The following is a 52,902-nucleotide window of genomic DNA, read 5'->3' as shown; positions in this document are numbered from 1 at the left end:
GGGTTATCTGGCTACCTAATCGCTGTCACATTATATATATTTTGGCAAAACACTGCTGCATCATGTGTATTTTGTAGGGAAACACTGCGTATTGTGGCTATATGGCTATACTACACTACCTATACTGGGGGCAACAATTCCAGGCGACCTATACTGAGTGCTACAATTCCAGGCATTACCAACCGTGGTGCGCTTAATATGCCACACTCCTTTCCTTTTTTTGGGGGGGGGGTGTCGTTTAATACCCAGCACCGGGTGTCAAATGCCCTAGGTACGCCACTGACAGGGACTTAGGTTAATGAGTGGGAACTTCGTTCCCTTCATTCATCTCCCCTCTAACGGGTGGTGGTGAGTACGGCGGCGGAAGCTAGCGTCTGCCATCTGCAGCGATTGACGATTATCTATCAGGAACTGAAGTCCTGTCCGACATAGATATTCTGTAGTGAACCAAGAAAGTGTTTAAAATATGTCCCCAGTACAATATATGGCGACAATATTTTATTTGGAAACAAAGGTGTATTTTTTTCAGTTTTGTGTCCGTCACTAATTACAAGCCCTTATTTGTGAAAACAACTATAATATACCCTCATGACATACATATTAAAAAAATGTTGAATACCTATAGGGATGCTTAAATCAATTAAAAAAACCATTTTAACTTGCCTGGGGCTTCTTCCAGCCCCCTGGACTCGTACTGTGCCTACAAAGTCTTCATGATCCCCTCCAGTCAGCAGCACCAACCCCCGCAAAGCTAGCCGGTCAGCACTACTTGCACATGCGGGGCCCCGAGCCGTGCACACCCCGGTCGCACTCCTGCCCCAAGAGCATTCTGGGCATGCACAGTACTGATTTCCGGTACTGACAGTCTGCCTGGACAAACTGATGTTCCTGAAAGCAAAACTCCACTATTTCTGAGGAAAAGGCAATCATTTTAACACAGCTCTATTCACATTGTAGGGATTAACAGCAGATCTCATTTTAGCTTGCTTACTTGTACCCATGTAAAATGCACACGTAAAACAGAATTGTTCCACATGGTTCGGAGATTGCAATATGGGAGCGTTCAAGTAGGCTGCCTGACAGTGGATTAGTCCAGCTGTGAAAAAAGTAACAGTCTCCTGCTTTGTGCAGCTTACAACTTATTTAGCAAGATCTGAAAGAAAGATTTCACTTGTTTGTTCTTCACCTCTGAAATACTGATCACCACCTTTACCATGCCACAGTTACAAAGCTTGGACTAAAGAGGATCTGTAATTCAGAAAACCTCACCTGGGGGATACTTACGTTAGGAGCGGGAATCCTCTGGATCCTAATGAGGTTTCCCTGTACTCTTCACCCGCCGGGATCTAGCGCTGACAGCCCTGGAACAGCAGTTATGTAAATATTTACCTTCCCGCTGTAGCGGCTTCCCGATAGGCCCTGGGTTGGTGGGGTCCGTTCTCCTGCGCAGGCTAGAGTCGCCTGCACCTGGGCAGTAGAGTGGACCCGATCGGGCTCAGCTATTTTTGCCAGAACCCATCAGAAAGCCGCTTCTGAGCCTGCGTTGGAGCCAGGAAGGCATACCGTATATTGCAGGCGCTCCTGTGCCTGTGCCAATACCAACAGGCTTGTCAGCTGATTTTTCAGAAGGCTGCCCGCGCTGGATCCTAATTAGGCTTAGGAGGATGGGGGAAGTCTCATTAGGATCCAGAGGCTTCCCTCTCCAGAGGTAAGTATCCCCCGGGGCTGTTTATTTGTTACAGTTCCTGTTTAATAGTGATCATCCTTTCAGAAGTAGAGAAGTGCAGTACCCATACGTCACCTGTTGTAGTGATCAGAAGCCCTATTCACCTGCATTGGACAGTGGCAAAACATTAGTTCTCCATCTGTGATTAATATTTTAATCTTTGGTATAGTGCCAATAATAGCAAGAGTGATGAAAATAGTTTTTAAAAGAAACATCCCTGATTTCCATGATTTCCTATAGGGTTCATTGAAGGTCACGGAATTAAAATAGTGATCTCCATGAACCCCTTTAATGTGGAGATCAGGTCTTTTCAGCATTTCATAGATTTGGTGATCAGCAAAAAACTACTAATAAATGATTGTAAACTGCTCGTTCACCCCTTTATGAATTGATTTAGTACTGGTTTTGGGCTTCTAAAGGAGCCCAATTTCGGAACGTTATAACCAGCTGCAGATTGAAATGGAATGATATTTCTTTCTTTTAACTGAGTTTATTGAGGTATATCTCAAGATAAAGAAAAAAAACAGCAAAAGCGCTATTACAATAGTTCAAAAACTGTTAAAAAAAAGTCCAGCAAACAACATGACTTATTATTATAAGGAGAGATATTCCTGCTGTATGTATATAATAAGTTTTAACATCAACACTTAAACCTGCAACAAAGTCAATAAAAAAAACATACGAATATCTCAAGCGATCTCCTTTGGGTTAACTGTAAATGCCAAAACAAACAGATCTAGTGAGTCATGGTGCAGTGGTTGGGCTTGACTTTGACCATGCATCTCAGTTCGCCTGGTATTTGGGAATTGAATGAGTCATGATATGATGTATGAGGTCTATTAACCTAACCTCCTATATTCTTCATAATACTTGATGAAACAGGAGATTAGGTGTCTTCCAGTGGGTAGCTAGTACCCAGAGGCTACGAGGAATGTAGGACCTAGAAGTGTATAGCGGCATCGGCAGGTGGATGCAGTGATTGGCAGCTGGAGATGGAGGAGAAGAGGATCATGTTTACAGCGGCTGGAGTGACGGGGAGAGGAGCACAGTGGCAGGACTCTGCGTAGTATTGAAGTGTTTGTGTAGTGCAGTGTAGTGTTAGTGCATTGATTTTTTTTATTTATTTTTTTAAGTATAGTGTTAGTGTGGTACAGTCTAGTGTTAGTGCGGTGCATTGCTGTGTAGCTTAAGTGGTAGAGCAGCAGGAATTAGTGTAGTGTAGCGTGTAGTATAACTGGTGGGGGAAGCAGGGATTAGTGTAGTATAACTAGTGGGGGAAGTAGGGATTAGTGTAGTGTATTGTGTAGTGCAACTGGTGGGGGGGAGCAGGGATAAGTGTAGTGTAGCTGGTCAGTGTATTGTAGATAGAGTAGCTTAGAGAAAGTTTGGGGGAGGAAGAAAGGTCCATAAGATGCCCCCGCAATATAGATGCACTAGGTGTAGAAGTTTTTCTTTTCCCAGATCTTTTCCCCTCTAAACCTAGATGTGTCTTATAGTCCAAAAATGCATTACCCTTCTCCATTTCTTTGGGACTGTTAAATTCAGAGAGAATGACTGAATCAAGTAAGTTTTCATCAGCGCCCGTTTTTTTAAAGAGAGACTGAAGCCTTCTAAAATTATTCTTTTTATTTACCGTAACATTTATTTTCAGCAATATCAGCATAGCTAAAACGTCGCATCTCCACGGCAGAACAATGTCATTAAACCCCCCCAATCCCCGGGGCAAAATGCGAGGATCACTTCCTGGTAGAGGCAGAGCTTTGTGCAGTGGCTCTGCCTCTACTCGCGTCAATCCCCGCTGATCGCCGCCTCTCCCCGCCCCTCTCAGTCTTCTTTCACTGAGAGGGGCGGGAAGAGGCAGAGATCCACATGGAGATTGACGCAAATGGAGGCAGAGCTACAGCGCTAAGTTCTGCCTCCCCGGGCAGCAAAATCTGCGACCTGAAAAGGGTGAGGTTTAAATACAGCGTTCTGCCGCTGGGATGCGGCATTTTAGCTAGGCTGATATTGCTGAAGATAAATGTTAAATAAAAGAGGGATTTTAGAAGGCTTCAGACTCTCTTTAAGCTTGTGCAATCCCAAAACTATGTGGACTAGAAACACATTTCTGTTGTCAGCTCCTAAAACAGAGAGGTGATACTGCAGGGAATATTCTATGCAATACCATCATGTTGCAATTTTTAAAGCAGTATCCCTAATCATAGGAATTTTTGTAACTTGGACCATATTCCGCCCTATTTTGTCCCATTCTGCACTATCCAAGGAAAATTGAAGCTCTGCTTCCCAGTTCTGCATGATCTTAGTTTTTTCCTCATTTATGGACTCTGCCATGTGATAGTAAAGTGGCAAAATGCTACCCCTAATAGGAGAAGCTCGAAAGTACAAATTTTCATAGAAGGTACAATTAAGCAAGACATCATGACTAGAGTGTTTCATAAAAAAAAAAAATCTTGAGTTGATAATGAATGCTGCCTATTAAATTGAAGGAGTGGGAGAGGCATAAATATATCCGCTATCCAGAAGGGATTAGAAGTAGTAAGGCCATTGGCTATCCAGTATTAAAAATTGCCCGCTGTCCAAGAAGGCCGGAGGAAACCCAGGAGGACTTATAAAGGAAAATTTAGAATTGGTAGAGCTAAGATGAAAAGTTTCCCTGTATCTATACCATAGGCAGACATTATTAGCTACAATTAGACATTTTCTGAGGGGCCGCAAGTATACTTGTTTAACAGGTACAGCACTCCTGTAATGCGTATCTACAGTGCGTTGCAAAAATATTCAGGCCCCTTGAAATTTTCCACATTTTGTCACATTACTGCCACAAACAGGCATCAATTTTCTTGGAATTCCATGTCAAAGACCAATACAAAGTGGTGTGCATGTTAGAAGTGGATCGAAAATCATACATCATTCCAAACATTTTTTACAAATAAATAACTGCAAAGTGGGGTGTGCATAATTATTCGGCCCCCTGAGTCGATACTTTGTAGAACCACCTTTTGCTGCAATTACAGCTGCCAGTCTTTTAGGGTATCTCTCTACCAGCTTTGCACATCTAGAGACTGAAATCCTTGCCCATTCTTCTTTGCAAAACAGCTCCAGCTCAGTCAGATTAGATGGACAGCGTTTGTGAACAGCAGTTTTCCGATCTTGCCACAGATTCTCGATTGGATTTAGATCTGGACTTTGACTGGACCATTCTATTACATAGATATGTTTTGTTTAAAACCATTCCATTGCTGCCCTGGCTTTATGTTTAGGGTCATTGTCCTGCTGGAAGGTGAACCTCCGCCCCAGTCTCAAGTCTTTTGCAGTCTCCAAGAGGTTTACTTCCAAGTTTGCCCTGTATTTGGCTCCATCCATCTTCCCATCAACTCTGAACAGCTTCCCTACCCCGGCTGAAAAGATGCACCCCCGAGCATGATGCTGCCACCACCATATTTCACAGTGGGGATGGTGTGTTCAGAGTGATGTGCAGTGTTAGTTTTCCGCCACACATAGCGTTTTGCATTTTGGCCAAAAAGTTCCATTTTGGTCTCATCAGACCAGAGCACCTTCTTCCACATGGTTGCTGTGTCCCCCACATGGCTTGTGGCAAACTACAAACGGGACTTCTTATGCTCTCTGTTAACAATGCCTTTCTTCTTGCCACTCTTCCATAAAGGCCAACTTTGTACAGTGCATGACTAATAGTTGTCCTATGGACAGAGTCTCCCACCTGAGCTGTAGATCTCTGCAGATCGTCTAGAGTCACCATGGGCCTCTTGACTGCATTTCTGATTAGCGCTCTCCTTGTTCGGCCTGTGAGTTTAGGTGGATGGCCTTGTCTTGGTAGGTTTACAGTTGTGCCATACTCCTTCCATTTCTGAATAATCGCTTGAACAGTGCTCCATGGGATGTTCAAGGCTTTGAAAATCTTTTTGAAGCCTAAGCCTGCTTTAAATTTCTCAATAACTCGATCCCTGACCTGTCTGGTGTATTCTTTGGACTTCACGGTGTTGCTGCTCCAAATATTCTCTTAGACAACCTCTGAGGCCCTCACAGAGCAGCTGTATTTGTACTGACATTAGATTACACACAGATGCACTCTATTTAGTCATTAGCACTCATCAGGCAATGTCTATAGGCAACTGACTGCACTCAGATCAAAGGGGGCCAAATAATTATGCACACACCACTTTGCAGTTATTTATTTGTAAAAAAATGTTTGGAATCATGTATGATTTTCGTTCCACTTCTCATGTGTACATCACTTTGTGTTGGTCTTTCATGTGGAATTCCAATAAAATTGATTCATGTTTGTGGCAGTAATATGACAAAATGTGGAAAACTTCAAGGGGGCCGAATACTTTTGCAACCCACTGTATGCTCCAGTAGACTTCACTACAGCACCAGGTGCGAAGATACATTTATCGGGCTGTTTTCAGAGGCGTAGTCATGAGTCCACGTGCAAGCACACACCCACGACCACCCCCCACAGCAGGGTTCTGTTTGGTGAATGGGAACCAATGTTTCCAAAGCCGATCAAAGTGCCTGTAGTAAATGAGCACCGGCATCAATGAGGTGCCTGTGGTCATTTAGAAAGTTAAGGTAAAACCGCAGTTTTACACTCCTTCCTGTGTACTGAACTCCTTCCTGTGTACTATTCAGTACACAGGATAGTGTGGGGCCATCTAGCGACCAAAAAGTAAAAATACACCTACAAATATTAAAATAAAATAAAAATTCCCCCAATAATTTTAACAACATATTTCCCCTTCCCTATAATTACCAAAATAAAACACTTGTTAAAAAAAAAAAAAGTGACAGAATTAAAAAAAAAAAATCATAAATAGTTACTTTAATTCTGTGTATGGCATGCACCAATGGGGAAAAAAAAACATAAATATGATGGACGTGCTCGACTCAAATCACCTGTGCACTCTCAGGTGATAAATAAAGTCCAATTCCAAAGGAGTCAGCACCGTCTTTGTATTAATAGCTCTTTATTCCATATCAAAAATTAAAAAGGAGCAGCATGGTGTATAGCAAGACAGCTGTCTTGCTATACACCATGCTGCTCCTTTTTAATTTATGATATGGAATAAAGAGCTATTAATACAAAGACGGTGCTGACTCCTTTGGAATTAAATAGTTACTTTAGCTTTTTTTTTTTATATATGTATGTTATTAGGGTATATCACCACTATTTTTGCAAACTAGGGCTTGTAATTATTGATATAGTATAGATAAACATGAAATGAAAAAAATACACCTTTATTTACAAATAAAATAATGTTGCCATACATTGTACCAGGAACATAATTCAAATAACCAGGAACATCAAATAACCAGGACATATGGCGAAATAAAACATGTGGGTTTTATCTATCCTAGCACATTTTATTTTAGAACTATAATTGCTGAAAACTGAGAAATAATGATTGTTTCCATTCTATTTTTTTTTCCATTTAAAATGCATATACATTTTTTTTGCAAAAAGTTCTGACCAAAGAAAGCCTAATTTGTAGCAAAAAAAAGGATCATTTTGGTGTGATAAAAAGCAATAAAGTTATTGGCAAATGAATAGGAGGTGTGTGATGTCTGAAAATTGCTCTGGTTTTTAAGGGGAAATAACCTCTTGTGGGTAACTGGCTAAGACTAGAGATGGCCCGAACCTCCGATTTTCGGTTTGCGAACTTCCGCGAAAGCTTCAGTTTGTGCGAACTTTCGCGAACCACAATAGACTTCAATGGGGCGGCGAACTTTGAAAACTAGAAAAAATTATGCTGGCCACAAAAGTGATGGAAAAGATGTTTCAAGGGGTCTAACATCTGGAGAGGGGCATGGCGGAATGGGATACATGCCAAAAGTCCCGGGTAAAAATTTGGATTTGACGCAAAGCAGCGTTTTAAGGGCAGAAATCACATTGAATGCTAAATTGCAGGCCTAAAGTGCTTTAAAACATCTTGCATGTGTATACATCAATCAGAGAGTGTAATTAGAGTACTGCTTCACACTGACACACCAAACTCACTGTGTAACTCACCGCAAACAGCTGTTTGCATAGTGACGGCCGTGCTGGACTGGTGCGCACCATGGCGAGAGTGCAGCCGTGGCGGTTTTCAAGCCCATATGGGTGCACTCAACACAACAGGTAGGTATATGCAGTGATGAGGTGGGTGCACTCAACACAACAGGTAGGTATATGTAGTGATGAGGTGGGTTCATTGAACACAACTGGTAGATATATGCAGTGATGAGGTGGGTGCACTTAACACAACAGGTAGGTATATGCAGTACTGGGTATTACAATGTGCACCTGTCACGCACACAGGTAGTCACTGAATGTGCTGGGCCTGGCTGGCAGTGGCACACACACAGTATGAATTAGCAAGACTGTCTATGCAACACAAGTGTCAGTGGGACACGCAGAAAAAAAAATAGATCACAAGAACAAGGTTAGCTCTCAAAAGAGCTGTTGTGGGGTGCTATTTTAGCAATAAGAATCAGCCACAAGCAAGCTAAGAGTCTGCCAGCAGCTGTCCCTTCTCTAATTAATGCAGGCACACGAGTGAGTGTAATGGCCAGCGGGGCCTGCCTTTTATAAGGGGGGAGTGGCTCCAGGAGAGAGTGTAGCCTGATTGGCTACAATGTGCCTGCTGACTGTGATGTAGAGGGTCAAAGTTGACCCTAATGGTGCACTATGGGGGAGAACCGAACTTCCGGAAAAGTTTGCCTTACATGGGGAACGCGAAGCACCGGAAGTTCGCCAGGGAACCGTTCGGGCCATCTCTAGCTAAGACCCAGAACTATGGTAAAATTATATGGTGGGATAGAAGTGGACTGAAATTGTACCCAAGGCACGGACATATTGGGCTTAAACCAATGTAAAATTTGTGAGAATCTCGATCTATATAATATATAGTTTGATGAAAAATGGGAAACTCGCATTCGGAATTTGCATGGATAAATGTGAACGCTGCCTAATTTATGAACTTTTCCCCAACTTCTCTATGTTCTGATATGACACAGATTTGAAAAAAAAAATCCATTCTAGGTTTGCTGGATTACTTCTGTTCTTTACTGCTCTGTCTTTCTGGTGAAGTGGGTATTTCCAAGCAGAGGTATAAGAAGAATCCATACCATAGAAGGGAAGCAGGAAGTGTAACTCGCAGCGATGCAGGATCAATAGAACAACGCAACACTAAGGGCACTGATTGTGTTTACAGAAGCTTTTATTGGCACCACATTGCTGTTGCCATAGAGATCAATAAATCTGAATGGTTCCTGCAGTCACTTACCTCACAGTGCGCACACATGCCACTGTGTACATACTTTTATACTAGCATGGTTGGGTGCGCTGCTCCCTGAAAGGCCTTATTAATATAGGATATTAATAACAAGTTAATGACATATCTATTTAGCAGATGAAACCTACTATTTGTTGAACAGGCAGAGCAGAGGTGAACGCACTCCAGGGCAGTACAGCAAACAAAGCACATTGCCAAGGCATAGTTTAGCAAGGATTATCTTAGAAAAAGGGAACAAAAGATCTCATTTATAACAAGCGGGGGACCAGTCATGCCCCAGCTGTGACTTGCTATAATACGAGTACATATTGTCTGAGCGCCACTCAGTTCGGCACAGGGAGAGCCAAAGACAGCTCTCCCTGCTGCTGCTAAACTCCGAGGCGGCGTTAAATAATATCCCCCCTCCGAGTTGTTGCAACTAAGAGGGAGATGTAATTCAGGGTTTGGCAGCCGCGGGAGCCCCGAATTAACGCTAATCGGGGTGCGCATCATAGCATTGCCGCTATGATGGTGCCCAGCTTCAGCGCCGCAAAAACCTGCTTTACTATAATACAGGTAAGGAAACTGGCATCTAGTTGGTTGCCATGTGTCACGCCTCGACTCTTACTTATGGTTTCCTATATGCAGTATGAAGCAGTCTTTTTCTGCAGCTACAATCCAACTACGCTCAGAACTTTGCAATGACAGGCTAATACATAGACAGAAATTTTTGGCTCAGCCCTCTGTTTATGTGTATAACTACTACGAAAGTATAGTTCACCAAAAGAGACCAAAAAGCCCTCATACTTAAAGGCAATGCTCAGTGTAGTTTGCCTTCTTAATACAGAAGGTATTTGCGATAATTCAACTTTAAAGGAGTCAAGCAACTCCTGCTACCCATAGTACTACTTACCCGGGGCTTCCTCTAGCCCATGGCAGATGCTATGTCCCTCGCTGGAGCTCCACTGGCCCCCATTCCCCGACGGTGTGCAGGACGACCTCCAGGTCATCCTCTACCGCACCTGCACAAGCGCCGCTGTCAATCACCTCCCCGTGGTCCAGAACATCGTCCTGCGCACCGTCGGGGAACGGAGGTGTAACGATCGGTGAAGCACAGAGAGGATCTGATTACCGGTGATCTGCAGTATCACTGGGAATACAGATATATACCAGATTATAAGTGGTCTGCTGTCTCACCGATAATCCGATATACTAGCTAACCTCTGTTCACCTGAGTAGAGTGTAGTGTTTGGTGTAACAGTAACACTTTGAGGACTAGGCCTCAGTGCAGCAAGGAGTACTGCACAGATTCCTTCTGCAGACCTGAGCTCTCCAAGACGGGAGGAGTCAGACTGACAGTAGGAAGGATGTCTGGAAGTGACCCTCAGGAGGAAAGGTCGCTAACAGAGTGAGGAACCGCCTCTAACGGTAAGGTCGGTTCTCGAGGTCGGACAAGCCAGGTCGTACACACACGGACAGATAAAGTACAAGAACAGGAGGCAAAGGCGGAGTCTAAGTACAGGCAGGGTTCAGTAACGGGGTATCAGAAATATCGAGGTACAGAATCAGGAGGCTGAGGCGGAATCTAGAAACGAGCCGGGGTTCGGCAACAGGGTATCAGAAATATCAAGGTACAAGATCAGAGTTCAGAAGGGTAGTCAAGGCAGGCAAAAGTCATAACAAATAATCACAATCAAACTAGTACTTTAAGCTATCAACAAAATCTAGCTAAGTGTAGGATTACAGCTCCAGCTGGTCCCGGCACACTTGCGGATCTGACTACGGATCTGGGTGCTTCCACATATGTGATCGCACGCCAGACAAAGAGCAAGTGAACAACCAGCAGTATATATACTCTAGGACCTTTCCAGGACCTCCCTAATTGCTGGTCCAATGAGAGCAGTGGAATTTGTCAGCTGACCCAGCTGGTCAGCAGACACCCTTCTAACTGCTATTTAAACTCTGCCTCTGTGCTCGCGCGCGTGTAAGTCTGAATCTTGGTGGACTATCAGTCCCAGCCACACCAGTACTGTCTTGCAATGTATCCAGTGAACTGAGTGCGGGAGCCGCCTCCGATGCGGATTCCGCCGCTCTGCCTAAGCGGCATGCGGCGTTTTTTCCGCGTTGTGACGCCATGCTGGACGCGGAAACAGCCGCCTCGCCTTGAGAGACAGCGGCTTTTCCGCGTTTCATCACAGTACCCCCCCCTCGAGGAGTGGACTCTGGACAACTCCTACCAGGCTTCTCGGGGTGTAAGGCATGAAACTCTTTCCTCAACTCATCCGCATGCATGCGAGTCCCCGGTACCCACTGTCTCTCCTCAATGCCATATCCCTTCCAGTGTACCAGATACTGTACCGAGTTCTGGACAATGCGAGAGTCCAAAATTTTCTCTATTTCGAACTCAGGATGACTATCCACCAGGACAGGAGGAGGAGGAGTAGGGCCCACATGGACTGCAGGTTTGAGCAGGGATACGTGAAATGATCTCACCCCACGCATGCTGGTGGGGAGATCAACGGTATAAGTGACGTTGTTGATCTTTTTGGTCACAGAAAACGGACCCACAAACCTGGGGCCCAGTTTGGCAGAAGGCTGCTTCAGGGTCAAGTGACGTGTGGACACCCAGACTAAATACCCTGGCTGAAACTTCCATTCCATGGAACGTCTCTTGTCCGCTTGACCCTTTTGACTTTGGAACGCTTTCTGCAAATTATCTCTAACAATTCCCCAATTGTCCCTGAGTGACCTCTGCCAATCCTCCAGTGCTGGGAACGGAGAAGAGGCAACTGGCAAAGGGGAGAACTTGGGCGACCTCCCTGTCACAATCTGGAACAGGGAAAAACCAGAAGAAGAACTCTTTAAATTATTCTGCGCAAATTCTGCAAAAGCCAGAAACTTCACCCAGTCATTCTGTGCCTCCGCAACGTAACATCTTAAAAACTGTTCTAAAGACTGATTAATTCGTTCAGTCTGCCCATTCGTCTGTGGGTGGTAGCCTGACGAGAAAGACAGCTTCATGCCCATTTGGTGGCAAAATGCCCTCCAGAATTTAGAGATAAATTGGACTCCCCGATCGGACACAATGTTCTCCGGAATGCCGTGCAGCCGGAAAATGTGGACGATGAATAGGTCAGCCAATTCTTGGGCCGAGGGGAGTCCTTTCAAAGGCACGAAATGGGCCATTTTGCTGAAGCGGTCGACTACCACCCAAATGACCGACATGCCTTCAGACCTGGGGAGCTCACCCACAAAATCCATGGACAAGTGGGTCCATGGTTCACTCGGGGCGGGTAAAGGCTGTAAGGTACCGACAGGTGCCTGCCGGGAGGGTTTACTTTTGGCACATACCGCACATTCCCTGACATATTCCTTGCAGTCTGATGCCATAGAAGGCCACCAAGCACACCTGGCAATCAGATCCTGCGTTCTGGCAGCACCAGGGTGACCAGCACTCTTATGGGCGTGAAACATTTGTAAGACCTGTAGACGAAAAAACAGTGGGATAAACAAGACCCCCTCCGGTTTTCCCTCAGGGACATCCTGCTGAAAGGGACCCAAAACCTTTGTCCAATCCTCCCAGGTCTCTGTGGCTGCTAACACCAGCCTCTGCGGGATGATGGACTCAGGAGCGGGGGGCTGTGCTGTCTCTAATTCGAAACATCTGGACAGGGCATCTGCCTTGATGTTTTTGCTGCCTGGAGTGTATGTGATAATAAATCTGAACCTCGTAAAAAATAACGAACAACGGGCCTGTCGGGGACTTAGTCTCTTAGCCCCCTCGATGTATTCCAGATTCATGTGATCAGTATACACCGTGATCGTGTGTTCTGCCCCTTCTAACCAGTGGCGCCATTCTTCAAATGCCAATTTAATGGCCAGAAGTTCCCGGTTGCCTATGTCGTAGTTTTTCTCTGCCGGTGAAAACCTCCGAGAGAAATAGGCACACGGGTGCAACCTTCCCTGCAGCCCAGAGCGTTGAGACAGCACAGCCCCTACTCCAACTTCTGAGGCATCAACCTCCACAATGAATGGGTAAGAGGTGTCTACGTGTCTCAATATGGGTGCAGAGCAAAACAATTTTTTCAAGTGAGAAAAAGCTGCCACAGCCTCAGGAGACCAGTGGTTGGTATCTGCCCCCTTTTTTGTGAGACTGGTAAGAGGGGCAATCATCGTGGAGTATCCCTTTATGAACCTCCTATAGTAATTCGCAAAACCTAAAAATCTTTGCAGGGGCTTCAACCCCACTGGCTGTGGCCATTCCAGGACAGCTGTGACCTTGGCAGGATCCATTGACAGGCCTGAGGTGGAGATCACATACCCTAAAAATGTGACAGTGGTCACCTCGAAAATACATTTCTCCACCTTGGCATACAGCATATTTTGCCTCAATTTGTCCAACACGAATTTAACGTGGACCCTGTGCTCGGGGAGGTTATTGGAATAGATTAGTATATCGTCAAGGTATACTAGTACAAACCTACCCAACACCTCCCTGAATACCTCGTTGATTAATTCTTGAAAGACGGCTGGCGCATTGCACAACCCGAAGGGCATCACTAAGTACTCGTAATGCCCGTCGGGAGTGTTGAAGGCCGTTTTCCATTCATCACCCTTTCTAATGCGGACCAGGTTGTATGCACCCCTCAGATCTAATTTTGAAAAGATCTTAGCGTTGGTGACTTGCGTAAATAAATCGTCTATCAATGGTAACGGATAACGATTCTTCACCGTGATTTTATTCAGGCCACGGTAGTCGATGCATGGTCGCAGCCCTCCGTCTTTTTTCTTAACAAAAAAGAATCCGGCCCCTGCAGGCGACCGGGAGGGGCAAATGAACCCTTTGGCTAAATTGTCACGAATGTACTCCTGCATCGCTATTTTCTCTGGTCCAGACAAATTATACAGGTGACCCCTAGGGGGCATACAACCGGCACGGAGATCGATGGGGCAATCGAAAGGGCGATGAGGAGGTAACTTGTCAGCAGCCTTGGGACAGAATACATCCGAGAACTCGGAGTATTGCTCGGGAACCCCCTCCACATGCAACTTGGTCTGACCTAACGTCACCTTCCCTAGACACTGTTGGGAACAGAAGTCTGACCAACTAGTTAATTGTCCTGTAGCCCAATTAATCTGTGGCGAATGGAGCTGCAGCCAGGGCATTCCTAAAACAATTGTGGAGGTGGTCATGTGTAATACAAAGAAACTTAGACTTTCGTTATGCAGAACCCCAATAGTGACTTCCACCTCTGGTGTCTGAGACAGCGGACGGTCCCTTTGCAGCGGGGAGTCGTCCACAGCAGTAACCTGGATAGGTGGTTTTACTGGGGTGAGCGGAATGCCCAACTTTTCTGCGAACTCTGAACTCATAAAGTTAGCTGCGGAGCCAGAATCAACAAAGGCTTCTGTGGCTTCAGATTTGTCCCCCCATGTAATCATACATGGAAGGAGCAAACGTTTTTCGTTTAAGGGTATGAGCCGGGCACCTAGGGTGCTACCCCCTACCACTCCTAAACGGTAGCATCTTCCCGGCTTGTTAGGGCAGTTCTGTACTATATGCCCCCCTTCAGCACAGTACAGACACAGCTGTTCGGTCATTCTCCGTCTTCGCTCTACCTGGGTCAATTTTGACCGAGCAATCTGTATCGGCTCGGATGGAGGCAAGACGGGAGAAGGTGAAATAGTAGGAGGTGGAGTCACTGGGACCGTAGTGTAAGATACCCCTCTGACACGGGAACTACCCCTGGTCTGTTTTTGGTAGCGCAGCCTGCGGTCGATTCGGATGGCCGCTGAGATGGCCTCATCGACTGTTCTGGGCTCGGGCTGGCTTAACATCAAATCAGAGACCTCATCGGACAGCCCTGACAAGAAACGATCTAATAGGGCATAAGTGTCCCACCTGGCCGTAACTGACCACCTCCTAAACTCGGCCGCGTAATCTTCGACCGGACCTTCGCCTTGACACAAAAGCTTGAGCTTCCGCTCAGAAGTCGAAGCAAGGTCCGAATCGTCGTAAATTACTGCCATAGCTTTAAAGAATTCCTCTACAGAGGTAAGAGCTTTGTCTCCGGCGGGCAGGCTATATGCCCAAGACTGGGAGTCGCCAGACAACAAAGTCTTTATAAACGTGACCCTCTGGGTCTCAGTACCCGAAGATTGGGGTCTCAACTCAAAATAGGACAATACTCTACTCCTAAAATTCCGGAAGTCAGATCTGTGGCCGGAAAAGCTTTCAGGTACAGGCATACGTATGTCAGAGCTAGGAGAGGATCGCACATGATCCACTGATGTCTGGAGGGTTTGTACAGACCCTGATAGGGCATCAATAAGAGTTATGTGGGCGCCCAGTACTTGATTGATGTTGTCCACCGAAGTGGCAAGTACACCCAGACAATCAGTGTTTGCGTCCATTTTGTATTTGGTCTGGCGTTCTGTATCGATCGGTGAAGCACAGAGAGGATCTGATTACCGGTGATCTGCAGTATCACTGGGAATACAGATATATACCAGATTATAAGTGATCTGCAGTCTCACCGATAATCCGATATACTAGCTAACCTCTGTTCACCTGAGTAGAGTGTAGTGTTTGGTGTAACAGTAACACTTTGAGGACTAGGCCTCAGTGCAGCAAGGAGTACTGCACAGATTCCTTCTGCAGACCTGAGCTCTCCAAGACGGGAGGAGTCAGACTGACAGTAGGAAGGATGTCTGGAAGTGACCCTCAGGAGGAAAGGTCGTTAACAGAGCGAGGAACCGCCTCTAACGGTAAGGTCGGTTCTCGAGGTCGGACAAGCCAGGTCATACACACACGGACAGATAAAGTACAAGAACAGGAGGCAAAGGCGGAGTCTAAGTACAGGCAGGGTTCAGTAACGGGGTATCAGAAATATCGAGGTACAGAATCAGGAGGCTGAGGCGGAATCTAGAAACGAGCCGGGGTTCGGCAACAGGGTATCAGAAATATCAAGGTACAAGATCAGAGTTCAGAAGGGTAGTCAAGGCAGGCAAAAGTCATAACAAATAATCACAATCAAACTAGTACTTTAAGCTATCAACAAAATCTAGCTAAGTGTAGGATTACAGCTCCAGCTGGTCCCGGCACACTTGCGGATCTGACTACGGATCTGGGTGCTTCCACATATGTGATCGCACGCCAGACAAAGAGCAAGTGAACAACCAGCAGTATATATACTCTAGGACCTTTCCAGGACCTCCCTAATTGCTGGTCCAATGAGAGCAGTGGAATTTGTCAGCTGACCCAGCTGGTCAGCAGACACCCTTCTAACTGCTATTTAAACTCTGCCTCTGTGCTCGCGCGCGTGTAAGTCTGAATCTTGGTGGACTATCAGTCCCAGCTGTTATAATTTAAGTAGGCCTCAGTTACTTGGCCTGAGTTTTATGTAAAAGGCTTGTCCGCAGTGTATGCCTTTAAAATAGATAGAGGTTTGGTGATGCAGGCAGAGGCATCTCAGGGTCTGCGTGTAGCAGAAGATACACGCAGATACTGAGAACATGTTCCTAAGAGAAGGCCATCGGTTTACTCTGACCTCCACTTACAGGACAGGAACAGTAAACATTGGCCATATTTACTAAACATCCACATGCCTGCATCTGGGTCAAGTGCCTCATCGATTATTAATCGAGTAGGCGGGTATGATGACACCACGAGTGGGTCCACCAATAGACTGATATAGGGGGTGGCGAAGATGATGTCATATTTAACTCTTTCCTAGTCGGTATTAAACCTGGAGCGAGCGATGGGGAACTCACTTCTGCTTCTTCCTTCCGCACTAGCTCGCAATACTGACTGGAACCCAATTATTTCTCTAAGCATGTTCTTCCTTTATGTAATCTGATATAATGTATGCTATGTACATAGGTAGTTTAGTGTAACGTAGGTAGGAAGAAGGTACCTGAGTGACTTCAGTAGGGAGTCTAATCATGAGCTTGTAACGCAACATGAAGATTGGCATGGCTAGGATATGATGACTGTATCTATCTGTCTTTCTGTGATTTGAATAAATAACGGAAACATTGGAGAAGCCTGAGAAAGTCTATTTCCTGTTTGCTGTGTGGAGAGTCAAGTGATCTCACAGTCTGTGAGACGATGGTGTCGAAGCAAGGTGATAAGAACAGTTTATAACAGTGGTGCCGAAACCCGGGAGGAGGGGCTGGGGGATCCACGTCACGTCAGGCTGTGCTCGCGGCTCCGGGCAGAGCAGCTGAAAGGGAGGGGGGTAGAAATACAGAGACAGTCTACTGTGTGTCTCGGTTCTCAAAGTATTTCCCCAGAGCTTTTCCCTGGGTCCATGGAAAGGAATGCCAGAATAGGAAGTGTTTCCCAGCTGGGTGCAGGGACACACGTAGCAGTACAGATCAGAAATGGGTCTGTACTGTGTTGCTTATGGGATTATTCCTGTAAGTGGGGCACCTTAATGGGTGGTGCAGCATGAGTTCCCAATAGAAGGAAAGGGGGACAGCGCATCAAGGGGGGTGCCGGAGTTGGAAAAAAAGGGAGTTGACCAATCCGGGTTTCCGGTTTTTGTCGTGGACAGGGCCAGAGCTGGACTGAGAGGTCTATGCTGGGCTGGGGCTGTTTTTTTGTGTGTTTTTTTTTTTCGTCCACTGATTGGTCAAATATGTTTTTTCCAGCTCTTATCAATTGTAGCACAAAGAACAAGGACTGACAGCAGGTCATGGGGCAATTATACAGATGATAGAATTGCCGTTTACAGAGTGACAGTGTATCAGTACGGTGTTTGCCATGTGACTACCTACCATGTGGGCATTCAGGGATCTGCATACAGGCATGTGACACTAGTATGCTTAGCCCTGCACCCTGTGTAGTTTAAGTGCAAAGTGCTCCTTCCGACAGGGAGGCAGCAATTTTTTGGTAGTTTAGGTGGTGGCACGGCAAACATTGATCAGAGGGTACAACACACAGAACTTCTAGCAGAGCTGGTATCGCGATGAAGTTCTAGATAAGTAAATGCGATAATGAGTAAGAGCATTGCAGGCTCACCTGCAAAGCAGCATCAGGTGTGGCATCCGTAATCTGTGCATGCGACGGCGGCGCATGGACAGATAAGGGGGGATGTGGAGTGAGCTGCAATGGGGTGAGAGCTTCCAAAGGTGAAGAGAGCTTCCAAAGGTGAAGTCCGCGGGAGCATATTTTAAACAGGTAAGTACTGAGGATAGTACTGAGGTAGGGGGGTGAAGTTTAACTCCAATCTACCAATAAGAGTAAACAGAGTTCATGAGAACCATAAAGCAACGAGATCAATTACGATATATATTGATCAATTTAAAGTGTAAAGAGTACAAGCCGCAGGGCGAATCCCAAATCATTAATAAGAATTGATTTGTTTGTATTTCGATTTCAGGTGTTTGGCAATATGGATTTGAGACAGATGCCGTGCTGGCAGCAAAGCTGGAGATGTCAGTCGGATACGCGAAAGGTTCCAGATGCCAATCTAAGCTTGGAGAACAGCGAGATTCCTGAGATTGGAAAGAGACTAAAACACGAGATTCCTGAGATTGGAAAGAGACTAAAACACGAGATTCCTGAAATGGGAAAGAGACTAAAAACCGAGGTTCCTGAGATCGGAAAACGTCTAAAAAAAACTGTCTGAGCAAAGCATAGTGCAAATTGCTAATGTTTTTCTTTCCCAAGGTGGTGCGTTTATAATGAGGAGTACCGTGCTGATGGTGATCCTAGGATGCCATTTCGTCCTAGGAGAACGAAGAGAGGACATTCTCATGTATAATAAGGGGTTAATGAGAATGCAAGGCCCAAGCATGTTAATGTTTGGTGACAAAGGTACTAATCCTTTCACACCTCCCTCCGCTTGGCACAGATGGACCATGCAGGGACGGAGGAAAAGAGCACTGGTGCCAGGAGAAAGCAAATTTCATGGCACAAGGTGGGTGAAAGGTCTGAAGGGTCAAGTGTGCGGGCAGTGGGAATTTAATGGCAGGGTAAATCTGCTATTGAATGCCACACTCCCAGAATCGATGCACCGATCCAAAGGTTTGTTAAAAGGTACATTGCAGTACAATGGGTACATGCAAAAGGTGGAGTGTGTGATTCAGGGGTACCTTGTCTTGGTTATGCAGAGTGAGATGGTTCCAGATTGGAGAGGAACGAGCAGGGGGCGTCAATTCTCTTACCAGAGAGACGCAAGGGACAACATCACACTCTGGAGCTACCAACAGAGAGTGCATCTGAAACAACTATACACACGTAAAGGCTGGAAAGCCAAGGGTGGGTGGTTCTCGAAACAAGAAGTAAAAATCGAGATCAAGCCACATTTCCAGGTGACAAAGAGGGTGGGGAGAGCGGTCCCGGGGGAGGGAAAGCCCACACAGGGAACCCCATTCACACCACACGGGTCACAACCGGGGACGATATTACACAGTCCATATGCAGCAGCTTATCCTCATGATAGTTGGGTAAGTGAAGAGGTACTCTTAATCGAAAGATTGCAGAGAGTACAGTCTTCCCGACCTCAGGTACATATTGTGCCTCAGGATGTAAGGGGGGAAGAGGTCCAATCAGGACAGCTGGGGACATATTTTGTCAGCGAGAGATTGGACAAGGGGAGGTATATTAATTTTTCTGGAGAAGGATCTTTTGCATGGCAGCTTCGAGATGTTTGGGTGAACAAATGGAAACGGTGCAACATTCCTTTAGGCACCGCTACTTCCTTAGTTCCCACCTCAACCCGTGTCTTACACCAGGACCTGAGAGGTCAACCTTTTTTGGTGCTAGACGGGGAGGTGAAGCAAGTAGAGTGGTCCTCATGCGGGCAATTCTTGCAGAAGTATCTGCGTTGGCCGGGGCAAGCCAAATTTAGTGAAGAAGCCTGCAGGCTCAATAACGCAGAATGCGAGGCTACCATTCAAAAGATCCACCCTGAAGCCCAACCGATAGTTCCGGTGGCTGAAGGAAAGGTTTGGTTTTTTAACATAAGGTCTAATGATACATTCAAGGTATATTCTCATAATTGTTCCGATAAGGGGGATTTTCCAAGGGGAACATATTGTGTGAGTGGAGATCCCATATGGATCCTGTCATCCAGGCTGGATGACGTTGTTTCTCAAATTGTTAAGAGAACTCTAAAGGTCAAAGTTTCACGGGTAGTTCCCGTCCTGAAAGAGAACACGACATGGGACAAAGGGGAACAGGGTTTGATCCAAGACGACCACATTTTGTTACAAAGGTTAAACAAACAGTACACGAAGTTAGAGGTAAGATTTCACCATGATACAGGTGATCTTAACGAGGTAGAACACAAAAATGAGAAGGTGAGTTCCAGTCTGCCCTGGTGGACAAAGGTTCCGGTGATGTTCCAGGGACACTCGGACGGGGCATCTGCAGTTCCAAAGTTCTTTCTACACCCACTGGTCGTCTGGATGGGGATGACAACTTTAGGCATCATTATCCAGGTGAGGTTGCGGGTTAAAATTACGTAAAATAAATTAACCGGTCCAGGGATTGGTGCCTCATAAACAATCTCCTGAACCAATAGTTTAAATTAAGGGATATACAGGGTTACGGGTATAGGTTTAGTAGTACCTATGATGGGGCTGATTGTATAAAGGCGCTCTTTTAGAAGGCACCTGGCACTGCTCCGTTTTGTAACAAACAAACGAGTTTCACTTTTCTGTGGTCATGCAAGTTTGTGAGTGATACGCAAGTGACGCAAATGCTGAGCATGTGGTATTGAGGGATTTAGAAGTAGGGCCTCCCCAGAGAGCCTGGTTACAGGAAGACCAAGAGGTCTTGCTCTCTCTCTTCCAGGGGTAACCGCCTAGAGCAGAGAAGTTGTGTGAGCACGAACATCAAAAAGTGAAACATACAAGAAAGAAACCAGGTACTGGGAGGTTCAGACGCTGAGATCTGCGGGTCAAGCCGTTTTAGGGGGGATTGTTATAATTTAAGTAGGCCTCAGTTACTTGGCCTGAGTTTTATGTAAAAGGCTTGTCCGCAGTGTATGCCTTTAAAATAGATAGAGGTTTGGTGATGCAGGCAGAGGCATCTCAGGGTCTGCGTGTAGCAGAAGATACACGCAGATACTGAGAACATGTTCCTAAGAGAAGGCCATCGGTTTACTCTGACCTCCACTTACAGGACAGGAACAGTAAACATTGGCCATATTTACTAAACATCCACATGCCTGCATCTGGGTCAAGTGCCTCATCGATTATTAATCGAGTAGGCGGGTATGATGACACCACGAGTGGGTCCACCAATAGACTGATATAGGGGGTGGCGAAGATGATGTCATATTTAACTCTTTCCTAGTCGGTATTAAACCTGGAGCGAGCGATGGGGAACTCACTTCTGCTTCTTCCTTCCGCACTAGCTCGCAATACTGACTGGAACCCAATTATTTCTCTAAGCATGTTCTTCCTTTATGTAATCTGATATAATGTATGCTATGTACATAGGTAGTTTAGTGTAACGTAGGTAGGAAGAAGGTACCTGAGTGACTTCAGTAGGGAGTCTAATCATGAGCTTGTAACGCAACATGAAGATTGGCATGGCTAGGATATGATGACTGTATCTATCTGTCTTTCTGTGATTTGAATAAATAACGGAAACATTGGAGAAGCCTGAGAAAGTCTATTTCCTGTTTGCTGTGTGGAGAGTCAAGTGATCTCACAGTCTTTGAGACGATGGTGTCGAAGCAAGGTGATAAGAACAGTTTATAACACCAGCCACACCAGTACTGTCTTGCAATGTATCCAGTGAACTGAGTGCGGGAGCCGCCTCCGATGCGGATTCCGCCGCTCTGCCTAAGCGGCATGCGGCGTTTTTTCCGCGTTGTGACGCCATGCTGGACGCGGAAACAGCCGCCTCGCCTTGAGAGACAGCGGCTTTTCCGCGTTTCATCACAGGAGGCCAGCGGAGCTCCAGCAAGGGACATAGCATCTGCCAGGGGCTAGAGGAAGCCCTGGGTAAGTAGTACTATGGGTAGCAGGAACTGCTTGACGACTCCTTTAAGTGAGCCGCTACTAGTAGTTTAAGGTCACCCTGAGCTGCTTGGGTATTCTGTTGTATTTTATTTACCATTAGTACTACATATACAATTCATTATCTCATAAGTTTATCAACAGCTTAGGTTTGCTTTAAATTTATGGTATAATTGATTTTCAGGTCACTTCAGATCAGACTCTAAAGTATAAATCCAGTGGTCATTCAGGGATACAGAAACATTTCATGTTGCTGCTATCACATAGGGTTCTCTTGGGTCACAATTAAAATGTAACCGTCAGGCATAAAATCAATTCTTTATTTTTATCTGGTAAACAAGTAATAAGCATGCTTACAAGGCAATGCAAAAGTTAAAAATCACTCTTACTTTTCTTTTCTATAAAACATCATTCCTCAGTTTCCCTGGCTCTTATTTGGTACATCTGCCACACAAAGGAAGTTGCAGGGCATGCTGGTTTTTCTTCTTGAGGCCCCATTCACACTAGAGCGTTTTGCCGCAATTTCGGCAAAACGCTCAAATGCTAGCGCTTTTTAAAATCGCTAGCGTAATGAAACCCTATGGGCCCGTTCTTACTTGGGCGATTTGCGCTAATCTCAGCAAATCGCCCAAAAACGCCAAACGCAAATGCGTAGCCTGCACCATTTTTAGACGATTTCCAGGCGATTGCGTTTCAGTGCTATAGAAGCGCAAAACGCGATCACGACAAAATCGCCGCAGTGCTCAGTGATTTTTCCGCATGAAATTCGGGGAAAAATCACTCCTGCAAAACACCAGCAAAAATTGCCAGCGTTTTGAAGACGCAGGTGTGAATAGAGCCTAAGGGCTTGTTCACACTATGAGCATTTGCGTATTTTTTTAAGCGCTGGTGTTGGCTCTGTCTACTTTTTCTAACCCTAACACACAGTCACTCAATGACCAAGTTTATGAGCTTTGGGATCTTTGGCATTAATAATTTGCATTTTACCACTAAAATTAAACAAATCTGATTAGCTGTTTTTGGCCCCACCCCCTCCCCCCCCCCCCCCTTTGAAAAATTTGAGCCCCAGTCACCCAATGACCGACTGTACCAGATTTCAGACCTCTGCCGTTAACAGAGTAAGAATGGCAGTAATGTAAATATTACCCTTGAAAATCAATAGGTAAGCTCAACCCACTTTCCTGAATATTGTCAGTCATCCAGTGCCCAACTGTGTGAAGTTTGAGAAGCCTATTGTGATCAGGAAGAAAAAAGAGGGAACATCCGGGCACCTTCCGTCTTTCCCTCACTAATCAACTGGCCATCCACTATCTTGAGTCTCAAATCGAGAAACACCACCTCCTCCCCTATCATTTCTGAAGTAAATTGCATGTTGATTTGATTGATGTTTAAATAATCGACAAAATATCCGAATTCTGCTTCGGTGCCAGACCACACCACCAGGACGTCGTCCACGTACCTGGACCACCGTCTGATGTGCCTCCGGAAAGGGTTAGAGTCCGAGTGCACAGCAGACTCCTCCCACGCCCCCAAAAAGAGATTCGCAAAGGAGCACGCCACTGGGGTCCCCATAGCTGTCCCCGCGACCTGCTGGTACCAACGGCCATCGAACATGAAAGCATTGTGCGTTAACACAAAATGTAAGCACTCACAAATAAATTCAATATATTTTTCATCCTTATTGGTCCGTTCTAAGAACTGTGAAATAATAATCTTTGCTGCCCTGAGATTCTTCCAGCACTAAATATATAAGTTTAGTAGTGGTGTGCTGTAGCTTAATTTGCTTGTTTGGCTGCAGCTAGGTCTTAAAATATCCCCCAGGTCTTGTGTGTTTTTAAACGTGTGTGCTTTTAACTATACAGTCATTTCACTGTCACTCAACACACAACACAGAGAGAAGTGCTGGTCGGATGTTTTATCCCAAGGAGTGGACATTTGCGAAACGCATATCCATTTAATGCAGGTCCTGCTAAAATTTATGCAGGACAGAGAAAAATATGGTTAATACCTATTGGATGGAGGCAGCAGCTTTTCGACTGACTGCTATTTGGCGATAATGCGAGAGGCGGAGACATACCGCCAGCTCCTAGCCCTCCACCCATATTGATTTATGGGAAATGTAGTTGTTGTTTTTTTCCGCCCAGGGACGGACATCCGGTTTCCAGCGTTCTCTCCTATTGGTTTCCAAGTATGGGCACACGCAACTTCCGGAAGAGGCGGGGTTCACCGCCGTATATACCGGAAGCTTGCAGGCTGCCCCAGTTACTGGAGCACAGCGTGACCAAGCGTCTAGCAAGACGCGAAACGGCCGTCGCAAGCCCCAACTGATGCCCGGCACCCCCACCTCCCACTCACCACCACCACACTGACCACCAGCTGAACGCACCTGTGGTATGTTACCCGAATGGATGTATAACTTTGGCAATAAAACAAAAGACGGAAGGTGCCCGGATGTTCCCTCTTTTTTCTTCCTGATCACAATAGTAGCCGTTTCTTTCTTCAAGTTGTTGATCCGATGTGCACACGTCTGAGCCCACAAACATCAGAGGGATATCGGAGGAAGGGTGAGAGAAACGTTTATTTGCCTGCCTTTTACCACGCAACTTATCTGCATGATAGGGAGTGCCACTCTATATCCACTGTATCTACATATGTAAAGTTTGAGAAGCCTGCCATTAACAGAGTAAGAAACACTGCAGTTTATATTTTCCCATGTAAAAAATGTAGTTGTTGGCTCAGCCCACTTTTTCTAACCTTGACATGCAGTCACTGAATTACCAAATTTGTGAGCTTTGTGGTCCTTCGCATCAATATTTAAAATTTTCCAACCAAAGTGAAACTAATCTGATGTGGCTGTTTCTGGCTCCACCCCTTTTCAGAATGTGAGCCCCAGTCACCCAATGACCGAGTGTGCCAGGTTTGAGGCCTTTACCATTAAGAGTATAAGAATGGCAGCAATGTAAATATTCCTCTTGAAAATCAATAGGTGAATTTTGATTGGCTGTTGTAGGCTTCACCCACTTTTCTGAATATTAATCCCAGTCACCCAGTAGCCAACTGTGTCAAGTTTGAGAACCCTACCATTAACAGTGTAAGAATGGCAGCAGTTTATATTTAGTTGTTGACTCTACCCACTTTTTCTGACCTGCATTCACTCAATGACCAAGTTTAAAGGAGAACTGAAGTAAGAGGTATACGGAGGCTGCCATATTTATTTCCTTTTAATCAATACCAGTTGCCAGGCAGCCCTGCTGGTCTATTTCTCTGCAGTAGTATCTGAATAACACCAGAAACAAGCATGCAGCTAGTCTTGTCAGATCTGACTTTAAAGTCTGAAACACCTGATCTGCTGCATGCTTGTTCAGGGGCTATGGCTAATAGTATTAGAGGCAGAGGATCAGCAGGGCAACTGGTATTGCTTAAAAGGAAATAAACATGGCAGCCTCCATATACCTCTCTCTTCAGTTCCCCTTTAAAAGCTTAGGGGTCCTTGGTATCAATCATTTCGTATATTCCCATAGAAATGAAACAAATCTGATTGGTTGTTTGTGGCTCCACCCCCTTCCAGAATTTTAACCCCAGTCACCGACTATAGCAGATTTGAGACATCTGCTATTAACCATGTAAAAATTACAGCAATTTAAATATTCCAGTTTAAAATCAACGGGTGAATTTTGATTGGCTATTGTAGGCTCCACCCACTTCCCTGAATATTAATCCCAGTCACCCAGTGACTAACTGCAAAGTTTGGGAACCCTGCCATTAACAGTGTAAGGCCTCTTGCGCACTAAATGCGATTACGATTTTTTATATGTCCAATTTTTGATTCCGATTAAAAACCGTAGCATGCAGTACGTTTTTTTTTATCGGAAACAAAAATCGGATGAGATAACAAAAAAAAAATCGGAATCGCATGTAGTGTGCCTTAGAATAGCTGGAGTTTATATTTTTCCAGTGAAATTTGTTTTTGGCTCCTTTTTTGGCTTTTGACTGTTTTTTGGCTACTTTTTGTAACCTTGACTCACAGTCACTCAATGACCAAGTTTGTGAGCTTTCAGGTTGCTGGCATCAAAAATTTGTGAATGGAAGCAGTTTATCCACCAAAGAAATCTGATTGGCTGTTTGTGGCTCCGCTCCTTTAGTGAATTTAAACCCCAGTCACCCAATGACCGACTGTAGAAAGTTTGAAGCTTCTGCCATTAACAGTGTAAGAATGGCAGCAGTTTAAATATTCCTCTTCAAAATCAATAAGTGAATTTTAATTGGCTGTTGTAAGCTCCACCCACTTTCCTGAATATTAATCCCAGTCATTCAGTGACCAAGTGTGCAAAGTTTGAAAACCCTGCCATTAACAGTATAAGATTGGCTGCAGTTTACATTTTCCCATTTAAAATGAATGGCTGAAATTTGATTGGCTGTTTAAAGTGAACCCGAGGTTAGAGTGATATGGAGGGTGCCATATTTATTTCCTTTTAAACAATACCAGTTGCCTGGCAGTCCTGCAGATCTATTTGGCTGCAGTAGTGAACGGAATTACACCAGAAACAAGCACGCAGCTAATCTTGTCAGTTCTGAAAACATTGTCAGAAACCCCCGACCTGCTGCATGCTTTTTCAGGGTCTAGGGTTGAAAGTATTAGAGGCAGAAGACAGGCAACTGGTATTGCTTAAAGGAGAACTGTAGTGAGAGGGATATGGAGGCTGCCATATTTATTTCCTTTTAAGCAATACCAGTTGCCTGGCAGCCCTGATGGTCTATTTGCCTAAAGAAGTGTCTGAATTACACCAGAAACAAGCATGCAGCTAATCTTGTCATATCTGTCTAAATTTGTCAGAAACACCTGATCTGCTGCATGCTTGTTCAGGGCCTATGGCTGAAAGTATTAGAGGCAGAGGATTAGCTGAATAGCCAGGCAACTGGTATTGCTTGAAAGGAAATAAATATGGCAGCCTCCATATACCTCTCACTACAGTTCTCCTTTAAAAGGAAATAAATATGGCAGCCTCCATATTATTCTCACCTCGGGTTCCTTTTAATGCTCCGCCCTTTTTTCCTTGATTTTTAACCTCGGTCACCAAGTGACCAACTGTGCCAAGTGTGGGGACACTGGCTGGATTACTGTGAGAGTGACAGCCTTTTACATTTTTTCCATTGGCTTAAATGGTGAAATCTGATTTGCTGTTTATAGCTCCACCCAAGTGTGCAGGGTGGGGACGCAAGACCCCCAGAACATTAATCCCAGGAAATAAGGAATCTGTATACCAATTTTTCGTTGAAATCAGTCGAGGCGTTTGAGTGATCGCGGCACATACATTTATATATACACACACGATTTTATTTATATAGATAGAAAATAAAAAATCACTAAAATCAAAATGTGGACAGTACAATACAATACAGTACAGTACAATACATCTGTTATGTAAGTAGAGCAAGTATTTATCTACTTATTTAAATGTTTTGTTTTTTTTCTGAAATAGTATGGCCGCTCCTCTTTAAACCATGCCCAGAAGAGGAGCGGGGTGTGTGGATACCCTTTAAGGTGGCTGCTGATAAAGATTTTTCCACTGAGGGTGGAATACCAGTTCTTCTCAGGACTTGCAACTCCATATCCCTGAGAGGGATTTCCAGGAGCCAAACCGAAAGGATGTATTTTTATATTAAGAAAATCTTTCTATTAAACTATGCAACATTGTGTAACTTAATTAAGCTACCTCATACCAGTCAATATCTTAAAGAACAAGTGACACCCATGCTAACCTAGAAAGAAAAAATATTTATAAGTAGATAAATACTAATTCTACTTACATAACAGATGTATTGCACCATCCACTTTATGATTCTTGTGAATTTTATAAAGGAAAAGCAGAGAATCCTGTTCTAGACAGTTTCCATCTTGGTTACCTTTGAATGAAACTAATCCTGACATTTTCTTCCTCACTCTTTTTTCTCCTTTTGCAAAAAGTGTATTCGTTACCCGCCCTCCTCCCAGAGTCTTCAGACACTCCCACTGAGGTCTATACTAGGAAGTGCACTGTCTTAGGTCATTAGAAGGAGGGGGGAAATAAAGGGAAGAGGAGGAATATATTATAGATAAAAAGACCTCCCAGCATGCAACTGTTTTGCTGGCCAATGGCACTCAGACCAGTTGCTGTTGAAATTTTGATTTTTATGGTGACAGTCCCGCTGTTGTACACACGCACAACCACTGTTGCCCACAGGGATCATAACCCGATAGCTACGGCAGCAGTGTCAGGCACAAGTGCATACAGATTCGTTACTATTCTATAGTAAATCCCCCACCCAGTCACACTCAACTAGCATACACTTTATTGTCATTGCATAATGATGTGGTATTCAGTTCAATATAAAGATGTGCAGTAAATGCAGTAAGAAAAATAGCAGTGTGCTGCATACATTCAGTGTAGCTCGCACACAGAACATCTCTGCAATGCTTTTTTTTTAGAAAAAGAAGTCTAACCTCCTAGACTCAGGAGACCGACCTCTTAGAGAGCTTGGACTGTGGGATCAGGCTGAAAAAGGCCCCATGGGAAAATGACTATAAACCTATCAACCCTTCCTGGCTAAAAACACTTTGTTGTTAAAAGTTATTATGGTGTGGATAATCTACTAGAGCAGAGAGTGAAAAATTGCAGTTCCTCTTCATTTTATGAGATTTCTCTCTTATGCTGGGAATACACGGTTCGTTTTTGAGCTATTTAGATGGCTTGATAGATAATTTCCGACATGTCCGATCTCCGCTTGATCGTTTTGCCACTCGATTTGTGATAGCAGTGAATGGAGAAAGATAAGAAAAACGCGCAGAAGATAAGAGAATTGACTGCAGAATGGAGCGGCGAAACGATCCAATGGGAGAATCGAGCGGCAAAAACGAGCCGTGTAGGCCCAGCATTAAAGTGGTATGAAGCTTAAACTTTCACTTTTCTCATCCAACTTGTCTCATCTCTACTTCCCCAGCTGCTCACAACACACACGTAGCACACTGTCTGCATGACTACTGTTACCGCTTGCCCCATTCATTTGGCTGCCAGCAGAATGCTTGTTCTTCCACATCATGGGCAACATAAAATTAACTTTTTCTCCCGAGTTTTCTCCTAGGAGATAATTTTTCATCTTCTATTTAGAATAACTTTTTAGCACTTTGCAATGGAAAGTAAGTACCAAAAAGTAGGTGAAAAAAAGTACTATCAAAATTATTTTGAATATTTGTTTGCTTGGCATTTTATTCACAAGGTTAAAAATATCACTTCAGAAGAAAAGTTAATTGCATACGGGCCCATGTGTGAAATGAAAAGGAAACAGGCTGTGGAGCACTGTGGGGCAACCATGTCCCCCCCCCCCCCCCTCCCTTGTGTGGCTGCATAGCCTGCATGGGCCCACATCCACCACTGATCCTTCTACATAGGAAGAGAAATGTTATTAAAGAGACCCAGAGGTGTGTTTAAAGAATGTGATCTGAATACAGAGGCTGGATCTGCCTATACAGCCCAGCCTCTGTTGCTATCCCAAACCCCACTAAGGTCCCCCTGCACTCTGCAATCCCTCATAAATCACAGCCGTGCTGTGAGGCTGTGTTTACATCTGTAGTGTCAGTCTCAGCTGCTCCCCCGCCTCCTGCATAGCTCCGGTCCCTGCCCCTGTCCCTGCCCTCCAATCAGCAGGGAGGGAAGGGATGCAGGCGGGGACTGGAGTTCTGCAGGAGGCGGGGAGAGCAGCAGACTGACACTATAGAGATAAACACAGCCAGCTCTGACAAGCTGTTTGTCAGCAGCGTGGCTGTGATTTATGAGGGATTGCAGAGTGCAGGGGGACCTTAGGGGGGTTTGGGACAGCAACAGAGGCTGGGCTGTATAGGCAGATCCATCCTCTGTATGCAGATAATATTCTTCAAACCCACCTCGGGTTCTCTTTAAAGAGAACCTAAGGCGGGGTTCTCACAATGAAATCCACATACAGAGGCTGGCTCTGCCTATAGAGCTCAGCCTCTGTTGCTAATCAGATCCCCCCTGCGCTCGGCAATACCCCATAAATGACAGCCGCGCTGCCGACACGCAGCGTGTCAGCAGCAGCTGTGTTTACCTTGACGTTAGAAAGGTAAACACAGCCGCACAGCGCGGCTGTAATTTATGGGGTCTGGCTGAGCGCAGGGGGGATTTAGGGGGGATCTGATTAGCAACAGAGGCTGGGCTCTATAGGCAGAGCCAGCCTCTGTATGGGGATTTCGTTGTGAGAACCCCGCCTCGGGTTCTCTTTAAGATTTCACATTTTCCTCTCAGAGAACTCCAATTTATTTTGTATATATATATATATATATATATATATATATATATATATATATATATATATATATATATATATATATATATATATATACACACACATATACTATGGAGGACATAAAATACCTTGTCTAAAATACCAACAAGACAATAAGTATTTAAAAATATCAAACCTTAGTTAATTTTGGTCAACTTTTTTTTCTTACCTACCATTTAGTATGTTTTCACATGTACTGACAGACATCTGGGGGATGGGGGGAAGCTTTATCAGTTTAGTTAACTTTGCTTATGGCACCCTCTATCATCTAGATGGTACTAAAGCAAGGTACACACGCTAGATGACACAGGGTTGGGGAGATCATTCAGGATTGTCTTCCCCTTCCTGCCACGTCACAAATGGCAATAAATAAAACTCTTTATAGACTGATAAAGCATTATGTCCCCTAATTGTTGACCGCTGGTCTCTGGAAGCACCAAGGTTTATGCAAAAGTCATAAAGGTCTCAGGGGCAGTAATTGAGGATAGATCTCCTTAGTGGGTACACAGATAACACTTTGGGGTTTTTTTTCCTGATAACAGCTGTCAGCACTCTACCAAACTTTTTGTTTTAAGTTGGAATTTAACCACTTATTGCTCTAGGGGTGAAGATATTAGTCTATGCAACTTAATGAAAAGCTAATGGGCGGTGAAAATTTCTATGGTCCTGAAGTGTTAAAGCAAATAATATGCAATATCCTTACATCTGTGCAAGTATTGGTACATTCACATACATCACAACACGTTCAACCTTTTTATATACAATTCAAATTTTTTTACATAGTTTTGTATTTGGTAGAGTAGTCCTTATGAGTAGAGAGTAGTCCTTTATTTAGAAAAGGGATACAAAACAAAAGTCCTATTTTACATATAATGGTGAATTAGTAATAGATTTGACACCCCATTCCAGATGTAAGGGCTGTACGGTGTAGAGCACATGAAGAACTATTTCAGAACAGCGATCACATCGGTAAAAAGTCTTGCCTGGCCGTAAAGGCCAAGAGTCTTGAGAGGAGAAACTGGAACTCTTGCAGGTTGGGCCTAGCTGCCTGCAGCTCTTCTGAATCATCACATCGAGAGCGGAGAATCCATCATCAGAGGAACTGAGAATCCATCATCAGAGGAACTGTACTCTGCAAGGCAGGAAATCCACTAACTTCACTCCCATCTTTCCTTCCAACATCATAACTAGAATGTAACAAAAAGACAATACAGAAATAATCATCTTAAGAACACAGCATACATTGCACAATTTGTTAAAGCAGCAATGAAGGACAGCCACATTTTTCCAGGAAATAAATATATATATCAAAAACACAGTAACCTATTTCAATGACTCTTGGTATACAAACAACCAATCAGAATTCACCCATTTATATCAATGGAAAAAGCTGCCATTTTCACAGTAATAAAGCCAGTTGGTGGCCGAGGTTACAAATTGAGGAAAAACATGGCAGAGCATAAAACAGGAAAATACAAACTGCAGCCATTCTTAGATTGTTAATTGCAGGATTTTCAAACAAGGCACAGTTGGTCACCGGGTGACTGGAATTTATATTCAGGAAAGTGGGTGGAGCCTACAACAGCCAATCTACTGCAGACTTCCCATACCACTACTTCCCCCCTTGACCCCATCCCTTCTGACTTACTCCAGCCTCACTTCACGGAATTGGCCCCAGTCCTCACTACCCTGTTCAACCTCTCCCTATCCTCAGGCACCTTCCCCACAGACTTCAAGCAGGCCACTGTACTACCCCTGCTCAAGAAACCCTCACTCGACCCCTCGCTACCCTCCAACTACCGTCCTATCTCCCTCCTCCCCTATGCCCCAAAACTCCTTGAGCGTCTGGTTCACAAACGCCTGACCCAGTACCTCAATGCCAACTCACTGCTAGACCCACTCCAATCTGGATTTCGGCCTGCCCACTCAACCGAAACTGCTCTCACCAAAGTGGTCAACGACCTTGCCTTAGCTAAAGCTGAAGGTAAATACTCCATTCTCCTCCTCCTTGACCTGTCAGCAGCTTTTGACACAGTAGATCATCCCCTACTCCTCCAGTCCCTCCAGTCCTTGGGCATTCACGATCTCGCCCTGTCCTGGCTTTCATTCTACCTCTCCAACCGCTCCTTCACGACCACCTTCAATGAGTCCTCGTCCACCCCCAACCACCTCTCGGTGGGAGTCCCCCAAGGTTCGGTCCTTGGCCCCCTACTGTTCACCCTATACACATCCTCCATTGGCAAGGTTATCTCCTCCATGGGTTTTAACTATCATCTGTATGCAGATGACATCCAGATCTACCTCCACACCCCTGACATATCCACCACTACCATGGACAAGGTCTCCTCCTGCCTATCCGCCATCTCCTCCTGGATGTCTGCTAGGTTCCTGAAACTAAATCTAGACAAAACGGAATTTATGATCTTCCCACCCCGGCCATCCACGAACTTCCCAGATGTGCATGTCACTGTTAACCACACTACCATTCGCCCTACCTCTCAAGCCCGCTGTCTGGGTGTCACCCTGGACTCCGCACTCTCCTTCACTTCCCACATCCAAAACCTCACAAAGTCCTGCAACTTCCACCTTCGTAACATCTGTAAGATTCGCCCTTTCCTGACCTCTGCCACCACCAAACTCCTCATCCATGCCCTCATAATTTCCCGCCTTGACTACTGCAATGCCCTGCTGTCTGGTCTCCCTATGACCCGAACAGCCCCACTGCAGTCCATCATGAATGCGGCAGCCAGAATTATCCACTGCTCCCATCGCTCCACCACGGCAGATCCCCTCCTAGAATCCCTCCACTGGCTTCCTATCCAGTCCAGAATCAGATTCAAGATACTGTGTCTGACCTACAAATCTGTCCACAAAACCTGTCCAACCTACATTTCCGATCTTACTCAGAGGTACACACCTAGCCGCTCACTCCGCTCTTCCAATGAACTTCGCCTAACCGCCCCCCGCATCACCCAGTCCCATGCACGCCTCCAGGACTTCTCAAGAGCTGCTCCAACACTATGGAACTCCCTACCTCCACCCATTAGGGCAGCCCCCTCCTTCAACATCTTCAAGAAAGCCCTCAAAACTCACCTTTTCACTCTGGCCTACTACCCCTCACAAGTGCTCTAAACCTACAGCTGAACTCTGGTCCCTTACCATTCGTGTCCTTACCTCTCCCTCTAGATTGTAAGCCTTTGGGCAGGGTCCTCCTCCTTTTGTGTCCTACCTGATCTGGCACCTCCATTACTGTGAACCCATGCTATGCATCTGAGTGAACATAACTTGCCTAATCTCCATGCTTCATCCAGTGACTGACTAAGCATTACCTTGTACTAATACTGTGCTGTGTGATCTGGTTTTCTTGTATTCCTGTATTGTCATATTGCTGTATGTCACCCCTAAATATTGTCTGTAACCTAAATTAATGTTCAGCGCTGCGTAATATGTTGGCGCTTTATAAATACAATAAATAAATCTAAATTCACCTACTGATTTTCAAGGGGAATATTTAAATTGCTGCCATTCTTCCACTGTTAATGGCAGAGGCCTCAAACCAGGTACAAGCGGTCATTGGGTGACTCGGGTTCCAATTCAGAAAAGGGGGCGGAACCACAAACACCCAATCAGATATCTTTGCCAGATGAACTGCTTCCATTCACACTTTTTTTATGTCAGGTACCTGAAAGCTCATAAACTTGGTCACTGAGTGACTGTGTGTCAAAGTTACAAAAAGTGGGCGGAGCAAAAAACCATTTAACTGGGAAAATGTAAACTGCAGACATTCTTACACTTTTTATGGCAGGGTTGTTAAACTTCGCACAGTTGGTCATTGAATGACTAGGATCAATATTCAGGAAAGTGGGTGGAGCCTACAACAGCCAATCAAAATTCACCTATTGAATTTCAAGGAGAATATTTAAGCTGCTGCCATTCTTACACTGTTAATGGCAGAGGCCTCAAACCTGGTACAGTCAGGTCATTGGGTGACTGGGGTTCCAAATCAGGAAAAGGGTGGGGCCACAAACAGCCAACCAGATTTGTTTCATTTCAATCAGAAAATTTAAATTATTGATGCAGAGACACCCGAAAACTCACAAAATTGGTCATTGAGTTACTGTGTGTCAAGGTTAGAAAAAGTGGTGGGACCCACCAACAACCAAATACATACCTGGGCAACGCCAGGTCTTCTGCTAGTAAATAGATAAATACTTGTTCTACTTACCGGTACATAACATGTATTGCACTGTGCACATTTGATTTCAGTGAATGTTATATAGTGAATAAAGAGAAAACTGTTCCTGGCATTTTTTATTTTTGTTCGCTGTGACTGTAGCCAATCCTGATGTAATTTCCTCCCTTACTTTTTTTTTTAATTTCTCTTAGAAACGACACGGTTATATCTAGCTTGCTTTGTAAATACATGTGAGGACAGTATATATCGTATTTCAGCAGCTTTTGCAGAGGGGTATTTTTCTTCCTCAGCCTTGTGTGTCTCACTGAACTGCCCTCAGCTAATCAGTGAGAGGCAGTAATGTCGGAGGGGTGGCATCAAGCTTCCTTCTCGTTGGCAATGTACCAAACAGAGCCAAGCTGACTAAGGGCTCGTTTCCACTATAGCGAATCCGCATGCGGGCACTGCACGCGGATTCGCATAGGCAATGTAAGTGGATGGGGCCGTTTCCACTTGTGCGGCTGCGGGAGCGTTTTTTGGGGCGGCAGAAATCTGCACGGCAGAGCCGTCAGATTTCGCGTGCACAAGGAATGTGCGCGAATCGCCGCTAATGTATCTAATAGGGAAATCGCATGTGAGGTGACCATGCGTTTTTTGCCGCGAAATCGCATGCGATTTCGCATAGGTATTAATGTTAATTTACACAGGCAGTGACATGGTTAAATTCGCATATACCTTACCTATGCGGAATCGCATGCGAAATCGCGGCAAAAACGCATGCGGAATCGCACCCGCATGCGATTTCGTCCGCGGTGGAATGCAGGCAATTCCGCACCGCACTAGTGGAAACGAGCCCTAAGATATGACTTATTACAGCAGAAACATTTGTGAATAGATTGGAGTGCTTGCAAGGCGAGAGCGCTAACCACTATGCCACTGTGCTGCCCACAAATTGTTTACAAGATGAGTATCAAAACAACGCACCCTTTACTGAACAAACATTGTGTTGATGTCTGTGAACAATGCTTGTTGTGTGCCAACCAGAGTGACCTGGGAAAGAGTCGACACTTAAAGAGAAACTTTAACCCAGGACTGGACTTCATCCCAATCAGTAGCTGATATCCCCTTTCTTTCCCAACAGAAATCTTTACCTTTTCTCAAATAGATCATCAGGGACATCTGTATGGCAGATACTGTGGTAAAACCCTTCCCAAATGGGCCGATGCCGAAAGTGTGCCATTTGGTTGCTTGAGACAATGCTAAAAAATAGACCTAGCTAATACAGTGCTATACCCACTCTATATACATACCATGACAGCTGTATTAAAGGTTAAAATACAGTGACAAGGTATATTAACCTTGGGAGAGCTGTGGAGCCCAGTCTCTAAGCACAAGAGAGCCCACAAACAGCCTAAAGCTAGGTACACACATGAAGAAAAGTCTTTGGAAAATTAAAGAACAAAGGCCAATTTTACCACCTTCCACGTAGAATGAGAGCATACAGTACCTACACAGTCTACTCTTAAGCAGAGTACACCATCAGAGAAAAATCTTTGCAAACTGAGGAATTAATCTGCCACATAGGTTTGTCAGAGAGGTATGAAAGACTGATTGTTCTAAACAAAGATGCTGCACACATGCAAAAGATCAGTTCCTGCAAAATGCTTTCACAGTCTATTTACTTCCTTCTTTTTCACGCATGCCTGTGCACACAAAAGTTAAGTATCTGGAGATCTCATACACACCTTATTTTATGGACTGTCATCTGCAGATCAGATCCACTGGAATGAATCTGAAAGATTGTGAGATAGATAATTGAGGTCGTTTGTGAACTTTTTTTTTTTTTTTTTTACAAAGATTACCTGCAGATTATCTTTGATCTTACATTTTTCAAAGACTTATCTTGTGTGTACCCAGCTTTAGTATTCAAAATCTGTTGGCCCTCAAACTACATGGCAGTGGCAAAATTGGGCAGTCATCTGCAGATACAAAAAGGATGTGTGTATGGACCTTAAGAAGCTGGCCTTCACCACAGAGTACTTCCGGCAATTTGTGCTGGTTGGTTGAGGCTGCCAGTTATGGCCGGGGGAACTCCTAAAAGCGTTAGCGTAATCGCAAGCGTTCTTAGAAGTGATTTTTCTAAGCGATTCTAGGCATGTGACTAGCGATTTTCTAGGTATGCCTAGCAATTTTTGGAGCAGCAAGTTTTTATTTTTTGTATAGTAGAGCTGCAAGTATACAGCTTTTGTAAGCAATAAATAAAAAAAAAATGCTAAGAAAACTGCTCTGTTGAGGCTGAATCGCCTCAGAAGTGCTGCAGGACCCGCTTGGCATTGGGGGGGGGGGGGGGGGGGAAATCACATCACTCTGATGTGATCCATCCCATTAATATATTATCCAAGCGCTATTCAAAACTCTGGCATTTTGAAAAGCGCTCCGAAGCACTTTAGGTGTGCACCAGCCCTTAGTTGAGTTCTGGATAACAGAAAAAACAACCTTCCACATGGACAAGTATCAATAATTTATTGATCTCTTATATTTCTTTAATTTCTCACTTTGCAATGTATTGATTTATTTTTCCCTCCCTACTTCTATCTTTTGGTAAAGTTCCTCTTTAAACTTTCCATACCACTTACACACCTGCTGAAGGGGTAGAAACGTGTGTCCTTGATGTGCACTGAGTAGGGATGATCAATGAGATGCAAATATCTCAGTTTATGTAAATGTATGCACATTTCTATGCAAATATATGCAGCTTGAAATGGACAGTTCAAGTCCCACCCAGGTTTAAACTGATTGGTCCATTTTTGAAGCTGCATATATTAGCATACAAATTTGAATAAACTCAGAAATATTTACATCTCAATGATCCTCCCTAGCACTGAGAGGAACCTATATCAGTGTAGCACTACTAGGAGAACTACAATGCACACAGCTATCTGTGCAACGATCCAGCACCTGGGGGCATGACATACTGAGGTCAGTATATGCTCCACACAATACTTAATGTGGCTTGCAGAAGGTATTTGCGTAAATGTGGTGCACCACCCACAATGCACCACTGCTGAATATGAAAACTATCTCTTTATGCCCCTGAAGTCAGGCTTACATCCAGAACTGCTGGTGTATTACTAAACCTATAGCTTTAAAGTTTACAGAGCCACATCAACCCAACATGCAGACAGCCTGTTTAGGACTGTTGGTCCTCAGTGCATGGCAGGGATTGATATGGCTCTATGGGATAGGGATTAGACCAGTACAACAAAGTAACCAAGCAGCTTGGGGTGACACAAACCACTAGGACAGTATAGGAGGTACCTGCCCTCCAGTACAGCAATGGGGTAAAGGGAAAAACGAGCATGATCATTCTGCTTACCTGTAAATGTTCATCCCAACAGAGAGACCAACATTACAAAGCCCATAAACTGTATAAACAGTATTACTGGAGTGAAGAATGACCACACTGGCCACAAGGACACATTGAAGCTGAGAAGAAGGAAACAGGAAACAAAGTGAAATATAAATGGAAACAAAGCGTATGTTTCATCATTTACACAAAGTTCAGTATAAATAGCTGTGTCATCAGGCACCATAAAAGTAAACATGCCACATCAAATGGTCATAAAGAAAAGTTAATGTGACGCGAAACAGCTGTTGATCTCTTTGCACTGGCAGCCTCCCTCTGTCTATGTGAGTTAATTCAGCATTACAATTTTTACTGCCTATTGGATTGGAAGAAAAATATTTAGCGATTTCATAGATGTGTCCTCCGCATTGTTTATTTTATTGCTTGCATGCCTGGTTGTTTGGAGGTTGTTTCCCACTGAGGGGGTTTGTTGGGGATTGTAGTGCACCCCTGTCCCCCAGGCACGCTGCTTAGGTGTCATACTGGACTTGAGTCTCTCATTTAAACCACACATTAACAAACTTTCCTCCTCTATTCGTCACCACCTAAAAAAGATCTCCCGCATTCACCCTTTTCTCACACAGGACACTAGCAAACTTCTGGAGCATGCCCTGATTATTTCACTATTGCAACTCTCTGCTCTGCGGCCTCCCTGCCAACAGATTAGCCCCGCTACAGTCCAACATGAACTATGCTGTATGACTCATCCACCTCTCCTCCCACTTCTCCAGCCCGATCCCCCCTCTGTCACTCCCCTTCACTGGCAGCCAGTTACACAAAGGAACCAATTAAAATCCTGAGACTGGAACCCAGGAGACCTGGGTTCGAATCTCAGCTGTTCCTGTTCAGTAAGCCGGCACTTATTCAGTAGGCCATGGGCAAGTCTCCCTAACACTGCTACTGCCTATAGAGTGCGCCCTAGTGGCTGCAGCTCTAGCGCTTTGAGTCCGCCAGAAGAAAAGCACATTATAAACATTATTTTGTTGTTGTTTGTATCTAAAACGTATTTCCAGATACCATCCTACAATCTCCGCTGTACTAACAATATCCTTCTGTCTTCTTCGCTGGTCAACTCTTCTCACTTCCGCTCACAAGACTTCTCTCAATCCTTTCCTCTTCCTTGGAACACCCTCAACAGATCCGCCACTCCCCACACTTACACGTTTTAAAGCACAACCTGAAAACTCTTCATGCAAGCATATTCTCTCACTTAGGACACCCTGGCAACTGACCATCGCTTTACCATCTCGTAGACAGCTTCCCTTCACCTATTGTCCAGTTCCTTAACCCTTTAGACTGTAACAGTTTGAATATCGGCTCTTCCTGTTCTGTAAGCCTGCACATATTTAGTAAAGAGACCTTGGGCAAGACTTCCTAACACTGCTACTGCCTACTGAGCATGCCCCTAGTTGCTGCAGCTCTGGTGCTTTGAGTTCGCAAGAAGAAAAGTGCAATATAAATGTTCTGTGACTTGTCTTGTAAGGCCAATGGGCCGGGCTCTACTGCCCTTTTGTCTCACACGGCTGTGTAATGTGGTGCATATCTTCAACCATTGTGACAAATCTGTAATTTGTTCACTTGATAACAGTACAAGACAATGGTGGATTACAATATAACTGTTGTATTGTATTGTTATACCTTTTATTCTGTTGTACATCGCCACAGAAGATGCTGGTGCTATATAAATCAATAATAATACACTCTTCTGTGATTGGACCATATCCATTACATGCTGTAAGCTCTGGTAATATAATTGTATATTTTATAAGGGACATGGAGGCAAACATAAAACGATTCAGTCTGTCAAAGTGGCCATACATGGTCATGGTTCAAATTAAAAAAAGCCAATTTCTAAAGGTGCATACACACGCACTACCGCCGGAAACAACGGATCCGCCGGATCCTCCCGCTGGGCGGACGTTCAGCCAACAGTAGCGTGAGTATGCGCTGTCAGCGGACTGATAAGGCTGCTTCTGAACGATCCGCCTTATCAGTCCGCCGACAGCGCGTACTCACCTGTGACTTATATACCAAATACAGGGAGTCCCTGACTTACCAACGCCTGCCAATACAAACCGTCGACCCGCCGCGATGTTGGGGACTCCCTGCATTGTCCCCTGTTTGTCCTCTGCCCCCGCATGTGTCCTGGTCAGAGACCATCACGCCCAGGAACCTAGTGTGTAGACAGGTGTCCCCTGCAGCTTTCAGTGTTCACAATGAGTGTGCACAGCACATAAGATTTTTTTTTAGAAAATCTGCATATTGAAATAAAAACAGTAGATTAATAATAACTCACCAGACTGCTGCCACTAGGAAAGTCACAATTGCGACTGGAACAAGTCCTGGATACTTTGCATCATAATCACAGACCCCACAGTACCATTCCAAGTAAGCGATGCAGTACAGAGCAACCGTCATGCTGACAACCAGAGACAAGGAGCCAACAAGAAGCCATAAACTACAAGACAAGCAGAAAAAGCAAATTACAAGGGGAAGAATGAAATAATAAAGATATATAAAAAAAAAAATCCACTCCCAGAACCCTCCCAAGATCAGGTCTCCCTTGCTGTCCACTGTCAAAAACATATAACCCCTGCTACAAAGATGGTCGTCCCCTCTTTACAGTACTACATTACTGAACCCGCCATTTCAGGATGCACTGCAAACATGTAGACAGTGCTATGGACTGACTCAGTGCTAGTAATCACCATATTCGAATTTGGAACATGAAAAAGTATGTGAGAGCTGGAGCGAGACATGGGAGACATGGAGAGCAGCACACTGAGGTGGCGGCAAGGGTGCATTACCACCTCCTGCTGCAGTGCACATGCACAAACATTACACTTATGATATTTGAATATGTCAAATGCGCCAACACTACTCAGTGCTCTCCGTGGGCTAATGTGGAGCGGCTCGTGCTAAACTGACACACAGTCACTGTCAGGATGCATTGCAAACATGTGGGCAGTGCTATAAATTGAAGTGGTTACTTTCAGTGACAGATTAACGTAAAAGAGATGACTATCAAAGCCCCATTTACATTATACAGATCTGTCACTAGTTAACGCTGCAGCCATTCTTAAAAACAAAACAAAAAACAAAGACAAAAAAAAACAACAAAGTAACTATATTTGTATCATCATACCATCCTTCCTGTAGATTTCCTTGCAAGGCCTGGAGGAAGTCCACATAGTATGTAACACCAACTGATGTCAGTATCCAGAAGACTGAATGGATGTTGACTCTGGGGAGGGGCTTCTCTTCTTTCTTTTTATCCTCATCAGTGTCTGGAGAGTTTATAAATATGGTTTAAATACAGTACTAGAAACTACTGTTATCCATACGACAACAAAAAATTAATTTGGCAAGTCTCAGCTACTTCATAGAGGATGGGCACAGGAAAAATCTACAATATTTATTTATTGTATTTATAAAGTGCCTACATATTACGCTGAATATCTGCCTTCTGACCAGCAGGTATGCTGAAGAGCAAGGGAACATACTGACAACCAAACATAGGGCTCACAGATGAAAATAAAGTTAAATGTGAATGTTTTATTCTCTAGGAATAGCAGCATCTCTGTTCCTAATATACATCTAGGTTCGCAATTCAACACTGAATAAGGTCATCTTTGCCATGTCCACACCTCTATAAAGCGTATACAGTATTATCTCGTTATAGTAAACTGATACAGTAAACATTCGGCTATAGTATACTAATGCTGGGAATACACGTTTCGTTTTTGCCTTCGTTTTAGCCTTCGATTCGTTCGGTAAACGAATCGAGTGTTGAAAACGTATGTGAAAATAGTCATAATCTCATTATAGTTTCGATTAATAGACCCCAAAAACGAACGACTAGTGATCGAACATGTTTGATATTATCTCTCTTTATCCATCTAATCGAGCCATTGGTAGGCTTGATGGCTGTTCAGATCGATTATATATTCGTTTATGCTGTCGATTCGTTAGTCCGTCCCTGTACTATTTTGCATAAATGTGGGCGTTTGCGGGCTGGCCTTTTGTTTGTGTAACACTTCCGGCTTATTAATATTCCGAACGGAAGTACTATCCCTCGCTATTCGCTCCTCCTAAAAGCCGCCCCTATCGCTATCGAAAACGAAGGTATAAACGAAAGTAAAAAAGGGATTTTCGTTTCGTTTCTTTGCAGCCTTCGATCATTGGAAAAACGAAACCATCAGAATCGAAAAAAAAAACGAAACCGTGGGTGGTGATATTAACTGTACGATCAATTATTTTGGGATCGAAAAGGACAAAAGGCACAATCGAAACGAAGGTTTAAACGAAGGCAAAAACGAAACGTGTATTCCCAGCATTAGTGTCCAGGTTCCGTTCAAGCCACATAATAAGTTCACAGTGGTGTAGAGGTTAGCAGCGCTGGGTCCCTAGCTCAAATCCCAGCCAGGGCACTATCTGTATGGAGTTTGTATGTCCTGCTCTTGTCTGCGTGGATTTCATCCGGGCACTCTGGTTTCCTCCCATACCCCAAAAACATACAGATAAGTGAACTGGCTTCCACCTGAATTGGCCCTAGACTACGATGCATACACGACTACACAATACATACATAGACGTATGACTATGGTAAGGATTACATTGTGAGCCCCCTATGAGGGGCAGTTAAGTGACAATACACTGTGTACAGCGCTGCATAAGGTGTCAGCTCTATATACAGTAAATACTACATAATAATAAGTATATGGGAGTAATGCCTGGTATAGTAAACTGATATAATTGAACTGTTCCAGTAAACCTGTTTTCTGTATCTGGCTATAGTGGGAAGTGGGTGGGTACATGCGTCATACCACTGAGCCTTGGTCGGCGAATGGGCTGGCAGCTACTTGTAGCCTGCTATCTGCACACTACTCTGGGTCCCTATGGATTACCTCAAAAGCACTAACCAGTGAGACCTAAGCTTCCTGTGTAAGCTACAGCCTACAGTACTGTACAGGCTGCAAAGACATATAGACAGAGGAGTGCACTATCCGTACTGTTCCTGCATTAACTGGTGAGACCTATGCTTCCCGTGCAAGCTGTTGTGTGATTATTGTATGCATAGTAAGCACTGTGCATTGTGATCTAGCTTAGACACTGTCTGTGCTTGCTTGCTGAAGCATTGAAAAGAAAAAAATGACTCCCAATTCTTGACTGAATTAAGATCCAGCACTAAAGTATACTTTATGTGCTTAAGTATGACTATTTCTGATATAGCAAAATTTTGATATACCGGTAGTAAACCAAGTTTACTATAAAGGGATTCTACTGTATTTTCTTTCAGCAGTGGCATCACGTTTTTGCACTTTTCTTGATTTCTCTCCATTATTTGGCAGCCTGAAACATAAATCTCCTTTATAAACGCCTAACCCTAAACCCGTAACATGAACTACTTCCTAAAAAATTACTCTATGGCCCGGTTTACAGTGGAGCGTTGTGATCAGGGCTGTGGAGTCGGAGTCGAGGAGTCGGAGTCGCAGCAATTTTGGGAGTCGGAGTCGTGGTTTCATAAACTGAGGAGTCGGAGTCGGGAGTCAGAGTCGGATGATTTTTCTACAAAATCCACAGCCCTGTTAAGGATTAGACTAAGGAGTCAGAGCCATTTTGGGTACCCGGAGTTGGAGTCGTGGTTTCATAAACTAAGGAGTCGGAGTCGGAAGATTTTTGTACCGACTCCACAGCCCTGGTTGTGATGCGGCATAACTGCCGCTCAGTAATGCAGCTTGCCACACTGCAATGCTCCACCTATAGGGGCATTCAGACTGTGGCAGGGACATTGCGGTATTAAAGCGGGACGGAATATGCAGTGTGTTACCGCTAAATGCGCATGGAAACAGTGGAAGTAAAGCATACTTTTCACTGAACTGTATGCTTCACTGTACCCGACAGAAAGCACTGGTGACATGCGGTGCCGCTGTATCTAACTTTGCATTCCTGCTGTCACAGGAAACACAACACAACAGATCAGTGTGAGTGGGGCCTTAGGGTAGGTTGCCAGTGAATGCACTGCACTAGCATATTATTTAGCAAGGGGAACATTCCATGCCTTTCTCAGTGTTATGGTGATGGATCTACAGTGCATTGTGAGATGTGTAGCCAGTACATTATATTGGCACTACATCTGGGTGGCAACTCATACCTTGATGCAGCACGTTTACTGTAAATCCTCTAACATTGCTTGTCTCAATACTATAATGTTTGTTGTTTACCATATACATGCTGCCACTCGGGAACATTATCCAAAAACACGGTCTGACATGCCACTGCTATGCTGATGACACCCAGCTATATATATATATATATATATATATATATATATATATATATATATATATATATATATATATATATATATATATATATATATATATATATATATATATATATATATATATATATATATATATATATATATATATATATATATATATATATATATATATATCATTCAAACCTGACGTGACAGACCCCATTCTAAAAATAAAAACACATGCTTAGCTGAGCTTCAGGAGAGGATGAATAAAAACTGGCTTCAGGTCGGTACACACTTGCTTTAAAAACGTATCCACGAAAATGCAGGAAGAGGAGCCTATGTTAAAAATAGCAACTGCGTAACACCTCCCCAACATCAACAACCTCAGATCAAAAGGATCCAGTAACTTGAGCCCCCCCCCCCCCCCCTCCCCCTCCCACTGCACTATGTTTATTATGCATGGAGGGAAGACAGAGGGAGAATTGCAGCTCTGGAGCCAGGGGAGGGATGCCGCAGGTCTCACTGTGGTATGATGTTGTCCTGCTTTTAGTGCCCATTTCCAATAGCACGGAAACCGGGCTGAATTCACAGTATCCCTGCAGGCAAATCGCACAGGAAACTCTGCCATAGGAAATAATGGCGCCAGCAGGCGAATCGCTTGCCCTAGCGATTTGGCCGACATTTCCATCCGTTTCTGTGCGGGAGACAGTGAATCCTGGGATTCGTCTGCGTAGCCGCAGACCACAAAGTGCCGCCACACATCTCGCAGCCGCGTGCGGCGGCTAGTGGAAAAATTGCCAGTCTAAAAACTCATGAAGAAAAATTGTACCACTTTTAGAACCCGAAATCCAGAAATAATCTTTCCACCAGGAAGTTTACCCGTATTTTTTTTTTTCCGGTTTACACTGTGCCCAAATTAGCACACGAATGACAACAACTAAAAAGAAGTAATCACCACAATAATAAATCTAATGTTTTATAAAAATGGTTTTAAAAAGATACTGAACAGATGTTCCAAAGTGGTGAATGAAGGTGATCGCTTCTGTTAGCAGATCTCCACTGCTTTATATGTACATATGTTTTAAAGCAGGAGGATTAGCCACACTATGCCAAGAAAAACAAAAAACACATATATAAGTAGATAAATACTTGATCTACTTGCAGAACATGTATTGTACTCTCCGCGTTTTGATTTCAGTGAATTTCATATAGTAAATGAAGAGAATTCTATTCTTGGTGGGAACCATGTCTTTTGCCCACAGATTGAGGCTAAATACTGATGTCATTTCCTCCCTTAACTTTTTTTTATTTTCTCCTCCAATCGCTGAGTCATCTCAGCCTTGCTTGTAAACAAAAGTGAGTAGAGGATCATGTTTCAGCTAGTCAGGGAGATAAAGGGAAGAGGAGGAATATATTATAGATAAAAAGAACCCCCAGCATGCAACTGAATGGCAATTAAAGTGCCAGTGCTCCTAAGGTATGTAATAACTCCAATTCATAACAGCAGAAAAAGTTGTGATAGTTTTGAATGCAGGATTAGCATCTTTATCACTTAATACACTCAGACCAGTTGCTGTTGAAATTTGATTTTTAGGGTGACAATCCCACTTTAAAAAAATAGAATTTAGCCAGAGGGTAGCAGAGATCTGAGCACTGTCTATGAACAGTTTTATGACTTTATCAGTTACAGGAGCAGGCCAGCATGATAGCTGCTAATCTGCCTGTTCCAGCCAATGCTGCAGAGCTACAGGTGTCAGCCTCCATGGGCTGATTCACCAAGGGGTGCAGAGGAAACTGGAGCACAGCCATGCTGATTGGTCCCCTGGGCAGCTGCTGTCCTTCCAGTGATGCAGCACCTGTCTTGGTAAATCTCAGTCCAGCGCGTGCAGCCTCTGTCTGCCATACAGGAAGGGAGTAATACACACCGGCTCCCGTCCCCCCAGCCTCCCGCAGGAAGGTCTCGGCTTCCTGGTGAAACCGATTCCGGATGCCCTGCAGATCCCTGTCATCCAACAAGGACGCCATCTTGACAGAAAGTTTCCCGGACGTGACGTAAGAACGAGCACGGCGCTGGTTTCCACGGAGACGAGACGCTCAGCAGCAACTCGTATAGCTTTTCCGGGTGACTGCGCGCAGCTGCTGATTATTATTACTGTACAGCAATACAGAGGTTGTTAGCGCTGCTGCGACGTCACAACCTTTACCTAATTGAGGGGTTACTAAATAATCACTATGAGCAACTTTTATAGTTTACAGAGGAACCTGTCCCAGCAGCCAAACCATAGAGTTCCACTGTGATTGGAAATCCCTACAAGCATACTGTATATCAATACTCTGCAAGAACTTCTGTAATATAATGTAGCAGTAGAATATTGTACCGTGTTAAAGCAAGCATTTTAAATCAGGGTGATGCTATTTATTGGCTAACTTAAAGGGACCCTGAGCAGGACCCAAAAATGCCACAATGATCTTACCTGGGGCTTCCTCCGGCCCCTCCTAGTTTGTGAGATCCCTCAGCCTTCCTGTAAGCTCTCTCCGTTTTTTCGAACGCGGTTCCGTTAGTCCTGTGTACACAAATGCACATGTGTGGTGTGGCCCCTCTGTGCGCTCGTCTTGCTCGTGTACCTGTTGCTCAGGGACCCTTTAAAAAAAATCAGACTAAGCTTTCGATTATTCCTCCTTCATCCGACTTGAATCCAGTGTGCTGAAAATATGTTTTGTTTTTTTTAGGTTAGTCAATAAAGGGGATCATCAAAACTTCTTGCTTGTAATTTAATATTAATGAAAATTGTATCATTCTGTTCCATTTTGAAGTCAGCTTTGAGGGTCCTTTCGCAGTGTGCAGGTTGCATGGTGTTAGTCTACTTGTGGGGGCCAGCGGCAATTTGGTTACAAACATTATCCAGGTCATCAAACAAATAGCTTTATATACCTGGAGCCCAGCAGCCGAAGGGCAAAGTTCCTGGTGTGCAATTTTAGCATTCGGCTATGTTCATAGTGGTGCGGTGTAATGACCGCTTTGTAACGCAGCTTATCGCATTGCAATGTATCACCTATGCAACTTTCACAGTGCAGAGGGTGCAGGGGCGTAGCAATAGGGGGTGCAGAGGTAGCGACCGCATCGGGGCCCTTGGGCCAGAGGGGCCCCGAAGGGCCCCCCCTCAACTACAGTATTAGCTCTCTATTCGTCCTGTGCTCATAATAATCACTTGTATAGATACTTTGAATAGTGGTTATTATTAACAAACTGTCCCCCATCCCCTTCTTACACCTCTGACACTGTTATTGCCATTGGCAGGTTTTGGTGCATCGTATCAATTGCTATTTATAGAGTGCTTGGGGGGCCCCATTGTAAAACTTGCATCGGGGCCCACAGCTCCTTAGCTACGCCACTGAGAGGGTGCATTGTGGCATAAGGGGTTGTGGTATGGAAGTGCGCTGCATGCAGTGCGTTACCGGTAATTGTGCGTTAACAGTAGATGTGAAGCACACTTTTCACTGACTACATGCTTCACTGTCCCTGATGAAACGTGAGCATAACATGCAGCACCACTGTCCTGATCCATTGCACTGCCTTGCTGCTGTCAAAGGGAACACAACGCAAAGGCCACTATGAACACAGCCTTAGCGTTTCCGGCTAGGCCCCCTATTTCTTATAAATGAAACCAAATTTCCAAGAGCAGGAAGCGGTCGTTGAGTCAACCCTCAACTAGACTACCGCTGGTTGCATTGTGATACAAATACGTTACACATGTTGCAACTATACAGAGGAGCAGACAGTACAATGAAAGCATGGTCACTGCCACTGTTATTGCACGCGCTACCCAGTTAGCGGACAGCATGCTGTGCTTTTTCTGCATTGGTACCCATCGCACTGCAATGCAATTGTGCAGTGATTGGCTGCCAGGCACGCGGCTACACAAAAGGGGAGTGAAGAAGACCTGTCCCGCTACCAAAACAGGTAATGTATAGTGCACTGTTGCTGCCTCTCTGCATTTAACGTTGCATTTTCTGACAGGAGACCCCCCTCACGCAATGGCGGGACTTGTGAAGGCTATTGTTACGCTCCTGAGAGATTCCCCTACCATTGCCTAGGCCAGGAACCATTCAGCATGTTTACAAGGCTTAAAGGGTAACCGAGGTGGGTGACATGTGACATGACGTTTTTTTAAATGCTTGCAGGGGGAAAAGCACTGGTGCACACCACAGCGGTTCGTTTTTTCCACAAACGCAAACTCTGGGGCTGCAGCATTTTTTAGATTTCTGAGGCATTTCTGTCTCAATGTTAAAGTATAGGCAAGCGTAAAACAGCTCTGAAAAATGCTAGATCAGAGCGGTTTTCCAGGCGTTTTTTGTTACAGAAGCTGTTCAGTAACAGCTTTACTGTAACAATATTTGTAATCTGCTACACAAAAACGCTCCAAAAAACGCTAGGCATGTTTAGAAAACCTCTCTAAACATGCCTAGAATCCTAAAAACCTCTAGCGTTTTGCAGATCTGCTAGAGGTTTTTGGTGTGCACTGGGCCTAAGTCAGGACTGGGCCAGACTACAGTGTGACTCTCACTGATAAGAAATTACAACTATTAAACACTTTCCTAGCAGAAAATGGCTTCTGAGAGCAGGAAAGAGATAAAAAAGATCAATAGTTCAAAGATTTTAGCTCTGGCATACTTCAATGAATGAGTTATTGAGCAAAAACAATAAAACAGTAAAAACTTAAAAATTAGATTTTAATATAAAATAAAACTGGAATATCTTTAAAAGTCATTTCTAGGAGAAGGAGGATAGATACAGTTGTTTATTTCATTAGTTTATTTTCACCTTGGACGTCTTTTAAGACTGGATAGTCATTGGTTCTGATAACTAACTGCAAAGTGCTGACTGTTCATGTTGCTGAATAAATGCTGGTTTATTGGGATAATGGCAGTGAGCCCAGAGACTGCCCCTTTTACCACTATTTCAGCTGGAACTGTCACTTTTGTATTATGTACATTCCCAGTATTGTTACTACTACAGTAGCAAGTCATGAATGGCTACAATGCAGTGTTAGATTTCACACATAAACAATACCCTCTTTCCAGATACTGAAAAGTTGCTAATTTATTGTGAATGTTATGGAGGAAGTTACTGTATTACCATGTTACTTTCTTCTTACTGAAATCCTTAATTAAATATTGTATAAAAAAAAAATATTCTTGTATTTTCCTTAATACTTGTCTGGTTCTATTTATAGCCCACACACAACATTCTATTGTTCCAAGAATTTCCTGGTGTCAGTTTACCTTTTGTGCTTGTCATTACTTAACACTATACTGCTTACAGTAAAGGTGCTATTATACTATCTGGGAAAATTAAGCGATGGTATTATATTCGCTTTAGCCCACAGAGAAAATTTAAGGGCAACTGAAGTGAGAAGACTATGGAGGCTGCCATGTTTATTTCCTTTTAAACAATACCAGTTGCCTGGCAGCACTGCTGCTCTATCTGGCAGCAGTAGTGTCTGAATCACAGCAGAAACAAGCATGCAGCTAATCTTGTCAGATCTGACAATAATGTCAGAAACATCTGATCTGCTGCATGCTTGTTCAGGGTCTGTGGCTAAAAGAATTAGAGGCAGAGGGTCAGCAGGGCTGCGTATCCCTATTCAGCAGTTGGCTGATGGTGTAATGGTTAAGGGCTCTGCCTCTGACACAGGAGACCTGGGTTCGAATCTCGGCTCTGCCTGTTCAGTAAGCCAGCACTAATTCAGTAGGAGACCTTTGGCAAGTCTCCCTTACACTGCTACTGCCAATAGAGCGCGCCCTAGTGGCTGCTGCTCTGCTCTGGCGCTTTGAGTCTGCAAGGAGAAAAGCGCAATATAAATGTTATTTGTCTTGTCTTGTCTTTGGCACTGTATGAGGAAGTGGGCTCAAACCCACGAAACAAGTTGCCTGTGATAATAAATTTTATTGACATATGTGACTGTCGTTTTTGAGGTAAGCCACCTCCCACCTCTTCTCCCTGTTGCGCTGTACACCCCCCCCCCCCACCTTGTCTTCACATGGTGTTGGCCAGTGTTTTTTTTATTCAAGAGAGTGACCACATCCAGCACGAGCTGGATTAAGGCCAAATGGGGCCCTAAGCAGACGTACAGATTGGGCCCCCCAGTCCGCCACATGCAGCCAACCCGGGAGCCGCTCCCCGGAGCCCCGGCACAGCTGCGGGACAGGTTGCATCTCACCTTCTCTCAGCCGCTCCCCGGAGCCCCTCCAGGCCGCAACTCCTCTGTGCTGTCTCTTCAGCCGCACGTAATCCAGCCCTGACAAGTGAGCGGTGCCCATTGCCATAGTAATGGAGCCACATGCCAGCCCCGCTGTTTCCAGCCCAGCCTGTGCAGTCATTTTGCATCACCCCTCCCACAGTGTGATGTCATGACCTAGGTCCCGACATCACACTGTGGGAGCCTCGTTACATTGTGGGAAATAACAGCCGCTTCCAACTGCTAACTAGTATCTCCCTGTGTGCATATGTATAGCATATCTATTAAAAACAAAACAATTATTTAGCCTATTGCATTGTTAGGGGGTGTGGTTATAGATAATGGCAGTTGGTGCTGTCTGTTTTTTTTTCATGTCTGCCAGTAGTAAAGATGATGACATGCAGGCTGATTGTGGATCAAACAATATGTACAAATTACATGGCGAATATCAATCATTTCTTGATCTCTCTTATTTTTTAACTTCTCACTTTGCAATGTATTTTTTCCCCCTTTTCGCTATAGTTCCTCTTTAAACCAGCAGCTTGTAAATCCATAGAACCTCCACGTCTGCCTGGTTAATTTCATCATGTCAGGCAGGGACTCTGTGCGAGTAAAACAGCATGTATTAAAACAGTTTATCAATAAGCAAAGAATGTGCTGCAGGTAACCTACCCCCTGAACACTTTTCATGTCACTGGTCTCAGGTGCATATCGAATCACACAGCAACCTGACTTTGAACCTTTAGAAAGGAAACAATAACTTTCAAGACGACCATTTGATATGGAGTGCGTTTCAGAGGGGCTGAGGATTCTGAAAGGATTCTCAATGTAGCCCACTGTTCACAGGGCTCTGTGCAATTAACCCATTGACTGGCCATTCTACCGCTGGCTGCCTCCAGCTCTATGGCCAGAGAAGCACAGCTAGGAATGGAAGGAAGGATGCTGGGTACTACAGGCTGTATTCACTAAGGTTTGGGAAAAATCAGTCAGATGGTCTGTAAAATACAGAATGCTTATCAACTGTCTATCAACAATTACAAATCGGTAATCTACCGAATAAAAATTATAAAAACCCAACCACCTTTATTGTATTTGATGTTTCCAAGGTAACCGCTTGCGTGAATGCGGCGTGCTCGGGATTCACCGATTTTTAAGATAAATAACACATTTTAACATTTCCATATGCACAGTAAAACTTTATTCATAATTCAGCCCCACTAGGGTTATGAAACACCTTCTGTAAAGTACATCTATGGTATACATATATTGATGTATGGGATACATATTTATTATGAAGCAGAAATCTTCACAAGTAAACCGCATGGGAGCAACCTTTACCTCCTGCTGAGATTTAAAAAAAAATACTGAATTTAAAGTGAACCAGAGACGAAGCACCCTCATGTATTTTACCATATATATCAGTGGGAACATTAGAGAAAACACCCACCCTGCTCTCTGTTTCACCCTTCACTGCTCTGCCTGCTTGTTATCAGCCCTGATAAAATCCCAGACTGAGCATTCCGTCGGCTTTGCTCAGGAATCATTATAGCCGAGTCATTATAGCAGAGCCAGAAGGGGGCAGGCTTGTGCTTGAAAAGAAAAGAGGGGTAGGCGAAATCACGCTGATCCACCGATAACTATAAAATGATTGGAGGTAAAGTGCTTTGTACAAAGTGTTTAGGCGATCCCGGGTAGCCGCTTCCACACACACTGCCTTAAATCCCCCGCATCCTCTGCGCTGCATTTACCAGCCGGTCATGTGGGACGTAGCTCTTCCCTACGCGTTTTGTAACAATAATTACTCATCAGGGGGCCAGCGTGATTTCGCCTACCCCTCTTATGCCATTGAATCCTACCTCCATAGGACATATTGGGGGCCTTCTGGGTGAGTGCGGGCGCCTTTGGGGGGGAGGGTCCCTGCATGGAGATCATGGACATCACCACTATGTACTACATGATGGTCTGAACTGGAGGAGTGATGCCTATCCCTGGAGTGCCGGCAGATTCAGGGTCCTATTCTATAAACAGAGAGTGGATTCATGTGGATGGTGACATTTGAACTGTTTGTTTGTTTGTATCAGTTTACATTTTTAGACACAAATCCTGATTATGGGCGCGCAGGTGCTTGTATAATAAAAATGAAAGGTTGATCGATAATAAATGAATCAATATTTTATTGTAAAATCAAAAATGCATATATACTCCACATGCATTACCCTCAATCACACTATACCAACACATACATGGGAGTCATATGGTGTCCAATAAAAATGTGTTAATTTCATATATGCTCAGAGACCCCACGGGGTTTTGTTTAAAAAAAACCTTTAAGGCTAAAAAAGTGTCTCTGAACGATCCCACAGTTCCGTTGCTACTGTCAAAATTCCTTGTATACGTACCCCAGAAAAATGTATTGTCCACAAATGTGCGCTATATATATATATATATATATATATATATATATATATATATATATATATATATATATATATATATATAT

At 44.3% G+C, this 52,902-nt stretch overlaps 1 protein-coding gene across 3 annotated transcripts; it reads right to left on the bottom strand.

Annotated features, from left to right (window-relative positions):
• Positions 1 to 31,121: 31,121 nt before the first annotated feature.
• TMEM128 (transmembrane protein 128) lies at positions 31,122 to 46,230 on the bottom strand. 3 transcript variants are annotated; one of them, XR_011030510.1, is made up of 6 exons: positions 46,020 to 46,230; positions 41,041 to 41,182; positions 40,192 to 40,353; positions 37,866 to 37,975; positions 36,235 to 36,281; positions 31,122 to 31,502 (listed from the first exon to the last, which is right to left on the bottom strand). XR_011030510.1 is itself a non-coding variant. In XM_068277417.1 (5 exons), exons 1-4 carry the CDS (start codon positions 46,186 to 46,188, stop codon positions 37,876 to 37,878), a joined length of 573 nt encoding a protein of 190 aa, XP_068133518.1. In that variant the 5' UTR covers positions 46,189 to 46,230; the 3' UTR covers positions 31,122 to 31,502; positions 37,866 to 37,875. The 3 variants fall into 3 exon arrangements, 2 of the variants coding, with proteins under 2 accessions (XP_068133518.1, XP_068133532.1); XM_068277417.1 differs by lacking the exon at positions 36,235 to 36,281; XM_068277431.1 differs by lacking the exon at positions 36,235 to 36,281 and having other exon boundaries at positions 46,089 to 46,230.
• Positions 46,231 to 52,902: the final 6,672 nt, after the last annotated feature.

This window comes from Hyperolius riggenbachi, chromosome 1 (assembly GCF_040937935.1).
Source record: "Hyperolius riggenbachi isolate aHypRig1 chromosome 1, aHypRig1.pri, whole genome shotgun sequence".
In the NCBI taxonomy this organism is placed as follows: domain Eukaryota; kingdom Metazoa; phylum Chordata; class Amphibia; order Anura; family Hyperoliidae; genus Hyperolius; species Hyperolius riggenbachi.
This window is presented reverse-complemented; position numbering and strand designations above follow the sequence as displayed.

Coding starts and splice junctions, on each gene's coding strand:
- TMEM128 (XM_068277417.1), bottom strand. CDS start 46,188: ATGGCGTCCTTGTTGGATGACAGGGATCTGCAGGGCATCCGGAATCGG. Junction 41,183..46,019: donor ACTGAGATTTACCAAGACAG/GTGCTGCATCAC, acceptor TAAACTCTCCAG/ACACTGATGAGGATAAAAAG. Junction 40,354..41,040: donor GGAAATCTACAGGAAGGATG/GTATGATGATAC, acceptor CTTGTCTTGTAG/TTTATGGCTTCTTGTTGGCT.